Consider the following 72,089-nt stretch of genomic DNA (forward strand, 5'->3'; position numbering starts at 1 on the left):
CTTAATTCTTCAAGGATTTTTATCGCTCTATGTTTAACTTTCTCAAAAAACAAATGTCTTTTTGAATGTGAATGTGAGGTCTCCATACTTAGATACAGTAATCGTGATGTGGGGAGGGGTCACCAGAGACTTGTACAAATGAATAACCACTTCGTTTTCCATCAAGTCAAAAGTTCGTTTGACTATTCATAAGGTTTGGATTTTTTTATTTACTGCAGCTTCCAGTTATTGTGCAAGTGACTCCTAACTCCTAGGTAATTTTCATCATTCTGTTGCATATGGTAGTATTGTTGATATGACAGGTGTGATGTGAATTGTTATGCCCTACTTGCTAGATCTAGTATTTTTCAATGCTGAAAGCATTTGTCAATCTTTTCATGTACTCACCTAGTTGTGCATGTGGGTGTGGAGCTCTGGCTCTTTGGTCCCGCCTCTCAACTGTCAATCAACTGGTGTATAGGTTCCTGAGTCTATTGGACTCTATCATATCTACATTTGAAACTGTGTATGGAGTCTGGCTCCAACACATCACTTCCTAATGCATTCCATTTGTCAACTACTCTGACACACACACACAAAAATTCTAATATCTCTATGGCTCATTTGGGGTACTCAGTTTCCACCTGTGTCCCCTTAGTGCGTGTGCCCCTTGAGTTAAATAGTCTGTCTTTATTTACCCTATCAATTCCAAGGTAATCATGTCCCCTCTAACTCTTCTGTCTTCCAGCGCGTCCATGTAGGTGGCTCCATGGGTTTATAGCCTCATAGGTGAAAAAAGTATCTCCTGTTTTCTTTCCTACATTGTAGATTGTTGAGCTTGAAACCTTTCCTCCTTGTTTGTGTTACATTTGACCTTTTTAAGAAGTTGTATGGATCAACATGCATGGTCTTGCATTTATCGATATTAAAAGCATTTGCCAGTCTTCTGACCATTTGCAGAGTTCATGTAGATCTCTTTGTAATAAGGCTTTAATATCGTTATCATTTCCGACTACCATAAATCATTGTGTATCTGGGGTGAGAATAGCTTGAGCTACCTCATCCCTTTGTGTGTATTTTACCTCAATAAACTTATTTCAATTTCAATTTCAATCTGCAAATTTGATGATGTAGTTTGTAATATTCTCATCTATGTCAATGATGTAGATGATAAAAAGGGTAGGTCCCAAATTCGACCCTTGTGGTACCCCACTTATCACATTTTCCATTCCAATTCGTTTCCATTTAACACAACACTTTTTCTTTCCTTCAACCATTGTTTTATCGACTCTTATATTTTACCATTTATTCCATTGGCCTTAAATTTCCTTGCCAGTCTTTCATGTGGTATCTTATCAAAAGCGTTAGCAGAATCCATGTATACTACATTCACCGGAAGGCCTTTGTCTGATTAGCTGGTTACCTTTTCCAAAAATTTGAGCAAATTTGTAGGGCAGGATCAGTTTTTAACAAATCCATGTTGTGTCGATTGTACACAGTTGTTCACTGAAAGATGGTGAATGATTCCCTCCCTGAGCTTTCAATTTCAATTTCCCTGAGCTTACAGATGTGTGATGTCAGGCTGATCGACCGGTTTTGTTCTGCTGAGCTCTTTCCGACTTTTTTTTTTTTTTTTAAATAGGGGTGCACACAATTAAGATTATAGTCACGCCTTTGAAGTATGGCGTATGTACAAGGTTAGAGTCACTCCTTTGAAGGCATATTAATCTTTGGCTAACTCATCAGTTCAGTAATTAGCTAGTGCAGTCACGGCCTATATTGTCTTTCGAATGCATGATAGGCTGTGACTGCACCATCTTTAACTGTTGTTTGTGTATTGTACACTATATAGCCTGGAACATATAGCCCAAGACTAACGTAAACTCTGTATAAAAATTGTCAGCCACACTTCCGTGGAAATAAACACTATTAAGTAGTCTTTCCTTATTAAGACCACTCAATAGCTCGGTTGATAGAGCTTCGTCCTCATACACGTGGTTGTCTACGATTCGAGTCTTCTAGAGCCCAGGTTAATGGAATGTAAACTCTGTATATATTCCCTGGGAAATAGGGTGCACATACTCCTTTGCTAAGTAAATTGATGTGTTATACATATATGGAATTAATATTTTAATTAAAAAAATATATATAAATGGCCCTAGCTTTCAACGTGTTAGTTTTAGTTTTTGCAGAGACGATATGGGTGTTATAAGTCAGATAATTTGATCTACACAAAGTCCTAATACAATTCAGTATATAAATTACATGGAATAAATAAATGACTGATGGATGGGAGGTAGAGCGTCCTGGGGAACACAATGTGGCGGGGACTGAGGCTGAACTGTGCAGGGTGCGGCCCTCATCTGTCAAAATGAGGCAAATTGTACCCGTTTTTGCCTCCCTGGTCGTCCTGGCCAATGGTAAGAGCCACAACTGTTGCTTGTCTGAGACGACTAGGAGTTATTTGTTGATCTACGTGTTGTTTTAGGTGTATTAGAGGCGATATATGTTAGGCGTCTCATGGTTTATTTACATCCTGTTGAAACCAACAGGTGACGCTCGCCATAAACCTTTTTTGAACTGCCGTTATTTCCAGCTTAAATAACTTCGTTTTATTTTCAGTTATATTACCAATAAACCTAAATGGAGACTTGCTGTTAACTGTTATTAGTTTGTTTTGCAAATTTGTTTTCCCGGACTTCTTGAGAGCAGGCAACCGCAGTACAGGATGGTGGGAGTGTTTTAGGGGAAACTATTTTGCCAAGAGTCACATAATTATTAGATTTTTCAAGTTGAAATCGCAATTGGAATGCCTTTGGTATTTTACACAAGCTTGTTGTGGATAAGACTTTTTTATAAGAAGTGTAATGAGGGTAGGCCTAGTCAACGTTTTCGTGTTTAAATTGATGCCTGGATGTCACCATTTCTAGGGCTTATTGGCTTTAGTGAAGTAGTATCCTAAAAGATCTCTGATGGCACCCAGATTGTCACAATGACAAATGCACACTCATGGGGGTATATACCAATAATTATATATAATTTTTGTTAGGATAGGTTAACTTACAAAATAAGTTAGGTTAGCTTTATTGAAATATTAGCGATGGTGTAGAATAACCATTCGTAGAATCTTTTAAATCGCTATTCTTTTGGCAGGGATAGTAAACTGGCAGTTTGTCTAAGGTTCCCCTATTATTCCTGTGTGTTTTTTTTTAATTTTAAAGTGGAGTCTTGGCTTGGCATTTATGGATTCACTGGGTAGTTGATTCCATGGGTTTACTGCTATCTGGGTGAAAAAAGCAGCTCTGCTGTCTGTCCTACCTTGTGGCTTGTTGAGCTTTTTGTTTAGTCTTTTTACCTGGATGAATCGCACTCTTGTGAACTAGTACCCCCAAGCTAATTACCTATATCCTTTTTAAACATTTTGGGTGAGTTTGGTCTGGTTAAACTAGGCAATGTTGTGTTAGGAAATGGATAGAAAAGAATAGATTAAATTAGGTTAGGATATGTTAGGTAAGTAGCCACCTATTTTAGATCAGGAAGAACTTGCTAAAGGAACTGCTAAAGGAACCAGGCAGGACCAAAGAGCTAAAGCTCAACCCCTGCAAGCACAACTAGATGAGTATTTGTGTATACTCTATCATTTCAGTACAGCACAGCTCTTTTTGTTTTTTAGTGTTTCCCTTCATTAATGAGTGCCTTGAAGGAGGGAAAATTTGTGTTATAAAATTAGATTAAAATGAATTATCACGTAGGTTCTGACTATTCTTACTAACTCATAGATCTTGTTCTATATTTATGTAGCACTGTGCTCTTTGCTTCTATCTTCACCGATCATAACTTAGCCTAACCTTGAAATGCTTTGCACAATATTGGCTTATTAAACATACAGTATATATACTGTATTTTACACAGTTCATATACTGTACAATAAATGTTAACTATCTACAGTAATGATATAATTCTATTTTGTGCATAAACTGAAGACCAGAATACTCTTTATATATTTTATTACTGAATTTATAAATGCATTATTAATTGTGACTGAAATTTAAAGATACCTTCACACTAGGAAATGGTGTCATTATTTTTACTATTTATTAATAGGACTGTTGATGGCGCCCGTACGCTGGTGTACCGTTTCTCCACCAGAACAGAAGAAGTGTAATGCAATGGCACAGGCTATTGAAAAAGATTTTGTTGAATTCAGCAACACGTTTACCAAGGTCGAGTGTGTGGAGGTAAGTTAAGACAAAATTTAATTCACACCTAAGTATACATATCTACATAATAATTATTCAGATTATAATGCATTATACAGTATTTAAAAAAAATTAAAAGTACTATATTATTCTTGGAATCTTGAAATTAAGGATCAGATAAATAATTTGTTTAATTTGTTGTATGGGAATGGGCACTGCAATAACATTAGAGTGAAAGTGAAGTATAATATGATGTACTGTACTATATTTGTGCCAGCCATTTATTTTTATTTGATTATATGAGACTTGGCATGTTTTGATGTGTGGTAGGAGACTAGTTGAAATTGAGTTAATGCATAATAAATTAAACTGTAGGACCATAAGTCTGTAAATACGTAATTCTGATGTATTATTATAGAGAAAATCTATAATATATAGTCTATGCTGTATTAATAGAAAATGAGTGTATTTTTCTTCCTTCTGCACAACATAGATGGGCAACCATGATGAGTGTATGGAATTAGTGGATAATGGTCTAGCTGACTTAGTTGCGCTGGACCCTCAAGAAGTATACATTGCGGGCCGTTATCACTCGCTTGTCCCTATCATGAGGGAATCTTACTACAGTAAGTTCACCATTAGTGAATATTGTTTGTATGTTCTTCTGCAATCATATTTAAAATTTTAAATGGTCTGATGACTTCCATGTTTGTATGATGAACTCTTTATTTTTTGGTTGTTGACTCAAAAGGGTGTTTGTCAAAATATGATTTGCTTCATGTTTTAACACTCGCCCAGTGCAACCCTGTTTATCCATATAAATGCACACTAGAGGATGTCTACACAGAAAAAAAGTTTTGAGGTAAAGTGAAGAGGGGGCATGCCTAGGTAACCTAAGGCTATCAGAGAGGAAGTGTTAGGTCGTCTCTCTTTGCCAACGCTCAAACACGCCATTTTATCCAAGTGTTTACAAGTTCTTGCATTAATAATATTATTATTTTCCATTTTATGTTATTTAGGATGGGATAGCACCGATTAATTTTATTAGGTTCAGAGAATGATCTTGACCATTGTATGGTTATTGCAAGTGGCAATCAGCATTTCCTCACTTGGTATAAGATACAAATATGCTATGTTATTTATAGGTCGTGGTATTATATCACCATATATATTTATTAGATTTATTATTTTATGATATAATAGTGTGGATGTAAATAATGAATGGGGGAGGCAGCATTTGGCATTGAAGGTGACGCTGGCAAAAATCATGGTAACTGCTGGCCACGTGCCACCTAATCCCTAGGACGTGTCCAAAATTCATGTATACTGGGCACTATACAATTAAAATTTACATGTTATGATTCTTGCATTAATAAGCATTTTACTTCTATATTTCACATTATTTTGGATGGAATAGCACTGATAAGTTTTCTGGGAGGGCCCTCAGTACCTTCTTTAGCTTATACACTGAGTAATTAAGTCTCAGACCCCCCAATTTTTTGTCTCCAAGATTTGCTTGGAGAGAGTTTTGAGTGATTTGAAGGATTTGTTGTTATAGTTAGTGTTTACCTTATGGAGGATTGAGGTATGCTCTCCACTGAGCTCCCCACCCCATTTATGTATGGGACAAGACAGTTTTCATGAATCTTTGTCTCATTGCTTTTGGAATCACTTAGTCTGGCAGTAATGTGTCTATCCTAAGAAGTCTAGTGGATACGGCTAAGGAGATAAGGTGCTCAGAAAGGGGGAATTTCATTTCACTCGGTGCTTTATTTTTAAATTGATAAAATTAGTTTATAATTAATAATAATTCATTGTGAAGGGAGACAGAAAGTCAGAGTGTATTCATACACGGTAGACTTATACCGAGGTCCCCCCCTCCTCCCCAAGGCCGAATTACTGATCCCGCCCAGGATGCAACCTCACAACAAGCTGACTAACTCCTGGAGTATCTACTCACTGCTAGGTGAACAGCTGCATCAGGTGAAAGGAAATGTGCCCAATCATTTCTGTTGGGCACATTTCCAGAATCTCCAACTGGGATTCGAACCTGGAATTCTTGATTGTGTGTGTCGAGAACGAACCCGACTGTACTACCGGGACCCTTCATATTTCTTTTAAGTTTATTCATTGAAGGACAATCTTTCATTTAGTTTTTACTTGTTATGAATCTCCCCTACTTTACTAGCCTTTGGAAACTAGTGCAGGGTTAAGAATAATATGATTTAACTGAATTCTGAAGAAAATTGCATCAATATGAAATATAGAAAATCTTTCTAGTGAGTTTTTAAGTTAACTGGCAAAATAGTTTGGCATCTTGTAGGCTTAAGTTACACAATGTAGTTTAACACTGTATTTAGTTGGCAGTATAATTGATATTTTAACAATTTGTTTCTCTTTTCAGAGGGGCTCAAACTTTATTACTCGGTGGCTGTGGTGCACAAAGGTAACCTAACTTCAGTACAAAGTTTGAAGGATCTGGCTGGCACTATAGCATGCTTTCCCTCTGTGGCATCCTTGGGTGGCTGGATCATACCCATGTCAGAGGTATGTCAATAAAATGTCTTAATATTAGTAGATTTGATCTAATTTTGAAAGAAATGTTTGAAAATGTGCAAAATCACTCTGGTTGTTTGACAAAATGAGCCTTGCTTACTTGATTCTCATATGTTGATGCTTAGCTGGAGCAGTCTACAAGTGCAGTATCTAGATAATTTATGATAGGGACTGGTAAGCTAGTTAGTGGTAGTTTTCTGAGCAGCATTACACACCTAGGGGCCTGACAGCTGAGTGGACAGCTCTTTGGGGTGCAGTCGTGAGGTTCCGGGTTCGATCCCCGGTGGAGGTGGAAGCAAATGGGCAGAGTTCTTTCACCCTTATGTGCCTGTTCACCTAGCAGTAAATAGGTACCTGGGAGTTAAACAGCTGCTTCCTGGGGGTGTGTAACAAAAAGGAGGCCTGGTCGAGGACCGGGCCATGGGGACACTAAGCCCCGAAATCATCTCAAGATAACCACCTCAGTGATTTTGTCTCCATTTGAGCCCTACCCATCGAGGGTTGACTGGGCACCAATCCTAAACTGTTTGCCTCTGTTTGTCCAGCAGTAAATTGGGAACCTGGTTGTTAATTGGGTGGGTAGGGTTCCAGGGTAAACTAATACGGTTTAGTTTCACATGTTCTTTGGGAAAGAAAAGCCCTAATCCTGCTAACAGGAATCAGAAGTCACCATCTCCTGTACCTAAACAAACATCTGTGTTAACACAAATATTTTTAGTGATTGCAGCTCAAACGTTTCACACAAAGCAATTTTATATATACATTTGTATCTTATAGTGCCAGTGATAGGCGAGCTATATATATGAGCCGAGTGTGAAGCTGCCTGGCCTCAGGCCAGACTCGGGGAGTAGAACAACTCCCAGAACCCTATCCAGGTATGCTCCAGGTATGCCAAAAAATTTTCCCTCTAAATAAATTTCACATTTCTTTTGTACCATAGCTTGCAGGGAACATCTAATTCTTCTTTTAATATTCTTTCTCATTGCAGATTTTCAATATAAATCTTACACATTTGAATTAATTTCTGGGAGGATCCCCTTCGGCTCCCCGGAGCTTACTAGTCTGATATGCTAATGTCAGTCAGACTTTGGCATCAGTCATGTGTATGGAATTCTGTGGGCCTATCGGGGACCACGAGCCAGAACCTGGCCCCATCAGAGAGGCATGGGGAGCAATGGCCTATAGACACCCCCGTGTGGTTGGAAGCATTCTGCCTGCCATCGACCGGGTCAGGCACCCAGTAAGGTAAGCATCCCAAAACAAACCCCTATTCTGGTGAAAATATTGCTACCAAAAGTCGAACAACTGGATAGAACTCCCCTAAAAAAAACAAGCAAACGAGCATGACGTCACACGTCGCTGCGAGTTGGGAGCTGGTCGGCCGAGCAGACAGCACACTGGACTTGTGATCCTGTGGTCTCGGGGGTCGATCTCGGGCGCCGGCGAGAAACAATGGGCAGAGTTTCTTTCACCCTATGCCCCTGTTACCTAGCAGTAAAATAGGTACCTGGGTGTTAGTCAGCTGTCACGCGCTGCTTCCTGGGGGTGGAGGCCTGGTCGAGGACTGGGCCGCGGGGACACTAAAAAGCCCCGAAATCATCTCAAGATAACCTCAAGATAACCCGAGCTGTCCTGGTCTTTGGACAGAGTGCTCTCTTTTTCTTTTTTCACCTCGGTTTGTTGTGGCCCCTTCGTTTCAGGATTGTTTCTCCAAGGCTCTTTTTCTGTTGGCATTGGCTTCTGGGGATCGGGTTGGGGAGCTTCACGCTCTCCTCCGGTGCAGGGGTTTCTGCTCCTTCGGTCTTCGTGATGGTTTTGTTTGTTTGCAGCCGTCTCCATCTTTTCTGGCAAAGAATGAGACTGCTGCTTTCCGGAGGGGTCCCTGGGTTGTTGATGCTTGGTTGGTCAGTCTGGGGGTGCATCATGTTTTGCATCCGGTTGCGGCTCTTTGTCGTTATTTGTGCGCCACGGCTTCTGTGTCCGAGGACGCGCTTTGGATTGATCCGGTTTCCCTTCTTCCCTGTTCGCGGGTGGGGGCTATTATTAAGGCTAGCCAGCCTGCGATCTATCCCCGTGCCCATGACGTTCGTAAGTTCGCTGCTCTTGCTGCTGTCTTTGTCAACATGTCCTGGGTTGACATTCGGGCATGGGGCTTTTGGCAGTCGAACAGGCTCCTGGCTGCTTGTTACCTAGTGAACGTCACTGGGCCTCGTCGTTCCTGTCTCTTGGGTCGGTGGCTGCAGCCAGTTGTCTCGACTTCGAGTTAAGGAGTGAGCAGCGACCGCCTTCCGGGTAAGTTCCTATCTTTTTCCCTGTGGGTAGTTAGCTCCGGGGAGGCCAAAGGGGCTTCCCCCAGAAAATTAGCGTTGAATGTAATGAAACGCCTTTTTCTGGGTGAGACCCGGAAGCTCCACGGCATCCCTCCCTCATCCCCCTCCCTCCAGTCGGCGGTTTGTGTGTGTTTTGACATAGAGCCTCAGAACTGATGGGTGGATAGCCGGTGCAAGGGGTCTGAGGTTCCCCCTTCCCCCTCCCAGGGAGGGGGGGGGAAGCTGTGCAGACAGCTGCACGGCGACGTGTGACGTCATGCTCGTTTGCTCATTTCATTTAGGGGAGTTCTATCCAGTTGTTCGGCGTTTGGTAGCAATATTTTCACCAGAATAGAGGTTTGTTTTGCGATGCTTACCTTTCTGGGTGCCTGACCCGGTCGATGGCAGACATAGAATGCTTCCAACCACACGGGTGTTTATAAGCCATTGCTCCCCATGCCTCTCTGAGAGGGCCAGGTTCTGGCTTGTGGTCCCCAGTAGGCCCACAGAACTCCATACACATGACTGATGCCAAAGTCTGACATTAGCATATCAGCCCAGTAAGCTCTGGGGAGCCTCCGGGTTTCACCCAGAAAATGGCGTTTCATTACATTCAATGCTGGTTTTTTGACTTGCTTACATCTTATTTTCATTTAAAGTAATTTTATTTAATTAACTTTATCATTATTTACTTTTCAGCTCATCGGCTCAGGAGCCATGGAGATTGTTGATTGCAATAACCACATCAAATCAGCATCTCAGTTTTTTAGTGGTGGATGTGCTGCAAACATCCTCACTAAAAAGTATAACCCGCTGGGTAGGTACTTGTAATTAAGGTATCCCCCTGAAGAAATACCTTATAATTTTCACTGAATTTATATTTTTTCAAAAAATTTGTGGTATCTGTTCAATATTTTGAGAAGGCCTTAGTGTATTAGCTTGACACTTTTAAGACTTGTGTATTAATGTGAAAAAGATCCATTATATTATTATTGGGTCATTTAGCCACCAGGTGGTAGATTTTAGAACTGTTTTTAAAGCACATTCCATGATGCCACTGGATAATCACTTTTGTTTGGGTTGTAAAGCCTTGGGGAAAATTCCACTAGGCTTCTGAAATGCACTCAAGGCCCAGAATCTGACTCTGTATGAGAAAAAAAACTAACACATTTGAGTATATTATAACATACAAATGCTTGCATTGAAATTAGTAACACATAGGAAAACAAGACTAAAACTGTATTATTATTTTATGGTTATGTTTGTTTTGGTGACAATACAGTTAGTAACTAAATATATACTGTATATTTATGGTGGTCCATCGAGTGTTATGTTTTATGCTGATACATATCAGTGGTGTTGGGTAAGATCCATGATATATCCAGAGCATTTGTCACTAAACCACTGGAGTTAAAGGTAGGACATAATGCTGAAGGTGGCTGGAAGCAGAGAGGTTGTATGAGGCCTGGAGAGGAGAGCTGGAATGAAGCCGAGAGCTTTAGCGAGCTCGGAGATGGAGAGCTCGAAGGAGGGCAAGAGCAAGAGCTTGAGTGTGGAGAGGTTAAATGAGGCTGGGAGTGGCTGTCTGCTCTGTAGTATGTGGCTTGTAGTGCCTAGTGGGGAAGTTGGAACCAGACGTATGATGCAGTGTCTCAGCCCATCTTATACCTGCATCCACTTGACGTTGTGTTGGATTCAATTTCTCCTCACTTGGTCTGATGGGGAGCTTGCTGATTATTTTTGTCTGTCCTAAGTGATTCATGGAAATCTTGGGATTAAAGTAATTAAATTAGAATTTCTTGCTATGTGGAATAGCTTGGGAATAATTTAAGTAGTTGCCAAATTATCTTTTAATGTGGCTGCTACAAGGCAAAGAACCATTAAACACTTGAGCCATGAAGCACCTGACTGCCACTGGATGGCAGCCTAGGTCACCTGGTGTCCCCATCAGTCACTCATTTGGTGCAACCAGGATCACACCTCCGTTGGGCCCACAATCAGCTACACACTCAGAAAGTTGTTGTGACTGTTCATGGAGCATTTCATTTCAAGTTGGGCTATTGCTTTTTTTTTTCTTTTCCATTTCATGTTGGCCCTGTATTGTAAGAGCTTAGTAATCCAAATAACAATTGCTCGAATCTTTGAGTAATCTGAATGAATTTGTGTTCATTGTGTGCGAATAAATGCCGGAAGCAGGTAAAGGATGAAAATGCAAAGGTAAATGGCATGAATAATCAGGGAAAACTGCTGGAGTATGCAGGTAAGTGATGAAAACAGTGGGAGTAACCAGGTTGTGGTGCAAAAAATTTTGAATTTGCTCATTTATGGAAATTCTGGGTAAAAAATTCAGCTGTCAAAGTTCTCTTCCCTAGCACCTGTATTGTCTTCCTTGCCCACCCGAAAGTTATGTTTTCTGTGGAGTTCAGTGATTAATATTGTCCATTGCTGCATACACCTTTCCTCACCAAATGGTTAAGGTCAGGAGTTAGTATTTGTTCAAGCAAAATACTTCCTCTATGGATGGCCGAGTTAGTATTTGTTCAAGCAAGATACTTCCTCTATGGATGGCCTGCCAGTTTGTCTGTGGGTTGGTCAGTATTCCTCATTCAGTGGGGATAGTTTTGTCAAATCTGTGTGTTTGAGCAGTCTGTTGTGGCTTTCTCACTTACCTCCTTGTATGATGCTGCCTTGTGAAGTTTTTCTCACTGACTTTTTTATTAACCTTGAATAGCTCTCCTGCTGCCTTTGTCACTTTGCCTCTTTGATTAAACTTTAACCCCTTCCCCCTCCCGGGGAGAAGGAAGCTGCACAGACATGCGGCACGGTTCGTGTGATATCATGCCTGTTTGCTCGTTTTCCCTTGGGGGAGTTCTGTCCATTTGTTAAGTTATTTTCATTGGTTTTACCAGATAGGGGTTTGTTTTGAGGCGCTTACCTTTCTGGGTGCCTGTCCCGGTCGATGGCAGATATAGAATGCTTCAAAATCACACGTGTATTTCAATTGGCCATTGCTCCTCGTGCCTCTCTGAAAGGACCAGATTCTGGCTGTGGTCCCCCGTAGGCCTAGAACTCCACCTGCATCGACTGAAGCTAAAAGTTAGGACTATCACTATCAGCCTGGATAGCTCCGGGGAACCTCCGGGACTCGCCCGGAAAATGTCGTTTCATTACATTCAACGCTGGTTTTTCTTTGTTGAATTACCAGTACTTCATTACTTTGCTTTCATGAATGTTGCTAGCTGCTAAACCATTTGTATGTGCATTGTATGTTTCTAAGTTTAAGTAGTAAAAATATTCTGCAATAATGTTTTTATTAAATGACTTCAATTAGTTGTAGTGTGTGGCCCTCATGACAACACAAATGTGACCCATATGCCCCTCGGGGGACCCTCAGTTTGACATGCCTGGGTTAGAGTCCTTTCACCCTTGGGTGTGTGCTGCTTATTGATTGCTGTTATTGGCTTGGCAATCTTCTTGAGCAATTTCTGTTTTTGCTGAGCTGTCATCTTATGCAGTGGCTTGTCAGTCTGTGGTCAACTTTTGGGGTTGCTCTTTGTGGTTTTGGCTTCTGACCCTTGATTGAGCTTGTTTGTGTGGCCACTGATTGCCAGTTGCTTTATGAGGAGAATAAGGTTTGTTCAGAGTTCCAACTTCTTTTGCGGGCTCCTAAACAGATTTGAGCAGAGTGTTTGCAGGAGCTGATGGATGGTTTACTGCTGCAGTATGAGGTGGCTTTGCAAGCCATTGGCATATGCCATCTTTGTCAGCTGATGTTGTGATGCACTTTCATTTCCTAGCTCTTCTTGGATTGCCAGTTGATGGCTAATTCTGTCACCTCAAATTGTTCAATCTTGGTGGAGCCTCTCTAGTTTTTGCAGTTGATGTTTCTTTGTCTCCCTTTCCAGTTGTCTGTGCCTTTCTTTTTCCCCTGGCTCATTCACAACCCTCTGAAGCCTTCTTGGTCACTAAATAAGATTTTGTATTTTGTTTTCTCACTTTTAGGTTTCTCCTTCGGTTTAAAATCCCATTTTTGAAAACTGCTTTCTTCATGGCTTTTGCTTCTGGCTGTAGGGGTTGGGGGAGTGTCGTCCTCTTCTCTGGAAGTATGATTTTTGTTCATTTGAGCATAGGTTTCATTTTCTGCTGCTCCAACCTTTTCCTTCATTTTAGGATAAGAATAAGATGTCTCCTTACTGGAGTAGTCCTTTAGTTAAAAAGGTCTGGTTTATCTGGCTGGAGGTGCATTATGTCCTGTGATTGGGGGTGTGGCATTAATTGTAAGCTCCTTGTGCATTGTGGGTTGACATCTTGTTTATCAACCCTGTCTTCCATGTTTCTTGATCCAAGGCTCATCTCTCCCAGAAATAGAATGGGCCCAAAAACCAAACCCTGCATGACACTACTTACCACTTCCCTCCACCCTGACTCTTCCTCTCTCATTACAACACACTTTCATATTTATCAGATACTCTTTAATTCAGTCCACTGTCTTCCCAGTTAACCCAGTCTGCTTTTCCGACTTAGATTTTGTGTATTCACATTGTGTGGGGAATCATGTCAAAGGTTTATTGGCACTTCAGGAAAGTGCAATCCATCCAACCTTTCCCTATGGCACCCTAGTTCACTGTGGTACTTGTGCCAGAATGTTACTCTTTCTGAATGTGCCTTATCCTTTCCTATGGACTCGACATATCTTGACTTAAAGAGCAGCTCGGTAATCTGTTCAAAAAGGTGCTTTAACTATAACTCCGTCAGTTTTTGTACATTTTTTTGTGCTCATTCATAAACTTTTGTAATACTTGGCCACACCAAGAGACTAAAAAGCAAGATCAAACCATTGAGTACTTGACTTGAAGCATGTCATTGAAGATAGCACCAAACAGGAATTTTTATTAAGTACTCACCTAATTGTGCTTGCGGGAGTTGAACTCTGGCTTTTTGGTCCTGCCTCTCAACTGTCGTATAGATTCCTGAGCCTACTGGGCTCTATCATGTCTACATTTGAAACTGTGTATGGAGTCAGCCTCTACCACATCACTGCCATAGTGTGGCATTAACAGTGTTTTACATCTGGAAAAAGATTGACCTAGAATATTTATTTTGTTTTATTGTATCCTTCCTCCTTAGGTGACAACAATCAAATTCTGTGTAGTGCTTGTGGCAGTGACCTTCCAGGGCAGCACTGCACGAGTCGGGACATTTATTCTGGTTACCAAGGTGCATTCAATTGCTTGCTTGATAGAGGAGACATAGCTTTTGTCAAGCACACTACCATCAGGAGAGCACTGGCAGCAAGAGGGATAACAAAAACGTAAGTTTATAATCTCTTGTACTTTTACTTTAATTAGTTTGTTTTGCATCTTTACCGAGTTAACAGTATGTGTCATTCCTGCCCTCACTGTTCCACATACAGTATTCTAGTGTTCTTTTCAGGGAAATGGCTGAATGGAGAGAGACTTGTATAATAATGATTACTAATGTATAAAATGGTGCCTCCTTCAAATGTGGTACCTGCAGTGCCTTCTCCATTGAACCAGAGAGAGAAAATTCATAAGGATCAAGCATGGACATGTCAATGTTGTTGGAGGACTACAAATTAATTTCAGTGATGAGTCCTGTTATATACACTTAAGACTATTCTTTTGGTGAATACAAAAAAACTTGCTATGGCATGAATAAACTGAATATTCAGTTTATGGTAAAGAAACCTTTGTTAGGAAATTCAGAAAACTTTCATGCCTTATCAAGCATTTACCAGCATCCCAGAAATAGGCAGTACTGTTCTAAAATTTTTTTAATTTTCCTTATAAATTATCTTATAACAGCATTGCATTAGATATGCACGGGGAAAAGGATATTAGTACAGTACGTACAGTGACACCTCGGCTACTGAATGCCCCTATTTACGAACTTTTCGTGTTGCGAGTACAATTTCTTCGGAAAATTTGAATCGGGTTATGAACTTTTCCTCTGGAAACGAGTTTGTTGATACGCGTATGGCTGACCTGGCAGCACAGTGATCGTGCCTCAGTTTACCAGTGCCTCCCGCCTAGTGACAATCGTACCTAAATTCTTTGTAAAGAATTAGTTTTTTCGGATTTTTGGCTATTTGAACATAAATTTTTTTATTATATATCTCGCCATGGGTCCCAAGAAAGCCAGTGGTAAGGTTCAAGCCAAGAAAACACATGAGAATGACCACAAGGAGCTGCAACAAAAGGCAGCTGAGGAAATGTCTTGAGGGGAAGAGGAGGCAGTAGAGAATGTCCCTTCCTCAACAATTAGGAAGTGGTGTAGGCTGTGGGAAGAAATGCAAAGTTTTGTTGAAATGACTCACCCAGAGTAAGCTGTAATAGGCCATTGCATTAACTATTTAATGACAATGTGATGCCTCACTACAGACAAGTGTTACAACGAAGGGAAAAAAATTCTCTATGGATTGTTTTATAGTGAGAAAATCAAGCAGTGAGCCACAAGCAGGTTCTAGTGGTATGCCTGCAAACATAGGAGAGAGAGAGTACCCCAGAAAAGTCATCACTGTCTAATGTTATAATGGAAGGATACTCCCCTTCCAAACACTAACACCTCTCCTCCTTCCCCCTCCTTATTGTCTTTATATGCCAACAGGAGTCATCAGTAAAGGTAAGTAATAACTTGTACATACTTTAGTACTGAAGATTTGGGTGAATTTGGTATAAAATTTACTTTGAAGTTAATTTTTTGGGGAGTCTGGAACGGATTAAATCAGTTTTCATTATTTCTTGTGGGGAAATTCGCTTCAGTTTACAAATTTTTGGCTCGCGAACCGTCGCTGGGAATGGATTAAATTCGTAAGCTGAGGTACCACTGTATAGCAAAAAGTCTCCCTTTTGCAATAGACCTCATCTTGAGTTATTTTTAAAATGAGGCTTTACTGTGGCTGCTTCAGTGTACTTTACAGTTTGTGTGATATTACTCATACATTTGTCAGGAATGCTATTTAATAATACATTTTCCTTCTTGTCACTAGCAGTGTTCTAATGTGCTTGACTTGTTACAGTGATGCGCAGATAGGTAGCATTGTGGAAGTAGACAGAGAGAGAGATCTCTTGAAGGCTTCCAAGAATGTTACATGCTTGAGATGCATACAAGGATAGCACTGTCTGGAAGGGGGAAGCTCTTTTGTCATTTCTATTTCATACATGGGAGCTTCTTGCTTTCTCTTTTGTGCAACATATATTTCTCACATGCTTAGAGATATGAAATGGGAATTGGTTATAAATAAGGTTAATTTGAGTTATATTCTTGCTACAGAGAAGACGAGTTTGAACTCCTGTGTAAAGATGGCACCCGTCGTCCCATAACCGAATATGAGCAATGTAATTGGGGATCAGTGCCCTCCAGTGCAATTGTCACTACTTCTGCCAAGAGTATAGAGCAGCGAGGTTTGCTTCAGGACTTTCTTAAGGTATGTTCCACCTTATTTAGAAGAAATGCAGAAATGTTTTCATTTAAAAAATGTTATAAATCATAAATGTGTGTTTTATATTTACAGTGCATAATTTAAATTTGTTTTGATGTGTTATGTTTTTACTTGATATTCTATGTAATATCATTATTGTGGCTCGTAACATACTCAAGTGTGGCAAAACAGATGAAGTTCCTGGCTCCTGCTGAATAAGAATTGAGAAAACCATTGTATTTGGTTTCAAGAAGAAAGAATGTGTGACTAGTTCTTAGTTATCAGGAATTGTGGGTCTTGGACCTGCTTCTGCTTTCAGGTATCTTATGCAAGTACTACAATCACCTATTTCTGAGTGGTAGATTATACTCCTTGTACTCATTATATTCCCTCTATTCATAATTGTACTCTTTGTAATCATTATACCACATTTTGTGTATTCTGAAATATGGCATCTCATGCTATCACCTGATTGGGTATGATCAAAATATACCTGCTTGTTATAGTACTGTGAGTTGGTTGGTGTTGTCGTCGTTGATCCTTCTCTATGGACAACCCAACCCACAACTCGGTAGAGTGCTTATACTAGGAGATCACCCTTGGCACTTCTGGCTCTTGGAGAGGGGCTCAACTTCACACGTTTAGGGGATGCGGCTCCAACGCTTAGCCTCGTTGTCACGTGCACACACCCACTCGAGCCGCTGTGACTCCCCACTCTCTCCTTATGAGATATGATCTCCTCAATCCCCTATGACTTACTAGTATTACCTCTTACCCTGTCCACAGCAGTGGTTCTTGGTTCTTTCTCTCTCTCTCTCCTTCTTTACTACTTCCTGGGAAGCCTCACTAGGACAAGGGCAAACACCGGCAAATTGGGATACATTTACTGGACAAAGCACATACACGATACATACACACATATAATAATAATGAATCCTATACTCTATAATATTACAATCAGGTTGCACTCCAACACCATCAGAACTCTATCATCAGCTTATCAAGTGGTATCCTATCTCCTGGTTCACCACCTGATACTATCAACCACCTCAAGTTGATCAAGTCTACATACACTGTTGCACCATCAGCAAGATAATATATATAGAAAATCAGCATTTGAATGCAATAACATATATCAGTATAAATGTTCATTGATACACAACAATGATCAATCGATCACTGTCAGTCCTGGAACGCATACATCTGTAGGTAATCCAGCCTACGACTGTAACTCTAAACTTCAGTATAAAACACTCCTTGACATAAGAATGCCAACAATCACTCACCTCTCACTGCGTCTTGCACACTAATGACAACCAAACACTATCAACTCCCTATAAGTAATCCACCAGAACTTCCCCTTCCACCTCTGGAAGTTCACTACCCTGATATCTTCAGGTTCTTCCGGGCTTCACTACCAGGATCCTCTGCAGCTCCTCCAGGCTGCTACCATGAAGTTTCCTTGAGCAACTACGGTGCTTCACCCTTCTGCTAGGTTCCTCCACAGCTCTCTTGGCTGCTACACCACCTCTACAGAAGCACGTGACACTCCTCTTCACTGCTTCCCCTCACAGCTCGAGGTCCTCTGCTTCACTACCTTGGAGTCTCGTCAATTACTTCATCTATGCTGGCTTCGAAGTTCTCAGCAACTTCTTCCCCAAAGACAAACCTGCAACCCATCGACACTCCAATAAAATTGTTTCCCCTTTGACACATAAACAAAAATAATCACACAATATGTTTGCCTCCAACCTCTATCTGTTCTCTACATACAGTGAGAGTGGACTCCCCCGTTTTGGGCGGGTCCATACTCCACCTCGCCTGGCGGCGGTCCTCACTCGCTGGGAGGGTCTTCCTCTGTCAGGAGCCAGGCTCCCTCAGTCGCCCGCCAGCGCTCAGAGGGGATGGACGTCGCTCCGTGTTCCTCCCTCTCCACTCTCTTATTTCAGGCCTTCTGCCTTATTAAAACATGTCTAACTTATAAATAAACATCGCTACTGTCGCTGGGCACACGACCAACTACAAGCAATCACTATGAACTGGCGTATATCGTGCTTACCACAGATTGTCTGGTCGAGGGCGCTTCTTCCTCTGACGAGGCTTGGTCAGGGCGCTCCACGGCCCACAATAATGCCTCCGGGTGGCTTAATATTCACTAATTATCGCCCACGACTTGAGACCACACGTCCCCAGCTCGATTCCACAGCTGGTACGTCTGCACACTTCTCTTCTCTTCGAGATATATCACTAGGGGTTCCCTTCTGACGGGAGCTCAACGGAGCGCGGCTTTTCCCCTGCGATGTCTGGCCTCAAGTGAGGTCAAAGCCCCTCCAGAAGCGAGCCTCACGCCTCCAGCAAAATGTCCACATCTCCTAGCCAGTCATTTATCTGTTTTCTTCTTCATTGCCCATAATCTCAAATTGTTATACATATCCAAGCAACTATTTTACATATGCGTTATCACCTCAATATTTGCTAGACCTTCTAATCAGGTCAGGCTTGACGAATAACTCTCAAGGAGGGAGACTCGTTTCTCCTGCAGGCTGAGATCATAACATGCTATAGTTGCATACCATTTTGTCTACCCCCTATGTTTTCCAGTAGGTACTGTAGCACCATGATGACCAAACCTCACATCAGAAGATGGAGAAATGACGATGTTTTGGTCCGCACTGAACCATTATCAAGTTGTGTGTAAGTCGTCTCACACATGACCTGATAATGGCCCAGGACGAACTGAAACATCGTCGTTCTCCATCTTCTGATGTGTGGTTTGGTCATCCTATCTTCAGTCACGTTATTGTGACTCATCATCTACCTAAGAGTTACTAGTTGATTTTATAGAACTCGGTACTGTATTCACTTTGATCTAAATTAATCAATTATTTTCAGTTACTAGCCACCCGCTATGGAAAGAAGTCAGAAGATCCAAAGGAATTCTATCTGTTTGAGTCTTCTCCAAAATATGGCACCTCATATGATTTGCTGTTGTCAGTAAGTTCTTAGTCATTTTTTATGTAAATCTCTTTAGGTAATTAGAGTTGGTGGAAGGTGAATAATTGCAAAATCAACCTTGCCCTTTTCTCCTATATTTACTTATTTTTTTATTGCATTCTTTTCTCATTTCTACTCATATCCACATTTACTACTACTGTACTTCTATTTAAAATGTTTATGTATTTTCTGTGGAGAACCCCTTCGGCTCCTCGGAGCTATACTGGGCTGATGTGTATATATTAGACAGTGGCAACTGTCATTTGATGGAGTTCTTACCCTACCGGGGACCACGAGCCAGAACCTGCCTCCTCAGAGAGGCACGAGGAGCAATGGCCTATTGACACCCTTGTGTAGTTGGAAGCAGAGTAAGTCTGCCATCTACCCTGGTACCCAGAAAAGTAGGAATCCCAAAACAAACTCCAGCTGGTTAAAAATTGCAAACCAAAAGCCGAACGAGCAGGCAGAAATCCCCAATCAAAAAACAAGCAAACAAGCATAATGTCACCACAGCCACCCCCTCGCTATCTGCACAGCTTCCTCCTTCCCAGGAGGGGGGAAGGGGGTGCCCCCCAGACCTCCTGTGCCAGCTACCCAACTCCAGTTCTGAGGCTATTGTGTTGGGTGGCGGTCGATTGACACTGGCTCCAAGTCTTGATCAGTGCTGTACCTTATGGTGTTGTGCTGCAGTGTGGTGGTGTGTGATCCAGGAGTAATTCCAGAAGTACTGGAGCTGCATGCACCTTGGGTCACCTTCCCTAAGTGCCCTGTAAGTACTGCCCTTGCAGTTATGGGTTATCTTCCATAAACTGTTTGGGGACTGCCTCCGCAGGGTTCTTTTGCTGCTTGGTGATTGCCTGCCCTTGGGGTCAGCTGGGGTTTTTCCTACCACTGTTTGGCCTTGGGTAGGAGGTAATATCGTCGCTGGCAGGGGGGGGCAAGGTAGTGTGCAGCTGTCTTTTAATATGCATAGCGGCCAGTTCTGTTCCTCCTGGAGACATTGTGCCTTTGCGGGGTGTTTATTTTCTTTTGTTATGCCTGGTGGGAATCTGCCTGGTGTGACTGTAGAACTACTTGTATTATTTGGGTGGCTGTTTACTAGGTCCTCGTGATTGCATATGTCACAAGGGGTTCAGCATTTTGTTTGTTTGATAGTTCTGTGATAAGTCTCCGTGGTGTAGTGGTAAGACACTCGCCTGGCGTTCCGCGAGTGCTATGTCATGGGTTCGTATCCTGGCCGGGGAGGATTTATTGGGCGCAATTCCTTAACTGTAGCCTCTGTTTAACGCAACAGTAAAATGTGTACTTGGATGAAAAAACGATTCTTCGCGGCAGGGGATCGTATGCCAGGGACCTGCCCGAAACGCTACGCGTACTAGTGGCTGTACAAGAATGTAACAACTCTTGTATATATCTAAAAAAAAAAAAAAAAAAAAAAAAAAAAAAAAAAAAAAAAAAAAAAAAAAAAAAAAAAAAAAAAAAAAAACGGTTAGCAGTACATGTAGCTTGCCTGGGATTCCCTTAATTAACAGTCAGCTTAAGGGCCCTGGAAACCCCCATTATGACTCATTGGTCCAATGGATGTGTCCTCTGAGTCCCATCTCGCCTCCACTCGAATTTGAAGGTTGCTCAGTCCCCTTGTCTTAGGGTGACAATCACTGTCTTTGCCTCCGCCATGCTGCCTGTTGCGTCAATGACAATTTTGACCCAGAGTCCCGTGAGTCGTGTTCCTTGCTTGTACTCCAGTTCACCCAGTCCACTGCTATTGATATTCGGGGTGCAGGCAGCTTCAGCATTGCATGCAAGGTTTAGGTTGCTGCAATGTTCTAGGTTGGTTGCCATTCCGGATGCCCCGAGGCTGCCCTGCTTTGATTATGGGGAACCCGAACATGGGGGCATTAGTCGCCTTGATGTGTTCACGGACGTGTCGTCTTTCGGCTGGGGCTTCGTGACCAGTGCTCACCAGGCCGGCCAGGATCGGTGGGGTCCGTCCTTGCGGCATACTTGCAGCACATGGTGGGAGTTTGCGGCAGTGTGGTTTTCGCTTCAGAGGGTTTGTGTCGCTCGCGGAGCGACGATTCGGCTACATTCGGACTGCTTCCCGGTGGTTCATTGCCTGAACCAAGGGGGTTCGATGTGGTCCTTGGCTCTTTAAGAGGCTGGTCGCTTCGGGTGACTTGTCTGCTGAGTTCTTGGGGTTTCGCTCTCCTGGCGGTTCATATCCAGGGGGTGTCCAACGTCCTGGCGGACAGCCTGTCCCGGTTCATTTCCCTGCCAACGGAATGGACAGTCGATGCCAACTTGTTCCGTTGGCTCTGCCAGATGTTCGGGCGCCTAGAGGTAGACCTCTTCACGTCGGCTTGGTCGAGCGTCTTCCCGTATTTACGGCGCCCTTACCGAACTGCGTGGCCGTCGGGGATCGCAGTTCGACTGGACTGGTGGAGGTGGGGTTACCTGTACCTCTTTTCCCCGGTTTGGTTGTTGCTCCAGATCCTGGCTCGCTTGGAGACTTACCAGGGGAGATTAGTCCTGTTGGCCCCCCTGGTGGCCGGCCCTGCCTTGGTTTCAAGCGCAGCTTGCTCGGTGTCTGAACCCGAGAGTCTTCCAATGGCTCCGCCTCTTTCAGCAGATCGATCCGGTCCGGTACATGGCTGGTTCGATCTTCTCCTCCAATCTTCGCATCTGGTCTTGACACGGATTTATCCCATCCACACTTGTATGGTGATCAGGTGGCTTAGTTGATTGTTTCCCGTTTGTGAGTTTCATCTTGGCGTCAGTATGAAGTTTCCTGGCAGTCCTTTCAGCACTTCTTGACTCTTTGTAGGTTGTCTTCGATTTCTGATTGGGTTGATTTGTCCCCTCTCTCAATTGTTTCAGGACTATCATCTTATGCCAAATACTGTTGCCTCATATCGTGCGGTGCTGGCGGAGGCGCTTCAGCTTGCATTCGGAGTGGATGTCACTTCTGTTTTACTTTCTTGGGCATTGTTTTACCTCCGACCTGCTCATGCGCCGTCTGAGCCATCCTGATCATTGGACCGGGTGCTCTCTTCTCCTCGGTTTGTGGCGGCCCCTTCGGTTCAGGACTGTTTTTCTAAGGCTCTTTTCTTGTTGGTATTGGTCTCTGGGGGTTGGGTCGGGTAGCTTCATCCTCTCCTCTGGCACGGGGTTTCTGCTCTTTCAGTCCTGGTAATCGTTTTGTTCATGTGCAGCTGTCTCCTTCCTTTCTGGCGAAGATTGAGACAGCTGCTTTCCGGAGGGGTCCTTGGGTTGTTGATGCTTAGTTGGTTCGGCCGGGGGTGCATAATGTTTTGTGTCTGGTTGTACTCTTTGCCGTTACTTGTGCGCCAAGGCCTTCGTGGCAGGGGTCGCTCTTTGGGTTGACCTAGTTTCCCTTCTTCCCTGTTCCAGGGCGCGGGTCTCCAAGGTTGTCCGCAGGATTATTCGGTCCAGCCAGCCTGCGATCTATCCTTGTGCCCACGACGTTCGTAAGTTCGCGGCTTTAGCTGCTGTTTTTGGTAATAGATCCTGGGCTGACATTCGAGCAAGGGGCTTTTGGAGGTTGAACAGGGTCCTGGCCGTTTGGTACCTCGTTAATGTTCTCGATGTGTAGCCTTGGGTTGCAGGTTGCAGCTAGTTGTCTCGACTTCAAGTTGAGGAGCGAGTAGCATGTCCTTCACAGGTAAGTATCTTTTTTTCCTTTATCATTGGTTAGGTAGCTTCGGGTTGAAGCCCAGAATTTTCTGGGGGAAACCCGGAGGCTCCCCGGCATCCCTTCCTCCCTCCGGTCTTTTTTTTTTCACGTTTTTGATATTCAGCCTCTAAACTGGGGTTAGGTAGCCGGCGTGGGAGGTCTGAGGATCCCCCTTCCCCCTCTTGAGGAGGGGGGAGCTGCGCAGACAGCAGCACAGCGGCTGTGGTGATGTCATGCTTGTTTGCTTGTTTTCTGATTGGGAACTTCTGCCTGCTCGTTCGGCTTTCGGTGTGCAATTTTTAACCAATTGTAGTTTGTTTTGGGATTCCTACTTTTCTGGGTGCCTGACCTGGTAGATGGGTGACATAGACTGCTTCCAACTACATTGGGGTCTATAGACCATTGCTCCTCGCGCCTCTTTGAGGGGGGGCAGGTTCTGGTTCGTGGTCCCCGGTAGGCTAAGAACTCCATCGATTGACTCTTTCCATGGTCTAATACTGTACATACACATCAACCTGGTATAGCTCCAGTGAGCCTCCGGGTCTCACCCAGAAAATGATATTTCATTACATTCAACGCTGTTTTTTTCATATCTCTCATTTCAGTTTCCACTCTTGCCTCTATTTTCAGATCTTTCCCAAATTCTACATTTACTTAACTTGATTCTCTCTTCCCCCTGCCCTCCTTCTCTTCTGACTGGCTTACACCTCTCACTATCTGTCCTCCTTGCTCTCTCTCTCTTTTGACTTCTTTTCTCTCTCATCTCTTTCACCACATTCTCTATTTTAACAATCCCATTTTTCTATCTCCAAACTACAGTACAGTATTCCATTCTTTTTCCACGTTCCCATTTATATTATCCTTGTTTGCATTTTATCCATAGGTCCTACCAATCCCTTCTCTATTACCACCACCCTTTTCCATTCCAATCCAGTCTCCGTGGTGTAGTGGTAAGACACTTGCCTGGCGTTCCGCGAGTGCTTTGTCATGGGTTCGTATCCTGGCCGGGGAGGATTTACTGGGCACAAATCCTTAACTGTAGCCTCTGTTTAACTCAACAGTAAAATGGGTACTTGGTTGTAAAAACGATTCTTCGCGGCGGGGATCGTATTCCAGGGACCTGCCCGAAATGCTACGTGTACTAGTGGCTGTACAAGAAAGTAACAACTCTTGTATATATCTCAAAAAAAAAAAAAAAAAAAAAAAAAAAATATATTGCCGTTCTTCCCTTCCCTAGTTACCCCCACCTCCAACTAGAACATTGTGATTTAAAGGTTTCAGTTACCAATATCTAGAAGATGGGTCTCAAAGAGCCAGATCTTGTGCATCATAAACACTGCTGATTGGTAAACGCCCTCTCACTCTACCCAACATGATCTTTCATTTCTATCCTCACCCTCCTCTTCCCATTCCCATCCTTTTCTTCTCTTTCTATTCCCACCCTGCACTTCACTCTCTATACCCACACTCGTCTCTTTCTATCCCAACCATCCTGTATTTTGTTCTTTATATCATTCCCACCTAGTTTGACTGTGATGAACATTGATTACTGTTTTGTTCGTGTTTAGGTGGACTTTTGTGTTAGCTGATCTCAGTGCCAGTACCTAGGTGTTGGCTCTTTACCTGTAACTGAAGTCAAGGTATTGACCTTTCTACTTGTGATATCTATTGTGATATCACATATCACAATAGCAGCCAGGATCAATAATAGCATCCACTAAATGACATAGACATAATATATAATCATAGGTGAACAACCGAAGCAGCTACAAAAAACTATGTGTCAACTGCAAATTCATTGCTCAATCCTTTAGAATTAACTTAATAATCACAACTACTGTCTGATTCACTTTCAGATGCAATGTCTACACTCTAATATTTTTCCTTTATCTGTTATCATACATAATGTATCATTAGTACAAAATATAATATTGTATTACAATAAACAGCTACACAAATCATGAGAAAGAGAAAACTTTCATGAACGAACTAACCCTGGAACTGGAGTGTTCAATACTAAAATAATAAAAAGCTTTAATTGTAAATGTTAAGTGTTTCTGCAATGGTATTTGCTGAACTTATTGTACAATACTGTAAAGAGAAATTGCAGCAGCATTTTGAATGGCTTTATAATTTTTGTGTGCAGGATGACACAGAGATGCTAGTGGAGCTGGCCATCAGTAATCAAAACTTTGAAAAGTATCTCATGGGGGACACCATCAGCCACATTCATTCTGTGCACTCGTGTCCTGTTTCCACCATGACTCTGTGTGTAACCTCTCAGGCCGAGTTCTCCAAGTGCCGCAAGATGCAGGTGAGTAGATAATGCAACTATTTAGAAAACTATTTCACATGAGTTAGACATTACCTAATAAAAATTGCATGAAACCTTGGATGTTACATGAGCTTCTTATTAATATGATGACTTGAGGATTAATAAATAATATTTATAGACTAGTTATTGGAATATTATATGTTTAAATAGGCATTTAGAGTTTTATGTAAAATTTTTATAGAACGGTATTAATATTGACTACACAGAAGATAGAAGGTATTTCTCTTCATGCCCATATTAAAAATTCTGTTATATGTTTACACTGAGTTTATCAATAGTTTTACCCATTATACATGGAGCATGGAAAATATATGACAAGTTTTTACACTTATCCTAGCTAATATGAGATTTTATATAGTTTACTAATAATTACTAATAAAGTACTTGTTTGTAATGAAAATTGTTAATGTTCAATTGTGCATGCACGTTTTGGAAGAAATGTTTGTGCTATGTTGAGTGTTCTTTACAGAATTCTTTTTGACTTGTTGGTTTGTCCTGTTTGTATGGAAAAAGTATAATGTTGGCTATATATTGCATTTTGATGTGCAACAGAACTAAATGCAATGCTCCATATTAGGAGTTTTTTAGTGCATGATATCAATGTAATTTGTTTGATTTGGTTTCATTAAGAATTTATCATACAGACTGCTTTGCACGCTCAACTGCTCCAGCCTAAGATGCAATGCCTCAAAGGAGACTCCAACTTTGACTGCATGGCTGCTATTAAAAAACGGTAAGCTGTGTAGTTTAAATTAAATTTAGGTACAGTACTTGGAAGCATTCACAGGAGCAGGATATGCCCGATAGATATAGAATTACAGGTACAGTACAGTAGAAGGGTGAAGGATTACAGTATTTACATTCTTGCTTTTGTGTGTACTTGAGCAGTGAGACTCCAGTTTCTGTTTAAGTGTACACTGTCACTCACAGGCTTCCTTTTGGTGGTTCAAGGGGGTCACCCAATCTTTTTTAATAAAGTGACAGGAATGAAAAACAGGACTGATACAACAGAAATTGCAGAGCACAAAAATAGACATTTAACCAATATAGGAAGAGACCTAACTTACAAATGCAACAGAAATATTGTAAAATTAAGCCAAAAACCACTACATGGCATTGAGAAAGGAGGAGGAAGGAAACTTCAACACATGGATAATACAACTCTATATAGACAATTTCAAAGAGAGGCTTTCAAAGCACATAGTCTAGGGATGTCTAGGGATGATGTACAAATTTTGTTTGTGGATTTAGGCAGAAATGAAGCAGTAGGGTGCTTACCTATCAATAACTATGGGGGAGTGAGATCCAGCTCTTTATGTCCAGTCTCCTAGCTGTTTATACCTGTTTATACTTAATTACACAATTACACACATACCAGAATGAACATACTGTATAGTATAACCCCAATTAACTATCACTCAGTACCTTCAGGTACACCATAAATTGGAAATGAGGTTAATTAAAGCAGGGGGTTAGGGTAAGGCAGGGAATGTGGCAGTTTCAGGCTTCTCTCCACAAAAATTTATAAATGTGTAACTTTTCTAAAAAAAATATATATTTTTGCAATAGCCCTCAAACCACCCACTAATATTATGTACTTGCTATTCCCATGCATGTAAAAAAAACTTTAAATTTTTAAAAAGCATCTTGGAAATATATTTATTATGAAATATATCCTCTATGTGCCATGGTTTAGCTGTAGTGGAGTCATAAGGTGTGACTAGTTTTAGTTGGTAGTTGGAGGACCTTGTATGGACCCCATAGTCCTTCTGCAGTTTCATTTATTATTTTGTTCTTGTGATTGTTAACTATACAGTGTGTTTTAATGAGTATCAATTTATACCTTGTGTTAACCAATCCATGAAGATTAATCTGTGTAAAAAGCTTTATTTATCAAAGTTGTTCTGAAATATTCTGTAAAGTACTGTACAGTATATAAATATTAGTTATGTTGTGTGTGTAAATCACGAAAATTAACACGCGATGAAAAATGTGAGTGTCAGACCACGGAGGAAGAATTGAAACAGGAATTTCCTTAAGTACTTTCATATATTAGTACATCTTCAGAAGGAATGATTTACAGGTCAAGTATTGGACAAATATAGGCAGGAGAGAAAGGTGAAGTGAGGTGAGGTAAAATGAAAAATGAATGGGAATTAGGTGGATTCAAATATGAGCCGCATAAGAACTGCAGAAGGCCTATTGGCCCATACGATGCAGCTCCTATTTATACCCACCAATAGGCCCACACATGGATAATAATAGCATAAGATAGTAAATATTTACAATGAATTAGTGAGACAAATGTGTATCAATGTTATGTTGTATGTTGTTTTAATTTGTTGTAGTTTATTGATAATTAACTTTTATAATTCAAATTGATATTTATATAAAATGTAACATACAAAAATAATATTTTTGTTATATTCCTCCAGGGAAGCAGATGTGGCTGTATTTGAGGCAGGGGACATCTATAGTGCAGGCCTCACACACGAGCTAGTACCCATAATGGGGGAACAGTACAATCTGGACACTCTAGAGTATTATGTTGTGGCTGTGTCAAAGGAGGATGATCCTGACACTGATGTTCTCTATCTAAAAGGTGAGATCCCACACAGACTTTCTGATAACTATAACTGTCTTGTCAGTTAAGTAGGCAGGGGGACTGAAGTTAAGCGACTTATTTCATCCTTCAAAACATTATAGGCATTAGGATGTGGCAAACTCATTGCCCAGTCCTATGTTGTGCAATCAACCTAGCATCAACTGTGTTTTAGGTTTGGGGATAGATAGGAAGAAATTAGAGAAACTATGCATTGATTAAAGAGGGAAGAGGCTCCTCTGTTAGATGGAATAATTGTGGGTATGTTGAGGAAATAGTACACATAATGTTAAGTGTATGTCAGGTGGTGCAATAGGAGGGTGATTGGATTAAGGCCACTGTTGTACTAATATGTTAGGAAGCGAATGGTAAACAAGAATGTGGAGCACAATTGAAAAATTTGTTACTTGGCATTCCAGGATAGGTGCAGGTAAGGGTACAAAACCATAAAGCAAGATAAGTAACAGAAAATAGGATTGAGGAGGAACAGGGTGGATTCACGAAGGGAGAGGCTGCACATCAGAGTTTTACTATGGTTGTTGAAAAGTTTCTAGCAAAGGGAAGAAAGTTGTATGCTGTCTTTATGGATCTTAAAGTGTATGACTGTTTTGATCAAGGACCATTGTGGGTGGCTTTGAATATGCAATCACTCTTCTAAAGTTTGACCTGAGATAACATAAATCAGTTTGAAATCAATACACACACACACACAAGGTGAGGAACTGGCTGACGGTACACTTTGTACAATAAGAATCACCTGTACTCGCCTAGTTGTGCTTGCAGGGGTTGAGCTTTGGCTCTTTGGTCCCAGATCTCAACCGTCAATCTACTGGTGTACAGATTCCTGAGCCTACTGGGCTCTATCATATCTACATTTGAAACTGTGTATGGAGTCAGCCTCCACCACATCACTTCCTAGTGCATTCCATTTACTAACCACTCTGACACTGAAAAAGTTCTTTCTAATGTCTCTGTGGCTCATTTGCGTACTCAGCTTTCACCTGTTCCCCCTTGTGCGTGTTCCTCCCGTGCTAAATAGTTTGTCTTTATCCACCCTGTCAATTCCCCTGAGAATTTTGTAGGTGGTTATCATGTTTCCCCTTACACTTCTGTCTTCGACGGTTTCGCTTCTGCACGTTGGTGTTCAATCCTTGACAGTACAAGTAGTTGGGCACCTTTTCTTTCTTCTTTCCTATCATAAATCCTCATCCATACTTACCTTTCAAGTGTTATACAGTATAGTCGCAATGAAGCAGTTTAGTCTTCATGAATTCTTTTCTGAAAATTGGTGATCGAGCTTTGGGTGTAATTTTGAGTGTCCTGAAGTTGCTTGATTAGTAAAGCCTTGAAGTTTATGTAAAATCCAGTGATGCTCATTCTCATTAAAATCCTAGTTTAATGTGTTGCTTTATTGTTTATAAATCTTTATTTTCAATGTGTACACAGTATTTGTTGTTTTGGTAGCAATGAGGTGACTCGAACCAGCGATAAAGAAACTCTCAGCTGTGCACTTTACCCCTGTACCGAGTCACCTCGTCACTCCAATTGATATTCTCATTGATATATATTATATTAGTAGGATTTCTCTGTATATTATTTATTATTCCCTTTAAATTGTTACAGATCCTATAGGGTTAGGTTCTTCACATGGCTTATAGAATCATAATTTTGTTCAGAATTATGGACTTATATTATAAGTCCATAATTATATAAGTATTTGCTATAGGTTCATTGATAAGAAAATCGAATTGAAATGTTTACAATTAATGCATTGTAATTGCATTTTAAAACCCCATACGTCTTGCCGTTCATAAAAATGACAACTAAGAGATGACCTTTTGTGTGCTTTATAGGGAAAATGACGTGTCACCCAGGTGTGATGCATGGCGGTGGTTGGGTGGTGCCCATGGCTTACCTCATCAACAACAATCTCATCCGTCAGTATTCGTGTAACTCGGTGAGAGCTGCCTCGGAATACTTCCAAAAGTCGTGTGTCCCAGGTGCCCTCAACAGTTACTATCGCCATGACATGACCCGCCTCAACCTTTGCCATCTGTGTCATGGAACTGGCAATGGCTACTGTGCCAGAGATCACAGCGAGCCTTACTTTGGGTTCACTGGTAGGTAGTGTATTCTCTTTGTTTATAATATTTGTTTATTTGTGTTTGTTTATAATAATTTCACTTTATCATTTTTCTTATTTCAATTGTAGTTGTCTTTTTGTCTCGAGGCCACATTGAAGATTCTCTATGAAAGCACCAAGCTGTGGACCCTTTCCTTAGCCAAATGTAATAACCCACAATGGCATTTTTTAGATGGTATTTCTGTTTAAATATTTAGCAATGCATGCTTTACTGTTCCATAAACATTTTTATACAAAAATAGTGAAGGTCCAATATAAATCAGTTGATCAACTGGATGCTGTTCAGTTATATTCACCCTGGAATTTGTTTGTAAGACTTAAATATAAAGGAACTGCTAACAACTTTTTATCACCTGGCTCTTATTTTAAATGCTATAATGGCATGACTGCATGGAAATTATTTTACATTTTAACTCTAGTTTAGTAAGTAGGTTGTTTCCAAAGAAGGTATTGAGGTCATTTATTTTTGTAGAAAGGTAGGTAAGTAGGTAGGATAAGATAACATGAGCTATGTACTGTCTACTTTGTAGAGAGGGTCTGTATTGTGGGCTTTCTAACCTTCAAGAATGTTGAAGGGTGTTTTATTTGTAATTTAAAGAGCACTGAGGGTTTAGACAGCTGTTTGTTTGTATAAAAGTATAATTGTATGTATTATCCTATACTCTCAAAGTTTCCCTAAACTCTGGTGGTTACATGTCCCAGATCACTCCTGGACCGCATTCTCAGTCCACCCTGGATGAAACTCAGTCATTCCTGACCACACCTGGTCTACTCTATCCTGAAAAGCATCTGACCATCTGTTCAGGGGGTGGACCATCTGTTCACACATGGTCCACCCCCTGAACCACACTTAGTCCAATCTCTACTCCTTGGTGTAGACTGAGCAGTTGGGACTTGGTCATTCATCACAAAACAAACAAAAATCATTGTGTCCCAACTCTTCAATCACTCCTGACACTGTTTCTTCACACTATGTATCTTATCACTAATACCCTATGCTTAAAACCATTATGTTCATTACCTTGGTTGTTCAACTGTATTAACACAAATTCCTGAGTACAAAAATGAGAAAGCTGGGTTCACTTCCATTAACATCTCTACTCCAGAGAGTTGTTCCTATTAGCTCTGAATCTTCATACTGAACGATCTGTTGATCCTTCAGCCAGAGTTATCGCCTTATCACAATTTGCTGCTTTGAAAGTTCATGTCTGGTAATTCATATGGCCTCTGGCACTTTACTTGAACGCAATTGCCTCGTGGGATTTGACACAACCATTGACCAACCTCTGGGAGAGAGACTTGTCATGTGTGTGTCCCAGCTAATTTCACAGAATGTGAAAGGTTATCAACAGAATGCCTTGGTTGGCCTCAAATAGTCAACTCCCCAATCTGGCATGTAACTGACTTTACACCGAGTTGCCTGACCTCGCTAATTCACTTTGCAGCAGCTGTCTATTATTCTCTTCCATGTAGAATACTGCACTTTGTTCTTTCATTCTCATTTACTGGATGATTCTGCCATCTAAATACAGTATATCTACTACTGGGTTATTACTCCCCACAAATAATTTGTTTAAATAGTCACTGTTATTAGGGAATTTTGCAACTACAGAAATTCATCCTCCTTTGCTGTTTGGGCTATACAGTACTCGGGTATCTCCAATTATAAGTGCCTAAGTAGATTACATATGCCGTCCAACAGTATTCAGATTATTTTCTTATCGGTATTCATCACATGTTAGAAATAATGTTCTGTAAACAAGATGTGGGATTTCATAGATGAATGCAGATTGAAATGAATACTTATGAAAATATGTAAGATGAGACTAAATCTTTCATGCTATGCTGACTTTTACTTTTGTTTCAGGTGCTTTTAGATGTCTTGTTGAAGGCGGTGGGGACATAGCATTCCTGAAACATACAACAGTACGGGAGAATGTAGATGGAAAACGTAAAGAGTGGTGGGCTCGCAATCAGCTAACTTCCGACTACCAGCTTGTGTGTCGTGATGGTGTGTATGTCTTAGCTACTTAATGTACTGGTAAACAAGAAGAAAAATTAAATTAATGCTGATGATTTGGAATTTTTATGTACTTTGCTGCTATATCATGTCAGGCACTTAAAGCTATTTTTTTTAATAAGCTGTTTCTCTATAAACTTAATTAATTCTCAGAATTTAATTAATTAATTTTAGAAGTTTTTAGGTATCAAGGAGACTACCTTAGTTATACTAATTATATCTCCTGCCTCGATATTGAATATTATCTCGTTATGTCTCATATCTCTATTAAATATTATCTCTTGTATTCCTTCCTCTTTTCATTTTGTCATGATTTATCTTGAAAACATTTTCTCCAGGAACCCGGGCTCCTGTGACAGAATATGAGGATTGTAATCTCGGTACAGTTCGATCTAATGCTGTTGTTACTCGTGGAGGAGCTTTGTATAACCGGACTGAGGTGGAAGCATACACCAATCTCTTCCTTTATGCCCAGCAATACTTTGGCAGAGATTCAGATGATGAATGGAAGTAAGTTCAACACTAGTAATGTTTTGAATGGTGCTAACATTATACAGTAATTTTCAGTGACACTGTTCTATAGCTAATTTTTATCTTAAAATGCCCAGATACATCTGATATTTCTCTTTAAATTAAAAATATGTATTAATAGTATTTTGCACAATAGCTGTGCAATAGACTGCACAATCTATTTTGTGCCAATAGACTGGCACAATAGCTCATGCATGTTCACATCAGTGGGTCTATCAGTTTGGCCAAACTAAGCAACACTCGGTAACCTTGTTAGGGAGAAAAAGCAAGGTAAAGGCAGGCACATATTATATCTTTTATAGAGGCTGATAATATGTACTTAGGTGCAAGTTTCTGGGACATTGATAAAAATGTGTGTGAACAAAAGTCTAACACTTAGAACATTCAATATGAAGAATGCACTTGTTATGCATAGATATGATGTTGATCATTGTATCACCTTTAATAAAAACTGAAATAGTTAAATATTCAAGCTATATTTGTTAAAATGTAATGCAATGTTATGAAATGTATATATATAGAATCTATTTACATAGCTGTTTGAAAATAAATATTGTTGAAGTACATATACGTATATATATATATATATATTTTTTTTTTGCATTTCAGCTTTAAAATGTACCATTCAGAGGAACCATATGCTGACCTAATATTCCAGGTATGTGTTATAAGTGCTGTCCTTGTCATTTTAGCCGATCCTTTCTGAACTTTTTTATCTGGATGTTCCCTCAAGGTAAGATCTTAAGATCTGCTGCAGTTGAGAGCAGTGTCATGCAGTCAGGCAGGATGACTTGCTGGCACAACTGGCAACTTTTCAAGTGGTCCCTGTCATGTCATCAACTAGGAAGTTACTGGGAAGTGTTCAGTTCTGCTCAGAATCACTGGCAGAACTCCGTTTGTTAAGACTCTGTGCCTTTCTGTACCCATAATCCGCATCACCGGTGACCACCAAAGGAGGACTCTGGCTAACTTATCAGTTAGGCTACCAGAGTACCTATTGCTAAGCCACCAAACCACAGCACCACACACATCTTTGAATTTCCTGACTCGAACTACCTCACAGACATTATGGCTAGTCTGACCAGTAGTGGCTAGGAAAGCTACTAAGGCATAGCTCAGAATTAAAATGCATACAAAATTTACAGTTATATTATTTCTGCTAAAAGTGAACAATATATTGGACCAAAAAATTATGTTGTAGGATGCTTTCTTTAATTAACTGGCATTGTACAACACTATTGCAGTTTATGGTCTAGTGGATAGTTCTGATTATCTAGATAGACTGAAGTTGCATTGCATCTCTTAAATCAATTGAAAGTGCCACAAATGCATGACAACACACCATGTTACGTTGCACATTAATATCGTATCTTAGTGTGCGTTGGCTTACCAAACACGGGGGCAGCCAATGTTAGTATCTAGCCATATTGCCATTGGGTCAAGCTATCCATAATACAGTGAAAAAGATATAACCAAAGAGTACTGACACACCATGCTTCCAAGAACAGTAATATTAGATCTTAACACTCAGTTGTTTACAAGTAAAAAGCCACCAAACATTAGGGGTGGCCTGTGCTGGTGGTGACTGGTGTGCTATATTGTTGTTTGGAGGTTGGATCTCTGGGTACCAAGGTTAGAGGAATGGTGGATAACAGTGTGGAGAGAATGATGGGTATAATATAGATAATAGTATATATGTTTATACTGGTAAAATTCTTTTACGATTAGTAGTATGCCTACCTAACTGGACACCTGCACTTGGGGGCCAGACACCTGCCATAAAGCAGGCCAACTACATATTATGGTTAAGATTTCAATAAGTATTTTATCTACAGGTATTATTATTATAATTCATAAATCTGATATGAACACAGATAATTTACATAAATAGCTGGTTACTGGTTGTTTTATCCTGGTTATTAGAAAAGTATGTACAGGAAATTACAGAGAAATTTGTTAGGAACCTTTGTGGTAGAGGGTTTTTCATTTAGATATTTGATCTGAGGCAACTTGTAGATAGGCATGTGAGAAAGATTCTAAGGCATATATGGCTTTTGGACTTCAGAAAACTCAGATAGCAAATTTAAATCTTTAGAGTTATGTACGTGGATAGAGTTTTCTGTTAAGTGCAGCGAGACATTTATGTAGTAAGTAAAGAATGAGTTGGTGCAATTTGTGACTGGTTTGACATCAGTGTAAGTGTTTGCCTGTGTTGTGTGATGTCATCTTGGTTGTCCCAATGAATTTATAAATTGTGGGGGAGGATGTGTCACATTGATTGTTCAATGTATACATGGATGGAATCATGTGGGAATTTATGAAATATGTAAACATAGTGCATAGATCAAAGATGAGCTATTTATGTATGTCAGATTTGCCATATGCATATGATATGCTGTAGTTCTTTTAAAAAGAGAGTGACAGATTTATGTAGACTATTTGATAATTTGATTTGCAGTGACACTTTTGAAGTTATTTTGTATTTGTTGTCATGTGATTATTTTCGTGCTCCATAGGATGCCACACAGCAGCTTGTGCCACTGCCTCTCGAGGAGCAACATTACCATCCATATCTAGGTAAGACTTCTTTTTGCAAACATGGCTACCATCCATATCTGTGTACGTCTTTCTCCTGATGAACACCACTACCATCCATACCTCGATAAAGATAACCTGGAAGATCCAGGGTAGTCTTCCTCTCTAGAGAAATACCACTATAATCCATATCTGGGTAACTGTCGTACCCACTAGTGTCCATTTCTGCACAAGTCTTCCTTCTGAGGGAACATGGCTGCCGTCCGTGTCTGTTTACCATTACAATACATGTTAAAAAGTAATAATTATAGGGCAGACAGCTATTAAGATGCCAGGACTTAAATGTTTTTCTTTAAATGTTAACAAGGTTTAATTAATTTTTTGTTTTACAGGAATGGAGTTCCTGAATGCTCGATACGAGGTAGATTGCACTGCAAACACTGATGTATTACACGTTTCGTATGTGTTGCTGTCCTTAACACTAGCGGTGAATGTTGTTTGGTGAATTACCATGACGAGTACAGCTCTGTATAGAAGAAGGCTGTAATGCAAAAGTCAACAGGAATTGTTTGTCATCTTGGTAAAATGCAGTAAACACTCATTTGCTCTGCAAGAAGATTCATAGTATTTATATTCTTAGAATCATTCTTATTTTGTCATCTTTTGAATGATTTTGTGCCGTAAAGAACTTCTCTCAATTATATATTCTTGCCAGATTTGCAAAGGTTCTGTAAAAAATGGTTTAATAATTTTTGTATGAAAAGTTGACTAGAATAAGGCTTGTGATGTTTGCTATTCGTATCATTAACTGGCATAATATTGAACATCTTGACTCTTTGAATCATATAATTTGTATACTGCATTTCATTGATTTCTTTCTTAACTCTGAATTTTAAATTTAACATTTCTTCAAGTAAAATTCTAAATTCACTACACTTAGATAAAGAAATTATCAAACTGAGATGTGTTTGTGTTATATCAATAACAGATCAGTTTGGAGAAATGGGGTAAGAAAAGGCATAGGATAGGTAGCAGAAAAATACATTAGTTACAATTGGTTATTGTAATAGCATAGTGACCACAGCAAGTTAGCTTGGGAGGCATGCCTTTATCTGCCATTACTGGCAATTGTACAAAACAAAAAAGAAATAGTGATAAGTGCATGTACATATTAGATAAACTGTACTCAGATCTTTATTGACTAGACACGCACACTGGCGTGATGCTGCTGCTTGTATTTAAGATTTATAAAGGTTTATACAGGCCTCGTATATCTTTGTAGCTGAGTGAAGCTTGGCAAAGTAGGGTAGAGTAGGTCAGGGAAATCAGGATAAATTTATTAGGTTAGGATTTTTAAAACTACATACAAGCATCCAAATGACTAGTATGTATATTTTTCTAACACTCTTCATACCATTTCTATACAAAAAACTGTAGTTGCAGTGTAATATGTACATATTTTATGGTACCTATCTACTTTAATTCAATTTGGCATGTACCTTTATATATATCTCTTGAGGTTATCTTGAGATGATTTCGGGGCTTTAGTGTCCCCGCGGCCCGGTCCTCGACCAGGCCTCCACCCCCAGGAAGCAGCCCGTGACTACTGACTAACACCCAGGTACCTATTTTACTGCTAGGTAACAGGGGCATAGGGTGAAAGAAACTGCCCATTGTTTCTCGCCGGCGCCTGGGATCGAACCCAGGATCACAAGTCCCACGTGCTGTCCGCTCGGCCGACCGGCTCCCTTTTATATAAACTTTTTTTTTCTTGGTCAACTTACATTAGGACTTTTTTTGCCATAATTACAGCTCCTGTTCTTTTTAAATCATGACTAGAGAAGCATCAAATGATTTGAGCTATTGCTTTCTTATTTTCAGTGGGATTGATGTAACGATAACAGTAATTGGTGAGTTGGTGATAAAGTTTTTGGTGGTAAAGTTTGTTCTTTCAGGGTCTTTATTTTGTTAAATGTAGCAGATTGTAATGATTAACCCTTCCAACTACAAGTATAAACATAGTGTGGTAGTTGGACATACACTGCTAACCACATTTTTAAATGTTTGCACAATTAGCAATTTTTTTGTTTTGATTATGAATTTTACTAACAGATGTCTGTGCTGGTAAAATAACTTTAAAAGAAAGAAAACCAATTCTTATTATGCAAAAATAATTATGACTTTCGTTTGTCACTTGTGGCATCATTGTGCCCGGGTAAAAAAAAAAAAATAAAAAATCGGTGTTACTTTGCGGTGATTCTGAGGAGCAATGTCCCCGCAGCCAATTTTCTGACTGGATACAATAAATTTAATTAAAAATCTGTATAGCCTGGTAGGATATGGAGCATTTGTATAGTATTGTAAGTTTTGTATATTTAACTAACTTTGTATATTTGTCTGACTTGTTTTATAATTGTATGTTTGGAAAGACCCTTGTCCCTTTAACTGAGAAGTTTGTGTTAAAGTAGCAGGTAACTAGGTAGTGGTATTAGATATCAATTCACAATTTTTATAGCTCATGAAGGCAGTTACTATTCAGTAGATTCAACCAATAATTGCTTATATATCTATATAAATGAAATGAATGTACAATATGGATGTACCAGCACCTAACTACCAGAGTTGCCTAACAAGCTGAATATCATTAAAACTTTAGCCCTATGAAAATTTTAACTTTTGAATCGATAATGTTAAAATTAATAGTGTAAGTTTAAGCCAAAATCAACTAAGGAATCCAAATTAACCTCATCTTTTCTCCTCTTTCCACATCCTCCCTCATTTTCCCTTTCCTGTCCCCCTCTCCTCTTCCTCATTTTCCTTGTTCTCCCCATCTCACCCAACCTCAGATAGATATTTCCCTTTATATTGAAGGGTACCTGACTGCACTCGAGTCTCTAACCCTCCCCCACCCTCTTTCCCTCATCTTCCTACCTACCCTCATCTTCCTACCTACCCTCATCTTCCCCCCCCCCCCTTGGCTTTCCCCTTTTCTCGGAAAATTTATTATTAAGAAGCACCGAAACAACTGTATGGATCTCTTAGATAAGAGTATTAGTACTGTCACTTAGGGCTCCATGGAATCACACCATATATTTCACACCCGACTCCATAGAAATTGCCTGGGGGGGATGTCGCTAATTGCTAATAGTTTTTAAAGCATTTAACTTTAGCCAACTCCGACTACCCTATGTCCTGGACATAGGACATCCCATATCCTGGACTATTTTCCCTGCCAATTTGGGTGAGGCTAGCGTAGTGGGAAAGAGGGACTTAATGAGCATATATTTACAAAAAATTCACTTGCGCTCCATTAGCATTAGTGATCATTTGTATATGCACCAACACAGTATAATTTCAGGAGGCAAGTACAGTATAAATTTCAGGAGGTAAGTACAGTATATTTTTATTAGGTAATTATAGTAGTTAATGTAGTATAATTACAGCAGATTTCCAATGTATTCCACAGCCTTTAATGCAAATGAAAGGGAGGTAGATATTGAAAAAGTAAGAAAAACTTGACACCATTCAAAGGTTTATGATAATGCATACACCAAGATACCATCCCCATGTTATTTTAATTGATGAACATTCCAGAGGTTTTGTCTAAATTTTTTCTTCGAGTTGTGTAAGTTTCACAAACTGTACATTGTACTAATCAATAGATCCCAACAAAGTTACCACAATGCTGATATATATTATGTTTTAGTAGATTTATACAAATACTTGTTTTCCCTTACATATTATAAGTAAACTAATGTACACCTGAAAGTACTTTAGTATTTTCTAAAGTTTAAACTGTCCTCTAATATCTTAACATATTTGTCATTGACAGTTTCTTAAACTTATATGGTGAATAGTGATGTTAGGCTGTTCACTACTGTGTACATTTCGAGGCATTTATTATAATTTGTGTTGCGTATACAAAACAGGAGTTGCACAAACCCCTTTAAAAGTAATATTGTCAATTTGAGGTCAGCGGCACAATGTTATGATGTGCACACTACTTGACCAGTATGGTTAAAGCTAGCACTGAATGGATGATGACCATGCAAAAAGCATAGCTCATTATTAAGGGGAAATATGACAAGTCTAACAGGCTTCCTGTCCTAGATAATGGGACGCCATACCATTTTTATTTTCTTTCATTCCGAGTTCCTTTTGTGTAAAGTAGGGTGAAGTTGTCAGTCCACCGAAACGTAACGTACTTATCGTTAGTCGACATATTTTCAATTAATTTACAAACATTTTGGAATGTCCTATGATAGGAATTGAAAGGAGACATTCCTCTATAAAGTGATACCGTAAACTTGTCTATAGTTCCAGTGCCACTACTTGAAATATTAGACAAATTACAGTACGTTGAAGGTGAAAATGGGTCATAGCACCCCCAGGAGATCAGCACTGGTTCTTGGCCAGGCAGATTTTTAAAGATGGACTCGTTTATATTTTCTGCATGAGTGGTAGATAGTACAGTATATTTGATTTGAATTTGCAGATTATAACCTATATGATACATGCCTTCATCTCAACACTTAATATTGTATTCCCATACAGTAATGAAAATCTGATACTACATGGTCAAAAGTTCTTATAGCTGAAACCAAATTCAACCACCCAAGTGTTCAGTAGCTTTTATCTTAGGAGCCACTAAATTTTAAGATCTAATATTGATATGTAGAGTGGCATAATATTGATATGTAGAGTGGCATGGTATTTTGATGCGTTTTTAATTTGATTATAAACAACTCCTGTAATACTTTGCAATTGAATCTTGCCTCCTGTATGTTCAGTAATTATTTTGTTTACTAATCTAGAAACCTAGTGTTTTGGAATAGAAACTCATTCTGTTAGTCTCCCACAATATTGTATGAGCTCGGTTATACGAAGCCCGCTGAACCGAATATTTGGGTTTTCTTGCTAAAAATCACGTCAGGATAATTTTCTGCCAAAACTTTGCCATATTTGGACATAAATCCTGATAACTGGAGATTAGGTTACATAAATTTTCAAGAACTACACATTTCAAGATCGACAGTCTCAAACAAGAACAACAACTACAAGGTAAGTTGAAGTTTGTTTTAAATTATACTTTTTATTTAAAGTGTGTGGAAATACAAATTATGTTGATTGTGGTACAAAAAATTGCGAATATATTGATTTTTGGACTTTCCCAGTAAGAATTTTGCTTATCCAGTGGTGGGGTCCTTCCTATATATATATATAATCCGGATAAGTGAGATTAGACAGTATTGTAATTGTATTGATTGTAATAATTCTTTTTTGAAAATGCTATAATATATCTTGAACTGCTATTTTTGTAAGGATTTCTATTTTCAATTGTATAACGATGCATTGGACTTGCAGTTTTGCTATTACTCTTAAACACCTTAATTACTGTTACTGCAGTTGACATGCAGTTTGCTTATAGGTTGGTGGTACAGTATAGGTTTCATAATTTGTCATTTTGTTTGACAAATATAAATTGATTGTGGTGGCTAGTATTCTTACTAATAGTAAAGGTTTACAGCCCATGTACAATCAGAGCATACTAATGTTTGTACGCTCCTGTATGCTCCTTGTAATGTAAACTCCTAATGTATGATTCCGTCCATTTGTCTCAATCACAAAAGGAGGCGGCTCCTAATGCTTGATTCCGTCCATTTGTCTCGATCACAAAAGGAGGCGGCTCCTAATGTTTGATTCTGTCCATTTCTCGATCAAAAAAAGGAGGCAGCTCTTAATGTGACAGATCCGTCCAGTTTATTAGAGGCATCACTTAATGCAACAGAGTTGTCATGTTTATCAGAACATGAAGGCAGCTATTAATGCAACAAACCCGCAAATCTGTTTTTTCTGTGAGATGTATTAAATATTTGAGTGGTTTATTTTTAAAGATGTATGCTGAATATACCAAAAAGACTTTTGTATATATAGTCGATGTTCAGTACTAGATTGGGTTGTGTTTTTGGAGGCCCTTGCTTCATGATATACAGGTCAACATTTGTTAAAAACATTTTTGAAATAATAAGAGCTCTTCATAAGCAACAATTTTATGTAAAAAGACATGGCAAAATTTTGTTTACATGGCATAATGAACCAGAGATGATGTGGCAAGTGTACTGCCCTCATTTTTAAACATATTGGCATCTAACTTACTGTGTTGAGTTGTATTATCTGTGTTTTTATTGGCTACCAGCTTTGATAATGGCTCCATAATCATTGTGCTTTAAGATAGTTTAATTTTCATACTGAATTCACTGTTGTACAATCAATCTGTATTTAAATATTAATTCCAGACCTGCTTATATATAATTGTGTATGTGTGTATATATATTTATAAATAATATATATATATACACACACACACACATGTAGTGTATGTGTTACATACATTAGGTGAGTACACATGTAATGCCCTATAGCCAGAATCGCTCTTCTTGGCCTAGTATGCATCGTCCGATGTGGCTAACAGGCAGAATGATTTTCGTTATTTTCAAATATTTCTTTCTAGATTGGTTCTTTTCTAACAATAATAATCAATTATATTAGGAACATGAATTACTGACTTAGTTATACAGGTATTAGGATAGGTTAGGTTTGGTCAAATTTCTATGTTAGCTTTGACTTAAATAAGATAAAATTGCATTCATATATAATACAATGAAAACTTTATAATTTCATAAAAAAAATTAAATGTCTCACAAAAATTCGTCTTGTTAGACAACTCTGGCAGAACACACACACACACACACACACACACATACACACACACAAGAGGTCATAGATTTAAACTAGCTAAACACAAATGCCGAAGAAATATAAGAAAATTCACCTTCGCAAATAGAGTGGTAGACGGTTGGAACAAGTTAAGTGAGAAGGTGGTGGAGGCCAAGACCGTCAGTAGTTTCAAAGCGTTATATGACAAAGAGTGCTGGGAAGACGGGACACCACGAGCGTAGCTCTCATCCTGTAACTACACTTAGGTAATTACTTAGGTAATTACACACACACACACACACACACACACACACACACACACATACATATAAAATCAATTATTTCATGTTTTAGAAGAATATATAAAGAAGAGTTGCACAATATATATAAATAAATAATAATAATAATACAGTATAGTTCAGTACAGTAATTGCAAAATAAGAACAATTTGATGACCAATTGGTGTTACCATACTGGATTGTGAATAAGGCTGTATTGCCCAGGCTTTCTGATGGTTTGATTCATGGTGAGGAGAGGACTGGAAGTAAAGGATACTCTGCATCATTGGGCAGTTGTTTAATTAACCCGCCTTCTTAAAATAACGTTGCTTTTCGCTCGTTTGCGTGCAATGGCCAAAAATAATTTGTCCGTAATTTGAAATAAAATCGGCTCATGAAAGTGATGTACTGTCCCGTTTTCTGTTTTGGGTCCTCTGGCTTAGGCTGTTAGGTTAGGAGAAGAAACTTGCAATTAATGGTTTTCAAGACCTTTTGAAACCCTTAGGTGAACTTCCTGCCCTCCTAACCTACCAGAGTACCCTTAACTTGCTGTTTTGAAAAAAAATCCAAAATTTATTTTCAATTATTTTTCATTTTCAAATTACTGTATGTCCATTTTTGGCCATACGGGCAAACGGCCAAATTCAGACGTAATTTGTAAGAGGACAGGTTGGTTTAATAAGTATTTAATTTCAGCTGGTAGTGATAGTGGGCCGAGTTCAGAAATCTTTGTAAATTAAGATAAATACTTGTTAGAAGAAGTCACTATCATCAGCTGCATTGTTAATGAACATGCATTTGTTGGTAATGTAACAATTTTTTTTTTAAAGATATTTAAGTGAATGTGCATTATTTTTTCCCCTTATACAGTACCTATATTTTGGCATTCTTACCATAAGTATGTGTGCCATCTGCCAGTGTTATGAATGTTTTATAGCTTAAGTGCATGGATATAGCACTGTATATATGAAAATAACTCTGTACTCAGTTAACACAGATTTACACATACAAAGCCACGGCTGAGTGTAAATTGACAATTTAGTTTTATAAACCTAATGGGAGCAATTATGTAGGAACATGTACGAGAAGCTGCTGGGATCAAGGAGAGGAATGCACTATCTATTGTACAGTATCATTTAAGTGATAATATGTTTAAAGAAGTTACATATGCAAATAAATTTTGCCATTGGAAAAGAAAATGAGTTTCATAAGGAAAAGACTGGATGTCATAGAGGGGGAATTATGTTTAACATTTAAGAGCTTAAATGGGGCTGCAAGGTAAAAAAAAACAACTGGTGGTGAACAAATAAGAGATGTGAAATATATGGCAAAGTTTAGTTAGTTACATTAATAAAGAGTTCAGCAATGCATTTTGAAATACAGGTAGAATGAACCAGAGTTGGTTTAACAATAAATGTTGGAAGATAATTGAGAAAAATTTGAAACCTTGAAGTTGTTCAAATACCAATTCCTATTAGAATGTTGAATAACCACCTTTCTGAGCTCTGTACTCTCCTTCATAAATCAAATCTTTCCAGGGTTTATACTGCTGAAAAATGCTTATTTTGAAAAAATTCCAGGGGATGGCTGAAGCTTTGCCAAACTCCCTAAAGAGGATTGTCCTCAAGCCAGAAAGAGGAAGGGACCATACACCTCAACCAAGGTGTCGAAGCAGAACTGAACTTGAGAGGCTGGATCCATCAAGGAAGCAAGATCCTCATCCTGAAGGAGGAACCGAAGCAGACCTGCCTACATCTCAAAAGGGGGACAGATTGGACGTGAGATACTGCAAAAATTACGAGTCCAAGGAACCTAATGGAACCTGGAAATGCACATGTGGAATGGCAGCTGAAGAATTGAGCTCAAACTGTGATATAGGATATGCATAATCCTCTTTCCAAAGCTGTAACTCTTTCATTGTAAGGCACCAGAAACCAAGCAAGGTTCTGAGGCCCCACTGGAAATTGAAGACATCGGGGCTGAGCTGAGATCCGTACTAGACAAGCATTCCCCCACAATGTAGGATCAGTACCAAGAGAAGTCCCCAGAACAGAAGGAAGTGGAGCCCTCAATGGAAGCACCAGTTCAATTATCTCTCACTACAGGCAAGGAAGGAGTGACCTCCAGAAACAGTCTTGCCACTCTCATACCAACACTAAATCCAGGATCTGAAACCCAAAAACGTTTCTGAGCATGGGCTGATGGAGAGGGCAGAAAGCCCAGTGAACAACACCTGCCGGCGCCAGAAGAGGGGGACCTGGTCCCCCCCCTTCCTCATCAGAAATGAAAGCCTGGCTTCTCTTCTTCCTCCCTGGCGGGTAAGAAGGCATGGCTCTATTTCCCACCTTCTGACTCTGACTCCATCCCCTCCCTTTTCAGTGGTGGAATCACCTGTCACAGCTATGGAGGATTCCTTAGTCCTTGATTCTCTCTCGGATGCTGCCCTTGATTAAGTGCACTCCCCTGTTTCTGTCCCCTATTCTCCTGATTCCCTTGACCTTTCTAAACCAGCATCAGACTTCTCTGATGCCTCCTACTCCAGACTCTGTCCATCCGCCTCTGGTACCGCTCCCTTGACTCCATCATCCTTGCTAGATTTACCTGTTCCCCGTAACCCCGATTTCACTGATTCTGGTCTTACTTAGTATACTGTGTTCTTCTTTGCTTTTGTTTCTCCCTTGTTCTGTGTTTCTGTTCTGTTTTTTGACAATGTCTATTCTAAAATGGAAAATTCGTGGATATTGTGCCAACTTCCACGAACTACGACTTCTGATCACGCAGTTTTCACCGCTTTGTGTCTGGTTCCAGGAGCCTATGCTTGACGCTCGTCCTGGTCACTTCCTGTGGTTATTCCTTTTTCTCTCCCCCCCCCCTTCCTTCCAACTTTTGCTGGGACCCATAACTATTGCTCTTTTGATTCGTATTGATATCCCTTCGTCCCCCTACTTTTTCAATCGTCTATTCAGTGTTCTGCGGCCCGTATCTTGGTGAGTAAATGGTATACAGTCTGTTCCATTTATCTTCCCTCAAATGTCCCATTTTATCTTCCTGTTTTTAAACACCAGTTGGACTCCTTACCTGAGCCTGTGCTCCTTTTGGGTTATTTTAAATGTCAGCATACCCTCTGGGGTGATGCTCTGACAAACACACAAAGTCGCCTTCTCAATCCATTTGTCCTTTGTTCTTTGCCTCTTCTGAATTTAGTGAGCCCACTCATGTGGACTTTTGCACTCCCACCCTTTCCTGTCTTGATCCTTCTCTCTGCTAGTCTTCTCTTTACTTAGATTTCACGTGGCGGGTTCTTGATGACCTCCATAACAGTGACCATTTCCCCATCCTCGTTACCATTTTTTCTTTTCACCCTCCCCTTTCCTTTCCTAGGTGGCAGTTTGCCAAGGCTGATAAGAATCTATTCACACTCCATGCTACTCTTTCTGACCTCTCCGCCTTGCCTCTCCCTCGAGCCCTCCTCCTTTTTCATGATACCACATTCGACGCTGCCCTCCGCTCAATTCCTCGCTCTACCTCCGAGACACGTGGAAGTGCGCTCCTTGGTGGAATGCGGACTGTGCTCGGGCTGTCCGCTGTAAGCGTGCAGCCTGGAAGAAACACAAACGCCAGCAGACGGCTACTACTTTTATTTTCTTCCGGAAAGCAAGTGCGGTGGCCCGTAGGACCATCCATACAGCTAAACGTGAGAGTTGGAAATCTTGTGTTTCCACAATTACGTCCTATACTCCTCTGATGCAGATCTGGAAGAAAATCCGCAAGATAGCGGGTAGGTTTGTTCTAGATGTCTCGCCAGTCCTTCACCTCCATGGTACTCTTGTGGCGGATCCAGTAACGGTTGCGTCTGAACTGGGTTCCCACTTTTCTACTATTAGAATCTTCCTCGATCCTTCCTTCCTTCGTAAGCCCGTTCTTGAATCTCTTCCCTTAGACTTCCACGCTCATCTCCGACTTACCTATAATGATCCTTTTCTTCCTCTGAGCTTCAGCCTGTTCTGGCCCTCTGTGGCTCTACAGCAGCGGGCCCAGATGACATTCATTATGAGATGCTTCGCCATCTCTCTCTCCCAGTACTTACTGAATCTGTATAATCGTATCTGGGAGTCGTCAGTCCCTACAGACTGGCTCGATGTGGTTGTTCCCCTAAGGACTTCTGCTCTATTGCCCTCACGAGTTGTGTCTGCAAACTCTTTAAACGTATCGTTAACGTTCGTCTGATGTGGTTCTTGGATCACTTATCACCACCTCTCCCCTTAATTTGGTTTTCGCAAGTGCCGCAACACAGTAGATCTTCTGGTGGACATGGAGGTCTATATTTGTACTGCTTTTGCTGCGAAGATCTCTGTTGTTGCTGTTCTTTTTGACCTGGAACAGGCTTTTGACACCAACTGGAGATACCATATTCTGTCCCAACTTCGTTGTTTTGGCCTAAGTGGTAATCTCCCTATCTTCCTCCAAAGCTTCCTCTCTCGTTGTTCCTTTAGAGTCGGGCTTGGCGCCACTCTCTCTGCCTCTTTTCGGCAATACGAAGGTGTACTCCAAGGTAGTGTTCTGAGCCCTACTCTCTTTCTGGTTGCCTTCGATGGTCTTGTTTCCTCCCTTCTGGCGTCTTCTCCGCTCTTTAAGTCAACGATCTTAATCTTTGCTGTCGAGGTGATGATTTGCCTCTCCTTCGACGGCAGCTTCAACTTGTGGTTGATGCTGTGTCGTCTTGGGCCACCAATCATGACTTCAAGTTCTCTGCAACTAAGACTTGTGTTATGACTTTTACTCGGAAGCATGTCGTTCTTCGACCCTCTTTGTCGCTTTATGGTCATCCCCTTTTGTATAATGATTCTGCTAAGCTCCTGTGATTAATCTTTGACACTCGTTTGTCTTGGTCGCTCCATATCTCTTATCTCTGAGTTGAATGCTCTAAGGCCCTTAACCTCCTGCTTAAGGCTTTGTCCCATACTTCTTGATGAGCGGATTGGCTCACGCTCCTCTCTCGTACTGTCTAAACTCGATTATGGTTGCCCTGCTTACTCTTCTGCTGCTCCTTCTCTTCGCCGTCTTGATCCTTTGCACCATACTGGGTTGCGCCTCAGCTCCGGTGCTTTTCATTCAACTCCTACCCTCAGCTTGTACGCTGACACTGGCTTTCTGTCTCTCCAGGACCGTCGTGATCGCTACAGTCTTCGCTATCTTGCGCGATCCCCTTACAGCATCCTCACTCTCGCCTCTATCGTGCTTTGACTTTTACCCCTCCTGTAGTTCCTGTTCCTCTTCACCACCTTCCTCTTTCTGTCGGTTTGTCTCGCTTACAGGATTCTCTTTCAGCTCATATTACTAATGTTTCTCCTCGTATTGTTCCATCCTTGCCCCCGTGGAGGGGTCGCCCTTCCCAAATTTTGTACTTCTCTGACCCGCATCACTAAAGCTTTTACCCCTCCTACAGTTCTGAAACGCCTCTTCCTTGAGCACTTTTTTTCTCACTCCCTCTCCGTTCCCATCTTCACTGATGAGTCTAAATCTGCTGACGGTGTGGGCTACTCTTGTTTTTCCTGACCACACTTATATGTGTCACCTTCCTCCGGAGGCTAGCATCTTCATAGCAGAACTTTATGCTATTCTCTATGCTCCTCGTCTCCTGCTTTCCCGGTGTCAATCCTCCTTCGTGGTGGTAGTTGACTCTCGTAGTGCCCTCATGGCTTTAGGGTCCTTTAATCCGGTCCACCCGGTGGTCATCGAGATTCAACATTGGCTGTTTCTTATCTCCAGTAAATTTAAGTCTGTTGCGTTTTGCTGGGTTCCCAGCCATGTTGATGTCTCTTTAAATAAGCGTGTGGATGCTGCCGCTAAGGACGCTATCCGCACTTGTCCCATCTCCCGTAAAGGTATTTCTTATTCCGACTTTTACCCAGTTATTCATGCCTCCATCCTTGCCCACTGGCAGAGTTGTTGGTCGTCTGTTATGGGTAACAAACTGTGTACTCTTATGAGTCGTGTGTCCCAGAGGTCTTCCTCCTGCCACCGTAACCGGCGGTGGGAAATGGCTCAGGTTAGGTTACATATTGGCCATACCCGTTTAACTCACGGTCACTTAATGGAACGCCGCCCTGCTCCTTATTGTCCAAATTGCATTGTTCCTCTTATGGTCGTGCATATCCTTGTTGAATGTCCTGACTTCCAGGACGAGTGTGTCTTGTTTTTCGGCCGTCTTCCGCGGTCGCTTGTCCCTTGATAGAATTCTTGGCGACTCGAATACTTTTGATATCGTTCGCCTTATGCGTTTTTGTTCTCGTACTGGCATCCTTGGTGATGTTTAGCGCCCTCTGATTATCCCGCACATATGATGGTGCTACATAGCCTTCCCGGTTTGGTGCCTTCTATTGATAATTACTTACTCCACCCTCCTCCCTCCCTCCCTCCCCTCCCTCCCCTCCCTCCTTCCCTCCCCTCCCTCCTTCCCTCCCCTCCCTCCCCTCCCCTCCCTCCCCTCCCCTCCTTCCCCTCCCCTCCCTCCCCTCCCCTCCCTCCCCCTCCCTCCCCTCCCCTCCCCCTCCCTCCCCTCCCCCTCCCTCCCCTCCCCCTTCCTCCCCTCCCTCCCTCTCTCTCCCTCTCTCTCTCTCTCTCTCTCTCTCTCTCTCTCTCTCTCTCTCTCTCTCTCTCTCTCTCTCTCTCTCTCTCTCTCTCTCTCTCTCTCTCTCTCTCTCTCTCTTTCCCCCCTCCTGCCTCCTATCTGTTCCTCTGTCATGTGCTTTGACTACTTTGAGTCATGATCTCTCACGGGCCGTCCTCTCCCACTGTCCGTGTGTGTGTGTGTGTGTGTGTGTCCGTGTCCGTCCTGGTCCTGGACCACCAGCATGGAGCACACAAACTGCCCCTCACCGCTCCCCAGCTTTAATAAGCTTCAACTGCCGCCGGAGGCTTTAGATAAGGCACGTCTCACCAAATATTTTGATGTTGACTTTTTTTTTTTAGCTCGTGTTTTTATATTCATTCTGCATCGCAAAATGAAGAGAACCCCGGGATAAAATTGTCAGGATTGGAAGCTGTAGAGGAAAGTAAGCGTAGTGGATGGAAGAGAAGTGGAAGTAATGAGATTTTCAGCGTAATGATTATATATATACTGTATATATATATATATATATATATATATATATATATATATATATATATATATATGTCGTACCTAGTAGCCAGAACGCACTTCTCTGCCTACTATGCAAGGCCCGATTTGCCTAATAAGCCAAGTTTTCATGAATTGTTTTTCGACTACCTAACCTAACCTAACTTTTTCGGCTACCTAACCTAACCTATAAAGATAGGTTAGGTTAGGTAGGGTTGGTTAGGTTTGGTCATATATCTACGTTAATTTTAACTCCAATAAAAAAAAATTGACCTCATACATAATGAAATGGGTAGCTTTATCATTTCATAAGATAAAAATTAGAGAAAATATATTAATTCAGGAAAACTTGGCTTATTAGGCAAATTGGGCCTTGCATAGTAGGCCGAGAAGTGCGTTCTGGCTACTAGGTACGACATTATATATATATATATATATATATATATATATATATATATATATATATTATATATATATATATATATATATATATATATAATATATATATATATATATATATATATATATATATATATATATAATATTTTCACACTGATTAATTCCAGGTACTCAGGTATAGCAAAAATGAGTATCTGAAACATAATACTGGGTACAAAACAATTGAATCTGCCCATAGTAGGAAAACGGCATGTCAAGGATTTTGGGAATAATGATGTCCGACGACCTTACGTTTAGGGAGCATAACCAAGCAAGTATTGCGTCAGCCAGAAAAATGATACGATGGATTACGAGAACTTTCAATTTGGATTGTCTCAAAGCTCTCCAAATGTACTCACTAGAAAGGAGACGAGAGAGATACCAAATAATATACACGTGGAAAATTCTGGAGGGGCCAGCCCAAATCCGCACAGTAAAATAACGTACTGAAGTGAACGATATGGAAGAAAATGCAGAATAGAACCAGTGAAGAGCAGAGGTGTTATAGGCACAATCAGAGAACACTGTATAAACGTCAGAGGTCCGCGGTTGTTCAACGTCCTCCCAGCTACTGTAAAAAATATTGCCGGAACAACCGTGGACATCTTCAAGAGAAAACTAGATTGTTTTCTAAAAAAAAAAGGGCCGGACCAACCAGGCTGTGGTGGGTATGTTGGCCTGCGGGCCGCTCCAAGCAACAGCCTGGTGGACCAAGCTCTCACAAGTCAAGCCTGGCCTCGGGACGGGCTTGGGGAGTAGAAGAACTCTTAGAACCCCATCAAGCAGGTATCTTGAGGATATCTTGAGATGATTTCGGGGCTTTTTAGTGTCCCCGCGGCCCGGTCCTCGACCAGGCCTCCACCCCCAGGAAGCAGCCCGTGACAGCTGACTAACACCCAGGTACCTATTTACTGCTCGGTAACAGGGGCATTCAAGATGAAAGACACCTTTGCCCATTTGTTTCTGCCTCGTGCGGCAGAACCCGCGCCACAGAATTAAGAGTCCTGCGCGCTATCCACCAGGCTACGAGCCCCCCCCCTCCTTTGTGTGTGTGTGTGTAATAATAATAATAATAATAATAATAATAATAATAATAATAATAATAATAATAATAATAATGCTGCCTGTCCTCAACAAAATGAATAAATATATTATAATGTTGTAAAGAGGGAGCTGATCATCATCTTGCCTTTGAGGAGCCAAAAGGCAACAATTTAATCTAATTTTGCCCCGAGAAGCGAGTTTATTGAGCAGTGCCACCCATCCTGTGAGTGGACACACGGCCATAGTGACAGTATTGGGCAGCTCCACTCATCCTGTGAGTGGAAACACCGCCATAGTGACAGTATTGGGCAGCGCCACTCGTCCTGTGAGTGGACACACCGCCATAGTGACAGTATTGGGCAGCGTCACTCATCCTGTGAGTGGACACACCGCCATAGTGACAGTATTGGGCAGCGTCACTCATCCTGTGAGTGGACACACCACCATAGTGACAGTATTGGGCAGCGCCACTCTTCCTGTGAGTGGACACACCGCCATAGTGACAGTATTGGGCAGCGTCACTCATCCTGTGAGTGGACACACCGCCATTGTGACAGTATTGGGCAGCGTCACTCATCCTGTGAGTGGACACACCGCCATAGTGACAGTATTGGGCAGTGCCACTCGTCCTGTGAGTGGACACACCGCCATAGTGACAGTATTGGGCAGCGTCACTCATCCTGTGAGTGGACACACCGCCATAGTGACAGTATTGGGCAGCGTCACTCATCCTGTGAGTGGACACACTGCCATAGTGACAGTATTAGACAGCTCCACTTATCCTGTGAGTGGACATACCGCCATAGCAGCATGTACAACACGCTGTTGGTCAAGGTGGTGTCCGTCACTCACCACAGATTCTGCAACTCCGTTGCTAAACTGTATTGTCCATTCCGAATCTCCATGGATATCTGTATCCAAGACGGATTCTTGCTATTACTGATTCCCTCTCGCGGCCACCATCTCTTCGTCAATAATGATTGGGATTGCCAGCTGTAACCATATTGTACCAGCGTACAGATTCACTGATTTGTGTTTCTATCCTTTCCAAAAATAACCTTGTCACGGTGATGTTGCTTAATAATATCTCTAATTTGTAGAAGTCTTGGGTATGAAGTATTCAATATGGTCACTTTCAGCAGCCAGCACATCTGCTTGTTCATTTCTACATGTTCCAACATGGGAGGGGATCCACAGAAACTTGACGACTCTTCCCTGATTGGTTAGTACTCTCACAGCTCTCTTGATTTCAGCGACTATCGCAAGATTTTCTGCCCGATTTTTACTTTGAATTTGTAGTGGTGCTTTGAATGTTTGCAGATCACGGCACCGGTAGTGTTTCGTTCAAGGAATCTTAACGCCATAACAATGGCAATATTCCGGGAACAGCAACAAAATCTAGCAGACTTGAGACAAAGTGAAATTCATAGCAGTTGCTCCACGTATCATTATTATGCAGGGAGAACAGCACGTGTAAGGATCGCCCAATAAGGTCAGCAGACTTTTAGATATTACCACTGCTAGGCTTAGGCTCGACTACAAGTATCCCTGGGAGTTTGCATCACCTGACGTAGACTTGACTAAATGTAAACTGTCGGCAGAACTATTCATTACATCTTCGTCAGGTAGACGGTTCCATGGGGTTTAACTATATGTATGGGTGTATATGGCTGTACAGATGTATATAATTGTATGATTGCATGGGTTGTAGCAAGTTCATGTGAAGATAGAGGAATGGAAAAGAAATCGATAAGGAAACCAGTACAGAAGAAGAGAGGAAGGCCTAAAGATGAGAACTTAGAAAGTAGAAAGGAAGTGCTAAGAACGAAGATCAAATGTGTGAGGGAAATGTCTGCTGCCACCCTCCATTAAACATAACTTTATAAACAAAGGCGGAATTGTCTTTCAAACTCGTTATCTTTATGTGATGATAACATTAAAACTTCAACAATGAAACTTGGTAAGTGATCTTCAGTGAATGCCCTTCACTCTGCCTTACACCACACCTGACTTTAGGATCAACTCCAGACAGAGGGTACTTGTAATTTAAAAGCATTTTTTCAAACGTTAATAGATGATACATATTTTTAATTTTTTATTCATAATGTATAAAATGTAACTGAACGTTACCAAGAGCCACGTCACCGAGAAAAAATTTAGAAAACTGTACGACTGTCTTCCCTTGATATGACATTCACAAAATAATAATAATAATAATAATAATAATAATAATAATAATAATCTTTATTTAGGTAAGGTACATACATAAAGAGATTTACAAAGTTTGTTGGCTTTATAGATAGAGCTAGTACATACAATGCCTAAAGCCACTATTACGCAAAGCGTTTCGGGCAGGAAAAACATTAATGACTACAGCTTAAAACTAATGGGTAAAAAGAAAAGAAAAAGAAAAGAAAATCTTCAAATAGGAACTACAATACTATTATTCAATGGGGTACAAGGTTAAAATCGTGTTTGTACACGGGTATTAGACCCTTAGTGAGCTCACCCCAGTATTGATGCACGGTGTGGGACCTGGTGAGCTCATCCCAGGCAGGCAGACTCGAGGTAAGCCATCGCTACAATAGCAGCCGGAGGCGGCTCGATACCTGGCAGCCTTGCCAGTAGCTTCCATGTTGAACATGTTCCCCAACGACCTGCAGTCCGCGTCTAAATGCACGGACGAGCGAGAAGGTTACGAAGATGGAAGGGAACATGAGCCTCGGAGACAAACACGGAAGGTGATTTCTTAGATGAGGAACATGAGTTTGAGAGAACAACATGAAGGGTGATTACGAAGATCTAAGAGGAACATATGAGCTTGAGACACGACCACGGAAGGTGAATATAAAGACGGCAATGAAAGGAGCTGGAAGGAGAGTCTCCGATGAGAGAGCAACATGTAGGACGCGTAAATATCAAGGGAAAACAAAAGCCTGCTACGAGCATGGGTCGCGGGAAAGTTTTAAAGGGTAGAGCCAGAAAAATAATAGCCAGAGCTGTTGCCATCTGTTGTTCAAATAAATCTCTCCTCGAGCAGAACTCGCTCTAGTTTGTTTATGGCTTACCAACCTGGGTGTTGTAGGAGGAAGTGCCTGGGAGAGGAGACTGCCACCCTGGGAGGTCCCTGGGAGAGGAGACTGCTACCCTGGGAGGTCCCTGGGAGAGGAGACTGCCACCCTGGGAGGTCCCTGGGGGAGGAGACTGCCACCCTGGGAGGTCCCTGGGAGAGGAGACTGCCACCCTGGGAGGTCCCTGGGAGAGGAGACTGCCACCCTGGGAGGTCCCTGGGGGAGGAGACTGCCACCCTGGGAGGTCCCTGGGAGAGGAGACTGCCACCCTGGGAGGTCCCTGGGGGAGGAGACTGCCACCCTGGGAGGTCCCTGGGAGAGGAGACTGCCACCCTGGGAGGTCCCTGGGAGAGGAGACTGCCACCCTGGGAGGTCCCTGGGGGAGGAGACTGCCACCGTGGGAGGTCCCTGGGAGAGGAGACTGCCACCGTGGGAGGTCCCTGGGGGAGGAGACTGCCACCCTGGGAGGTCCCTGGGGGAGGAGACTGCCACCCTGGGAGGTCCCTGGGAGAGGAGACTGCCACCCTGGGAGGTCCCTGGGAGAGGAGACTGCCACCCTGGGAGGTCCCTGGGAGAGGAGACTGCCACCCTGGGAGGTCCCTGGGAGAGGAGACTGCCACCCTGGGAGGTCCCTGGGGGAGGAGACTGCCACCCTGGGAGGTCCCTGGGAGAGGAGACTGCCACCCTGGGAGGTCCCTGGGAGAGGAGACTGCCACCGTGGGAGGTCCCTGGGGGAGGAGACTGCCACCGTGGGAGGTCCCTGGGAGAGGAGACTGCCACCGTGGGAGGTCCCTGGGGGAGGAGACTGCCACCCTGGGAGGTCCCTGGGGGAGGAGACTGCCACCCTGGGAGGTCCCTGGGAGAGGAGACTGCCACCGTGGGAGGTCCCTGGGAGAGGAGACTGCCACCCTGGGAGAGGAGACTGCCACCCTGGGGGAGGAGACTGCCACCCTGGGAGAGGAGACTGCCACCCTGGGGGAGGAGACTGCCACCCTGGGAGAGGAGACTGCCACCCTGGGGGAGGAGACTGCCACCCTGGGAGAGGAGACTGCCACCCTGGGGGAGGAGACTGCCACCCTGGGAGGTCCCTGGGGGAGGAGACTGCCACCCTGGGAGGTCCCTGGGAGAGGAGACTGCCACCGTGGGAGGTCCCTGGGGGAGGAGACTGCCACCCTGGGAGAGGAGACTGCCACCCTGGGGGAGGAGACTGCCACCCTGGGGGAGGAGACTGCCACCCTGGGGGAGGAGAGTGCCACCCTGGGGGAGGAGACTGCCACCCTGGGGGAGGAGACTGCCACCCTGGGAGGTCCCTGGGGGAAGAGACTGCCACCCTGGGAGGTCCCTGGGAGAGGAGACTGCCACCGTGGGAGGTCCCTGGGGGAGGAGACTGCCACCCTGGGAGAGGAGACTGCCACCCTGGGAGAGGAGACTGCCACCCTGGGGGAGGAGACTGCCACCCTGGGGGAGGAGACTGCCACCCTGGGGGAGGAGAGTGCCACCCTGGGGGAGGAGACTGCCACCCTGGGGGAGGAGACTGCCACCCTGGGGGAGGAGACTGCCACCCTGGGGGAGGAGACTGCCACCCTGGGGGAGGAGACTGCCACCCTGGGGGAGGAGACTGCCACCCTGGGGGAGGAGACTGCCACCCTGGGGGAGGAGACTGCCACCATGGAGGTGCCTGTTAGCGAGCAACCCGGGAACGCAAGATAAATACGTTCTTCTGTATAACACGGCAGAGTATTAATGTCAGGAAGTGTGTACACTGTAGAACGCATGTGTATGCTGAAGAGTGCCATTTATGTATGTCATACTTTGTAAAACGCATATGTATACTCTAAAACTCCTGTGTAAACTATTCAGCGCCTGTGAATGCCGTAGAAAGCCTATGCACACTATTGAACGCCTGAGAAAACTGTGGAATATCTGTGTACACTTTAGAACTCCTGAGTGTACTATAGAACGCATGTCTACATTTTAAGACGTCTAAGTACATTGTGGACCTGTGTACATTGCAGAGATCCTATGAACACTGTAGAGAGTATATAGCTGATTTACCTGAGGGCTGTCCTCGCCATGGTTAGGTTAGGTTGACTCTCCTACAGAATTCTCTTTCGGTTCGTGTTACAAATATTTCTCCTCGTGTCGTTCCGTCCTATCCCCCGTGGAGGGTCCCTCTTCCTAAGCTTTGTAAAACCTTGACCCACGTGATTAAAGCTTTTACCCCTCCTACAGTTCTGAAACGCCTTTTCCTTCAACACTTTTCTTCACATTGCCGCTCCATTTCCGTCTTCACCGATGGGTCTAAGTCTGCAGACGGTGTGGGCTACTCTGTTGTTTTTCCTGACCACACCTATATGTGTCGCCTGCCTCCGGAGACAGCATCTTCACGGCGGAACTTTATGCTATTTTGTATGCTCTTATTCAACTGCTTTCTCGCTGTCAATCCTCCTTTGTCGTAGTTGACTCTCGCAGTGCCCTCATGGCTCTCGGGTCCTTTAATCCTGTCCATCCGGTGGTCGTCGAGATTCAACATTGGCTGTTTCTTATATCTAGTAAATTTAAATCCATAGTTGTGCTGGGTTCCCAGCCATATTGGTGTCTCTTTAAATGAGTGTGCGGATGCTGTCGCTAAGGAACCTATCTGCACTTGTCCCATCTTCCGTAATGGTATTCCTTATTTCGACTTTTTATCCTGTTATTCATGCCTCCATCCTTGCCCGTTGGCAGGGTTGTTGGTCTTCTGTTGTTGGTAACAAACTGCGTACTCTTAAGGGTAGTGTGTCCCCGTGGCCTTCCACCTACCACCGTAACCGGCGGTGGGAAACGGCTCTGGCGAGGTTACGTCTTGGCCATACACGCTTAACTCACGGTCACTTGATGGAGCGCCGTCCTGCTCCTTACCGTCCAAATTGCATTGTTCCTCTTATGATCGTGCATATCCTTGTTGAATGTCCTGACCTCCAGGACGAGCGTGTCTTGCTTTCCGACTGTCCCTCGCGGTAACTTGTCCCTGGATAGAATCCTTGGTGAATTAGATACCTTTGATATCGTTCGCCTTATGCACTTCTGTTTTCGTATTGGCATGCTTGTGATATTTAGCGGCCTCTGATTATTCCGCACATTTGATGGTACTAGATAGCCTTCCCAGTTCGGTGCCTTCTTTTGAAAATTACTTTAAATTCGACACACTTTTGGCAGTTACGCCTTCGGCGGGTAGGCGGTTCCATGGGATTATAACCCTGTAGGTGAAAAAGCATCTCCTGTTCTCAGTCTTGCATTGTAGCTTGGAACCGTTGCTCCTTGTTTGTGTTACATTGATATGTGCGTCATAGAGCTCATGTGCATACTGTAGAATCTTCTTGTACACTTAGAGATTTTGTATGCACAAGTTAGATGCCCCCAGTGCACATTGTACAACCCACATGTTCAATGTAGAGCCGTGTGTACTTTGTAGAGCCTCCATGTGTATATTGTACAACCCCACATTGCAGAACTCACGTACTCATTGTAGAGCCCATGTGTACACTACAGAGACCCTCTCCACACTGTCAAGCCCCAGTGTAAACCGCAGAGACCATTGTAGTGTACACTGGGGCTGTACCTTGTACTCTAACTGTACATTGTTCAATCCCAATGTACATTGCAGACCGGACTGTAAATTGTAAAGCCCTTTTCTACTCCGTACAGTCCCCGGATACAATGTAGAGCCCTATAGTGTATATTTCACATCCCAGTGTACGTTGTCGAGCCCGCGTGTACATTATAGATATCCGTGTGCATTATAGATCCCCCTGTGTACATTATATATAACCCCTGGGTACACTGTAGAGGCCATGGAACTCTACGTGGGCTCATTAGAGGAGGAGTAGATACGAGAGTCTGAGGCTCTGAGGCGGGGGTGGAGAGGAGAGAGAGGGGGGAGGTGGAGAGGAGAGAGAGGGGGGAGGTGGAGAGGAGAGAGAGAGGGGGGAGGTGGAGAGGGGAGAGAGAGGGGGAGGTGGAGAGGAGAGAGAGAGAGGGGGAAACTGGAAGCGAGAAGGCAATTATTGACGAGACGTGCGAGTTATTTTTTTCAGTGTAGTGTGGCAGAAGGGGTGGTGAGGGAGTTGGGAACACACACGAGCCAGAACTTTGAGAGAAGGTGTGTGTCCGTCGCGAGTGACTGATAACACAGGCCAGGAACGCCAGCAGTTGAAGTGAGAGAGACTGCAAGAAATAGTCTAAAAAGCCGTATCAATGTTCTCTTCGCTTTAGGCAACTTTAGGGGGGTCCCGGTAGTACAGTTGGGGGCGTTCTCGACGCACAATCGAAAATGTTGGGCTCGAATCCCCGGGCGGGACAGAAATGGGTGGGCATATTTCCTTTCACCTAATGCCTCTGTTCACTTAGGAGTGAGTAGGTATTCAGGAGGTAGTCAGTTTGTTGTGGGGTTGCATCCTGGGCGGGGTCAGTAATTCGACGTTGAAGGGGGACCGATAAAAGCCTAACGTGTATGAATACACTCTGGCTTCCTGTCCCCTGACACATTGAATTAATTACAGAGATTTAATTTTTTGGTTACCTTACATTCTTAATCATGATTCAAAAAAGTACTTTTTATGCGACTTTGGAGGAAAATATACTTTTGTGTGTGTTGTGAAAGTATATAAAAGTGGGGTGTAAAAATGGGTGATGACAGTGGTGATGGGGCTACAGAGAACAAGTGTAACATTGGGCCATAAATTAAGTCATTATTCATCATAGATTACCCCGACTTATAACGCGGTCTGACGTACCCATTAAGTTTTGTTAGAATAATCCCATTTACAAACTCTGTGCTCAGACGATTTCTGATGTCTGTCTTTTTTCTTCCTGGTAGCAATATCAGGATCAAGTGCACCAAAATGAAGCAGCAGTCTGCCCATTCCAATCGATCTTCAATTTGGGAAGCTGGTTCGATATAAAAACTGCGACATTTGATCCGGAATCCATAAACAAAGAGGAGGTTTATGAGATCGACATTCTCAAGTCGATCACAATCGACTTGAAAATGGTCCAGGACGGACCGAAACGTCGTCGTCCCTTCACTTTCTAGTGTGTGGTCTGGTCAACATACTTCAGCCACGTTATTGTGACTCAACGCCTGCAATGAGGAGGTTCCATATTCAACTGTCTTTCCTAAATCATTCCCTGTACTGTTGAACCCCAGTAAATATCACGTCTCAAGTTCTGGAGATCTGGCGTGTTCCCTGAGAACATATCTCACGTGTTAAGCGCTTCTCTCCAAGTAATTTGAAAGGATCGATCAGTATAATGAGACAATTTTCTCGTATGTACGGCGAATACGAGAAAAATCTTCATTTTCTTCACTTGGAAATTCCTTGTTCATCTCAGAGAAAGTTAAATATATCTTAATGGATAATTGATCGTATAAACAGGTTTCATCAATGCTGAGTGAATTTTCCCAGCAGATTCTAAATGGTGGGCCAAAACAGCACTTTAAAACATGAAATATGAGCATTCAGTTGCTCTAAAACCAGGTCCACCATGTTGTATTGTGGAGCAAAATATTGTGGCTGACCAGACCACAAGGTAACAAGGTCTGGTATCCCTAGTTTATTTGTTGGCAACACTGTCAACAATAACTACAAATAGCCCAACATAAATTTCAATCGCTTAACAAAAAAACTACAAATCGCCCAACCAAAAGTACACTGGATAAAAATCCCAACAAAATCTGACCCCTAAAAGATGACATTTTGAAGGAAATTGGTTAGTTTTATGCAAATTTCTAAAAAATCGGTCCTCGAAAGAGGCGATAACCATTAGATAGAAGCTGCAATAGAGCGAGTGAGATTGATTGATGAAGATTAAACCATCCAAGAGGTGGCACGGGCATGAATAGCCCGTAAGAGCGAGCAAGACAGACACCGGGCCAGATATAAGGCAATCATTGCCAAAGGTTAGTGTGACAATGTCAACGCCATCTGTTGAGTGCACCCGACCCTATTTTCTGTTCCTTGGTGGAAGGCTGTGATCTTACTGACACCTGTGTAGTTTTCTTCTTGCTATATGATTTATTACTCTTTAGAAGTGGTGTGGGAAATAAGTGGGGCCGATTCATTTGAGTCGGTGAATTGTCTGAGATAACCAGTGAAGTATTGGTGATTGGACCAATGTATCCTGGGATGGCCCAGTTCAGTTACTAGATTGAATTAACGTCCGTCTGTCCTCTAAATTAAGGCTTGTTATAGGTAAATCCTGCAGGGAAAGCCAGCCAGCATGTTGCTGGAGACCAGCCAACGTGCAACCCGTCCTCAGACTAAGTCCATTCCATCCAGCGGTCGACCCCAAGTTCCCATTCATCAATTCTAACATGCTCTTCATTCAAAATAGGAATTTTCTCAAATATAATGAATATGTTATATATTAGCATACTGTGCATATTTAGACATTGGTTAGGAGTTAAGGTTCTGTTGACAATTATTTGTATTTGTACGTGGGTGAAGCATTTACAGCGTTTTAAGTCAAACAAAAGTTGTCTGCGCAGCACTCGTTCCGGAAGTGTTCGGACGTCATCAGTTGTGAGTCGTGTGTAAACCGTTTTTCATTCATAACGGGGTTTGGCGACTTCTTGGAATAGACTTTGGCCTTTGTTTATGAGGCCGGGCTGCAGCGTGTTGGTGGAGAGTCGAAGTGGTGTTCCGACACTATGATGCAGCCCGTCCTCCAAAGACCCAAAAGTGATTCCATACACCCGTCAAACTCCCTGTTTATGAGTGAAAAACGGTTTACACACGACTCAGAACTGATTTCGTTCGAACACTTCCGGAACAAGTGCTTCATTGACGAATTTTATTCGAACCACAACGCTGTAAATGCTTCACCCACGTACTACAAATACAAATAATCGCCAACAGAACCTAAACACCTAACCTATGCCTATATATGCACAATATGCTAATATATTATTATAATAAATTTATATTTGAGAAAATTCCCGTTTTGAATGAACAGCATGTTAGAATTGATGAATGCGAACTTGGGGTCGACCGCTGGATGTAATGGACTTGAGTCGAGGACGGATTGTATGATGATACTGTGGAGGATTGGCCCATGATTTACTGAGAAAGGTGGACTTGCCGGATTGAGTACCATTAAAGAAAGGCTCAGGGAAGATTCCTCGAGTGTTGTACGATAGAACATAGAAGTAGACTCGCCGGCATATAAGATCGCAAAACTTCTTTCGTAGTGTCCTGAGTGAAAGAGACACCTGCGGTGTTATGTACTTAAGTAATAAGTGTATATAGTTAAGTAGTACACGTGGTGACGGGTTTGTTTAGTGTTCTTTAACCCCATTCCCGTTGTATTGACTATTACTGCCTGTTCTTAAGAACTTACCAATGACTCGGGGTTGGATCTGGTAAGAAGAGGCACTAAGGTCCATTAGAAACTTTGAATGGAAAGAACCCGGTTACTCTCCGAGTGAGGCCTTAACAGCATAATAAAACATATAAAATCACAAAGACTTTGTCTTGTTGACCCCACACATGCTTAATCAACAATCAGAAAATAAAATTTGATCCCGCATCCATAAAAGTTCACCTTTCAAAGGGAATAAAAATGTTGAGAAAAAAAATAAATGCGAGCACCTAAAATGGGGGAGTGGCAGTAGCCTGATGTTCCCCGGACCATCAAGCAGTAGCCTGATGTTCCCCGGACCATCAAGCAGTAGCCTGATGTTCCCCGGCCCATCAAGCAGCAGCCTGATGTTTCCCGTCCCATCAAGCAGCAGCCTGATGTTTCCCGGCCCATCAAGCAGCAGCCTGATGTTTCCCGGCCCATCAAGCAGCAGCCTGATGTTCCCCGGACCATCAAGCAGCAGCCTGATGTTCCCCGGCCCATCAAGCAGCAGCCTGATGTTCCCCGGACCATCAAGCAGCAGCCTGATGTTCCCCGGCCCATCAAGCAGCAGCCTGATGTTTCCCGTCCCATCAAGCAGCAGCCTGATGTTTCCCGGCCCATCAAGCAGCAGCCTGATGTTCCCCGGACCATCAAGCAGCAGCCTGATGTTTCCCGTCCCATCAAGCAGCAGCCTGATGTTTCCCGTCCCATCAAGCAGCAGCCTGATGTTTCCCGGCCCATCAAGCAGCAGCCTGATGTTCCCCGGACCACTATTCCAAGTTGACGACCTATTACGGCCGCGGAACTACTTACCGTAACTCAAAAAGTTCTAAAGGTCACTCAAATTTACATTAGGGAAAGCGAGCGCCGGGAGTGTATGTGTGTGTGACCGCGGGACCCCCACAGACACCAGGGGACGATAATAGGGGGACGACGCCAGGGGACGATACCAGGGGACGACGCCAGGGGACGATACCAGGGGACAACACCAGGGGACGATATCAGGGGAGGACGGCCGGGTAATCTTCAATCAGACGGGCCTCGTGTCGATAGATCAGTGCCATCAGACGACCCCGCCCTCCTCCTGATTGCTGCCACTCCCACTCGCTCCTGACACCATCGGACTGGCTTTATGTTTGATCTCATTTCTTGCTTGTGGTTTTGACGTCAGATTGCCTCGTCCTGATCTCCGTCCTCACTGATTGTCCCTCTTCCTCTTCCCTCCCCTCCCTGTATAAATAATGTATAAATAATAAATCTATAAATAAATGCAGTTATAAATATAACTGCATTCATATTGTTGTGTTGTATTTTGTGTAGATAGATTTTAAACTTATTTGTATAGCCTTTCATCCCTTGATATACTTCATGATGCCACTTTTTCTTCGTCTTTCCAAGATATGTAAATTAATCTTTTCAAATTTCTCTTCATAAAGGAGGTTCCTAATTCTTGGGATCAACTTGTTCATCCTTACACAGGGATCACACCAACGTGATGCATCAAATGAACAAATCCACAAGGGCCGTGACGCAGGTTCGAATCCTCGTCACGGCCCTTGTGGATTTGTTCATTGGTCATCCTGTTCTGTACGCGTTCAAGTGAATTGTACCTATTTTGGAGTGACCAAACCTGAATTGCATAATCTAAATGAGGGACTAGTAAGTGCGGGAGAAAGTTGTTGTTACTGATTTGTGGCACAGATTGTAACATAAAAGACAAGGGATCAGGTAATTGGAGTTTAGATGCCTCTGATCACCCCTCCATCCTGCCCTTCCCTGACGACCCCTGTCCATTCACCTCCATAACTGCCCATGATTCATCCCCCCCTGACCTCCCTGAGTGCCCATTCCCCTCACCTCTATAACCCCCCCCCACCCCCGACCCCTGACCACCTCTAGGAACGTTACGTTACTAATAATCTGAACGTAAAGTTAAGGTTCAAGTTCTCAGACTAGGGTAGTTTTAATTGTCGTGTTCCAATATTTTCACACGACATCCATCTCATTTTTCTGTCTAAATTGATTTATTTTTTGATTCTTTAATTCTCTTGTTTCTAACTTGTTATTAATTGTTACGCGAGCCATTAACACATTTCAGGTTATTGCACAAAAAAGAGAGTATATGTAAAAATATGATGCTTCGTGAAAACATTGGATGCTGTGGAGCAGACGATTTACCTATTGCTGTTCAGCTAGCAGTAAATATATATTATGGAGTTAGGCAACTGTTGTGGGATGTATCCTGGGAAAGGCCAATATTTGATGGAACTTCAATGGGCCTAAGAGGCTCTCTCTTTCTGACCATGTGGGAAACGATCACAAAATTTAAATTAACGCACATACACTGAATAAAATATACCCCTTTAAAATTAGTAGCGAAGAATATAAAGAATCACCTCAGATATAGACTGGAAATATATATATTTTTGTACCCCCCCCCCCGGGGGTCAAAGACTAGGCTAGGAATATGTCTTCGTGACTTTCTCCAATTGGTTGAATTCCTCACCTGATGAGCACACATTGGCTCCTCGAGATAGAGGCTCTGGCGAGTGTCTACCTTAATCTGTAAAGCAGCTTCAGCTTCTCCAGATCAATTAAGAATCTGTTTTCAAGAATGCTGTGGTCTCTCAGGCGGTTGTTGCTTCCTGCGCTTCCTTTCGCCCTTTCTTACGTCCTCCTTTCCGAAGGGACGTAAGAAAGTTCTTGTGCCCTGTACGGGTAGTTAACAAGTGGAATGCTCTGAAAGAGGAAGTTGTGGAAGCCACTTCCATCCACAACTTTAAGGTCCGACTCGACAAAGAATTTGAAAGTCAGAGTAGTTAGCTTGAAGCGCAACATGTACAAGGCTGGTTGGTGGGCCATATACAGCTGGACCTCACTCTCCACGTAGACACAGATAGGTAAGTACCACCCTCAGCACCACGTCTGTTCTGCCACACTGCATACTAATATATTAACAACCATCACACTATACAATGTACCACATACTACACCACATTCACCACAAACAACCACAGCGCCATAGCACATATCCGACACCATACCACATACACAACACTCATAACACCATTCCACAGCCGGCACCCGATACCTCAAAACACCATACAGTACCACAAGACCTCGTTAACCACACCACAACCACCACAATACCACATTAACCACACCACAAGACCTCATTAACCACACCACAACCACCACAAGACCTCATTAACCACACCACAAGACCTCATTAACCACACCACAACCACCACAACACCTCATTAACCACACCACAACCACCACAAGACCTCATTAACCACACCACAACCACACCTACCGTCACCGCCTCAAGTTTGCCTGCAGGGAAGTCAGACGTGCCAAGGCTGTCAAGAGCGGGAAGATCTCGCGCCAGGTCTTCAGTGGGACTAAAACTTCGATGTCACTCCGCAGGGAAGTTGGCGGCACAATTATTTTGGCTGTTACGCTGCTGAAGTTGGCGGCTCTTAATGTTGCTTGTTGATGCTCTTACTGGCCGTTTATGTTGTTAAAACTCACACATAATGTTGTAATGATGTTTGTGCTGATCTTTATTAAAACAGGAAATGTAGATGTTTATCTCTCAGAATGTTTGGTAATATGTTTATTGTTTGTGACGTGTGCCAATATATGTATTAACACGATGTACTGAACGGGGTGAGAATAGCTTGAGCTACCTCATCCCTTTGTGTGTGTTACGAACCCGGATCCAGCGTCCGTGCCTGGAGCAGTGACAAACACGCCATCTGCGGGTCAGCTCCCGAAACCCCCGCCAAACGAACGACGACACCTAGTGAGGACAGCGTGTACTGGCCTCGAGGACCAGTTTCCAGTCTGGTTCAGCGCTCAACACCGCCGCTCCTGACCTCTGGTGAGGTGGTGCTCCGACGACAGCGCCATCTATGGACTGGATACGTCAGGTGTTAGTATCTGAGCATGTAAGTGTGGTGTTTTAGTGTCCCTGTTATTGATGACGTGTCTGCTTACAGAGCCGACCTGGGACCACTGTGTTGAAGGTGGAGTCAGTCTACCCGAGGCAGCCAGTCTCCATACCTTGAACGTTGCTGCAGCTATTGTGAAGTCGTCCCCCCGGAAGAACACTGTGGTGTGTTAAGCCTGCCAGTGGAGTGGCAGTGGAAGGATTTACCCGGGACCGACGGTTGGAGACGATAATCCACTGGGGTATTGAGGACAGGAGGGTGATTGGTGATATCACACGAGACTCCTGTCTAGGGCGTACCCCTTTTATCGTTCGTGGAGTGGCCGTGCCAGCCTTGGTGGCTCTGTACCTGCCAGCAGACCTGCTGGACGTGTGGTTGACGGCCTCCACGACGGTGCCCCCAGTGGACCTGTGTTGTGGCTGACCTGTGGCCAGGGTAGACTCGGCGTTCTCAGAGGACACGTCTTGAGGCCACGAAGAAAGCACCGCGGACTCAGCACCTAGCTTCAAGGATCCATAGTCTCCAGCAGAAGACTACAGTGTCGATCCCCTTTGTAGAGTGTTAATACCCCTCCCCCTTGTGTACGTTTTACTTTTTATATTTAAATGGTGAAGGATATATTATATTATATTAAGTTCTTACCTTTCTTTCCCTACTCCCTTTAAGTTACTTGCGTCACGGATCGCATCCCTTGATAGCCTCTACTGGCTTGGGGCCGGATATATATCTTCCTCTAACGACATCAGAGTAAGAACCCCGTTGCGTCCCGAGAGGGCCGTAACAGTGTGTATTTTACCTCAATAAACTTATTTCAATTCAATTTATTAGATTTGTTGCTTCATCTGGTTATTATGCTGGGCGCTTATTTTGAAGATTCGTTTGCTTTTGGATTTGGTTGTTATTGTTAGTTGTTAATTAAGTTGCTGACCCTTTGCGGTTTGTTTATAAACATAGAAGATAATGATAATAGAGTTACCAGATATCAGCTCAAAAATTTTAACATTGATAAATATTGATACGGAAAAGATTTGGGAGTCATGTTGTTGTTGTTTTAGATTCAATTACTATGAGCAAAAGTTCCAAGTAGCACGGGCTATGGTGAGCCCGTAGTGGACTTACCTGACACAGGAGCGGGACTGTAACTCGAGGAGTCATGATTGGTAGGGATCTTAAGGTTATGTACCCGCGTACACTCACATATTGTCTTCTATCACTCTCTATTTTATTTATTGTCATTTTATTTTATTTAAAATGTCATTACACAAAAAGGGGTTACAACATTGGTTACATGCAATGTACAAGGCTACTTGTCACAGGTTGTCGAGCTCCTCCAGCTCCTCAGATGGCGGGCAGGAACCATGGATGCAGTGAGCATTTCCTCTCTGGATCACCACACTAAGGCGCTGAAAGAGGAAACTGGCGGCTCTAGTGGTCTTAGTTTTAATTAGCTTAGAACCCAGGTCCTTAAACTAGCGGCACTTTTACCCAAGGCACCAAATGTCTCTGAGGCAATGGGGACAAAATTGTAAGTGGTAACCAAGATCTCTGTTTTTATGAGACTTGGCTGCTTCCCGGTAATTGTCAGCACCGCCTGGCTGTGGTTAGTTATCTTGAGGTTATCTTGAGATGATTTCGAGGCTTTAGGGTCCCCGCGGCCCGGTCCTCGACCAAGCCTCCACCCCCAGGAAGCAGCCCGTGACAGCTGACTAACACCCAGGTATCTATTTTTTTACTGCTAGGTAACAGGGGCATAGGGTGAAAGAAACTTTGCCCATTGTTTCTCGCCGTTTCTCGCCCAGGACCACAGGATCACAAGTCCAGCGTGCTGTCCGTTCGGCCGACCGGCTCCCTCTGAACACTGAAGGTGTTGACCAAAGTTGAAACGCAAGTGTAGTCCCACACCAAATGTCTACCATTCTTTCAGGGGTTCACCGTGATCCCATCTGGGCGACCGACAGGCTCATCAGAGTTGCGGGGCATTAGGTAACGGGGTTTTCTCTCTGCTGGACAACCGGCTGCGGTAAGGCTCCTTTTAAAAATGTTATTAACCTCGCCGTGTCTTGCATGCCATCGTCCTGTACTCTGGCAGAGAAGGCCATGCCGTCCGTACCTGTCGGCTACTGCCTCGCCGCAAATACACCTGTATTCGGTGTGGATTGGGGTAGCGAGGCGGAGAGCCACAGCAATTCGGAGGGCCTGCGGTGTGAGACGGGTGCCAGTTGCTGACATTGGGGTTGCTAATAGGAAGTCACCTGCATGGGGAGCTGCCACAGCCTTAAGTCGGGCAGTGTCATGTGGTGTTGTTGCAGCTTCTAGCACAGTCGCAGCTTCTTGGTCGGCAATGGGGCGATCCCAGCTGGATTGCTTATGGGCTTCAGAAGGCGGTGGTTGGGGTGCTGGTCCTGCGAGAGAGACCCATTTGGTTGTGCAGTCTGTGAAGCTGGGATCATGTACCCCTGCCTGTTGAACTAGGTGCTCAGGTAGGATTTCCTTCACCAAGTTGTCAGACGCCACTGAAGAGGACAGGAACGCTGGTACAGCAATTTGTGTTGCTGTGCGCACGCCAAGGCCCCCCGAGTCTGACAGGAAGGGAGGCCTGTTTCCACTGTGAGTCGCTGAGAGAAAGGTTGAGGGCTTTTTCTAGCATTGATTTCAACAAGCTGTCGTACTCTTCTAATTTAATATTGTTGAAAGATGGCGAACATCTTAGAAAGTAGGTCAGCCTGGGGAGGGACAAGCATCTGGTGATGAGGTAAAGTGCATCATGAGCATCGATGTCTTCAATCCTCTCGTTCATCCTCTTCAGGTCAGTGATCTTCTTACCAAGGACCCCGTCGATGGCATTCCTTCCAAGAGGAGTACCTAGGAGTGTGCTGTCCTCAGGGTTGGTTGTATGAATGTCAGGCAAAACAACCTTTATTTGTTCTATTATGTGCTGGTTGGCAAGGTATATATATATATATATAATATATATATATATATATATATATATATATATATATATATATATATATATTAGTATATTTTGGTAGCAGTCTTTCCTGTAGACATATATTATTAAATATGACCGAAAAAGTAAGATTAATAATTCTAACACGAATTTTCTCAATCTTTCGTACATTTCTTTTCACTGTTGGAGGTAATTCAAAAATCAATTCTCCAAAATTCATTTTTATTTCTAGTCTGACGCGACACTTGAGCGCGTTTCGTAAAACTTATTACATTTTCAAAGACTTTAGTTAACACATACACAACTGAATAGAACTTACTGAATAGAATAGAACATCTCCGATTTTGTTTATATCTACATTTGAGTGAGGTGGATGGGGTGAGGTGGTATTTAATAAGGTATTAATTTCATCAACACAAGCCAGAACATGAAACAATGGGTATTGAATAGAAGTGATTGTAGAAAGCCTATTGGTCCATATTTCTTGATGCTTCTATATTGGAGCGGAGTCTTGAGGTGGGTAGAATATAGTTGTGCATTAATTGGCTGTTGACTGCTGGTGTTGACTTCTTGATGTGTAATGCCTCGCAAACGTCAAGCCGCCTGCTATTGCTGTATCTATCGATGATTTCTGTGTTGTTTACTAGGATTTCTCTGGTGATGGTTTGGTTGTGTCTCTTCCCACAACCAAACCATCACCAGAGAAATCCTAGTAAACAACACAGAAATCATCGATAGATACAGCGATAGCAGGCGGCTTGACGTTTGCGAGGCATTACACATCAAGAAGTCAACACCAGCAATCAACAGCCAATTAATGCACAACTATATTCTACCCACCTCAAGACTCCGCTCCAATATAGAAGCATCAAGAAATATGGACCAATAGGCTTTCTACAATCACTTCTATTCAATACCCATTGTTTCATGTTCTGGCTTGTGTTGATGAAATTAATACCTTATTAAATACCACCTCACCCCATCCACCTCACTCAAATGTAGATATAAACAAAATCGGAGATGTTCTATTCTATTCAGTAAGTTCTATTCAGTTGTGTATGTGTTAACTAAAGTCTTTGAAAATGTAATAAGTTTTACGAAACGCGCTCAAGTGTCGCGTCAGACTAGAAATAAAAATGAATTTTGGAGAATTGATTTTTGAATTACCTCCAACAGTGAAAAGAAATGTACGAAAGATTGAGAAAATTCGTGTTAGAATTATTAATCTTACTTTTTCGGTCATATTTAATAATATATATATATATATTATACTCCTTACTGTCAGCACCCCGTTCTCCCATCCTGTTACTGTTAGCAACTCGTGCTTGCTTTGGTATAGCTGCTTGTGTTGATGACTCCTTATGAATGTGGATATTGGGTGTATAAATAATTCTCTTTATTCTCATCACCTTCTCTAGTTCCTTTTCTCAATCTCCATCTTTCACGGCGTGCCGACCCCTCTCTCCAGCTCCTCTCTCTCTCTCTCTCTCTCTCTCTCTCTCTCTCTCTCTCTCTCTCTCTCTCTCTCTCTCTCTCTCTCTCTTTTAATGTGTCACTTTCTGCTTCGGTTGCTTCCTCTTCTTGCTTCTCTCCTCCACCTCCTTGCTTCTCTCCTCCACTTCCTTGCTTCTCTGCTATGCCGCTTCTTTCTTGCTCCTGTCTTTCCTACATCCCTCTTATATTTCATTTGTTTTATTTCTCCCTGTATTATCTTTCAATCTCTGTATGTGTCTCAGATCATTCTATCTTCTTCCAAATCTCCCTCCTTGTCTCTTGTTCTCTCACATGTTCTCTCCTTCCATGCCTCTCTCCTTGTCTCGCTCTCCCTCCGTACTCAGTTTCCCCCTCTTATCTCTGTCTCCCTAGTTCTGTTGATTCTGCATTCCTGTCTCACTTTCACCCTTTCTCTTTCCTTCCGTACCTCTCACCTCTCTACCTCCTTCCCTCTCCCTGCCTCTCACCTCTCTACCTCCTTTCCTCTCCCTGCCTCTCACCTCTCTACCTCCTTCCCTCTCCCTGCCTCTCACCTCTCTACCTCCTTCCCTCTCCCTGCCTCTCACCTCTCTACCTCCTTCCCTCTCCCTGCCTCTCACCTCTCTACCTCCTTCCCTCTCCCTGCCTCTCACCTCTCTACCTCCTTCCCTCTCCCTGCCTCTCACCTCTCTACCTCCTTCCCTCTCCCTTCCTCTCTACCTCCTTCCCTCTCCCTGCCTCTCACCTCTCTACCTCCCCTCTCCCTGCCTCTCACCACCCTACCTCCTCCCCTCTCCCTGCCTCTCACCTCCCTACCTCCTTGCCTCTCCCTGCCTCTCACCTCTCTACCTCCTTGCCTCTCCATGCCTGTCACCTCCTTACCTCCTTCCCTCTCCCTGCCTCTCACCTCTCTACCTCCTTCCCTCTCCCTGCCTCTCACCCCTCTACCTCCTTGCCTCTCCCTGTCTCTCACCTCCCTACCTCCTCCCCTCTCCCTGCCTCTCACCTCCCTACCCCCTTGCCTCTCCCTGCCTCTCACCTCCCTACCTCCTTGCCTCTCCCTGGCTGAGAGCCTCAAGTCTCCTTGGGACCATTGCTCATCATCAGTCCGCCCACGGCAGCTCTGATGTACGCACGACAGATTCAATTATCCGCGACAGCATCTGTGTATCTCCACTTACTACCCCGTGACGCGCCTGACGCAAATGATGCAAGCGAAAGGGGGGTGATGCAAATGTTGCTAGTGACGCAGCTGATGCAAGAGAATTGAGCGATGCAAATGGAGATAGTAATTAGATGCCTCGCGTTCTGTCTAAAATGATGCAAATGATGTGAGTCTTTAAGACATTTGAAGACATGGAAATAACGCAATCGTTATTAGTCAATCGGGTGACGAGTTTGGCACGACGCAAGTGACGCAAACGAATCAAATGATGCAAGCTATACGCTGAGGACTGCCGGAGAGGGGGGTAGGGGGAGGAGTAGAAAGGGATGAAGATATAAAGAAGATATAAAGAAGTGAACGGTGTAGCTTTAGAAAAGTGCAGTTGAGGTGTGAGGATTGAGAGCAGAACACAGGAGGCTGCAGATGGCAGACGAGCGCTGCCATCTAGGCCACTGTTGTGGTTGGCATCCAGGGGGAAGGGCAGCAGGGTGCCTGGGGCGGGGGGAGGGGGGGGAGAGGTCTGGCAGAAGGGCTGGCAATAAGGATTCATGTCTCCGACAACGGGAATTAATTACAGTGTTTTGATAGTATTACGAGGCAGCTGTGAGTTTACAAATGTGGATTGTCCCACATGTTGCTTGTGAAGTTTCCTCTCTGGGCTTTCGTGAGGATTTATTAATATTTGGATATGATGGATTACCGGTGACGTTGATTATTGTATTGTGTTAATAAGGAATTTTGGATGTGGGGATGATCGCTGTGTAGTTATGTCACACACCAGTTGATTGACAGTTGAGAGGCGGGACTAAAGAGCCACAGCTCATCCCCCGTAAGCACAACTAGGTGAGTACTAGTTTCTTCCTTGTTGAGGCGCGTGGTGCCGGCTGGAGTGGGGGGGGGGGGCATTGGCACTAATATATTTTCTGTGCTCTGTATTTAATGTGCTGTTGAAATGTTAGCCTTGTCTTGGGGTTGAAATTGAAATAAGTTCATTGAGGTAAAATACACACAAAGAGATGAGGTAGCTCAAGCTATTCTCACTCCGTTCAGTACATCGTGTTAATACATACATATACACACATCACAAACAATAAACATATTACCAAACATTCTGAGAGATAAACATCTACATTTCCTTGTCTTGGGGTAGTTCTCA

General features: G+C 42.5%; 1 protein-coding gene across 2 annotated transcripts; it reads left to right on the forward strand.

The window, feature by feature from the left end:
• Nucleotides 1-2,281: 2,281 nt before the first annotated feature.
• Nucleotides 2,282-36,487, forward strand: Tsf2 (transferrin 2). Of its 2 annotated transcripts, none has more exons than XM_045739656.2 (17): nt 2,282-2,399; nt 4,084-4,217; nt 4,672-4,804; nt 6,583-6,725; nt 9,743-9,860; nt 14,171-14,354; nt 16,337-16,490; nt 19,377-19,478; nt 25,319-25,486; nt 26,152-26,240; nt 27,943-28,109; nt 29,963-30,229; nt 32,120-32,263; nt 32,611-32,782; nt 33,413-33,461; nt 35,320-35,380; nt 35,731-36,487. In XM_045739656.2, the coding sequence occupies exons 1-17, from the start codon at nt 2,351-2,353 to the stop codon at nt 35,841-35,843; spliced, it is 2,247 nt and encodes a 748-aa protein (XP_045595612.1). In that variant the 5' UTR covers nt 2,282-2,350; the 3' UTR covers nt 35,844-36,487. The 2 variants fall into 2 exon arrangements, with proteins under 2 accessions (XP_045595612.1, XP_069187443.1); XM_069331342.1 differs by lacking the exon at nt 2,282-2,399 and adding an exon at nt 2,471-2,531.
• Nucleotides 36,488-72,089: the final 35,602 nt, after the last annotated feature.

Source organism: Procambarus clarkii, chromosome 25 (genome assembly GCF_040958095.1).
Source record: "Procambarus clarkii isolate CNS0578487 chromosome 25, FALCON_Pclarkii_2.0, whole genome shotgun sequence".
NCBI lineage: Eukaryota > Metazoa > Arthropoda > Malacostraca > Decapoda > Cambaridae > Procambarus > Procambarus clarkii.

Excerpts from the sequence above, each read along its gene's own strand:
- Tsf2 (XM_045739656.2), top strand. The coding sequence starts at position 2,351 with ATGAGGCAAATTGTACCCGTTTTTGCCTCCCTGGTCGTCCTGGCCAAT. Across the intron at positions 4,805-6,582 it reads CATGAGGGAATCTTACTACA|AGGGGCTCAAACTTTATTAC; the intron begins GTAAGTTCACCA and ends TTCTCTTTTCAG. Across the intron at positions 6,726-9,742 it reads GGATCATACCCATGTCAGAG|CTCATCGGCTCAGGAGCCAT; the intron begins GTATGTCAATAA and ends TTTACTTTTCAG.